Raw genomic sequence first — 72,089 nt, 5'->3', positions numbered from 1 at the left:
ACATGTACACAGAGAGTGAGTCTAACTAGTGATACATGGACATCTAATCAAAGACTTAATTATATGTGTATCACTGCCCACTACATTGACAATGATTGGAAGCTCAATAAAAAGATTATATCTTTTGTCCCTTGTTCTAAGCATAAGGGTGAATACTTGTCTAAGGCATTAGAATCTTGTTTGCAAGAGTGGGGGGTGAAAAACATTTTTTCTGTGACTCTTGATAATGCAGAAAATAATAGTACTGCAATGGGTTTTTTCATGAAAAAAATGTTAAGTTGGGGCACTACACCTGAGAGATGCAAGTATGCACACATGAGATGCATTGCTCACATACTTAATCTAGTTGTTTCTGATGGATTGAAGGAGTCTGGTTCCTCTTATGAGAAGGTTAGAGGGGCAGTAAGATACATTAAGAATTCACCACTTAGGTTAAGTAAGTTTAAAGCTTGTAAACTGTCAACTGAAACTGTGTGTAAGCGCTCTTTATGTTTGGATGTTCCAACTAGGTGGAATTCTACATATCTTATGTTGAGTACTGCCTTACTTTATCAGAAAGTCTTTGAAGAGTATGAGGAAGTTGAGTCTAGTTTTAAAGCAGATTTGGGTGAAAATGTGCCTACTTTCAGTGATTGGGAAAATGTTAGGGAATTATGTGGTATGTTAGAGTGCTTTTACAAAATGACTTTGAGAATTTCTGGTTCTCTTTATGTGACTGCAAACAACCATTTGAATGAAATTTCTGACTTGTGTACAATTTTGCAAGATTGGATTGCTTCTAGTGATCTATCTTTGAGATTAATGGGAACTAAAATGAAAGCAAAATTTGACAAGTATTGGGGTGAACCGTTAGTGATGAATAAGATTATTTTCTTTGCTAATATTTTGGATCCTAGGGATAGAATTGTGTTTATGGAGTACACACTTTGTGGGATGTATGGGTCTCAAAAGGGAAAATTCTTGTTTGCTTGTTTGATGGAGGACTTTGCTTCTCTGTTTAATGATTATGATGTGCAATACAAAAAAGAATTGGCTACTGCTGGCCAGAGTAGCCCCTCAAATGAAAATTCTGGCCAGTTATCTCAAGCCAATTCAGTGTTGAAAGAGAGGTTCATGCAACAAATGTTGGAGACTGGTGGTGTGGGTGGAAGCAAAAAATCTGAACTAGATGTCTATTTAAGTGAGGCAGTGGTTCCCAATGATAGTGGTTTTGATATTCTGAACTGGTGGAAGTTCAATTCTCAGAGGTTTCCAGTCCTCTCAAGGATTGCTCGTGATGTGCTAGCTGTACCAGTCTCCACAGTTGCTTCAGAATCTGCTTTTAGCACTGGTGGTAGAGTCCTTGATGACTTTAGGAGCTGTCTTACTCCTAAGATTGTTGAGGCCTTGATTTGCACTCAAGATTGGTTTAGAGACCCATCAAAGCCTGTTTCTGTTGAACAGGCTTTGGAAGAGTTGGAGGAGCTAGAAGAAGGTAACTTTATATTGTAATTTTGTGTTTTAATTTACTTATGTTTTTCTTCTAGTTGTTTAACTTTTTTTTTTTTTGCAGGATATCAAGATCCAGCAAATGATTAATAGTTTGTCTATAACTATTTAATCTTCTGTCATTTACTTATTGACTATTTGCTATTTTGATTACCTAATCTGGTGGAAGTTTGATGTTGCTTACATCTGTGGTCCCTTTCTGATATAGTCCCTTTCTGATAGTCCCTTTCTGATAGTCCCTTTCTGATAGTCCCTTTCTGATAGCTTAGTTTAGACATAGTAGAGATCTTGGTTGCTTTTTATGTTCTGCCATGATTTCTCTGTCTTATTATGCTTTGTTTAATATATGGCTATGATGATTTGACATCCAAGTTAGATTGATTAAGGTTGTGAATTGTTGAGGCACTACATTGTTTGCTGCCACCTCTTTTATAATCTTATGTATTTCATACTTGATAGATGCACTTGAACTGAGCCTGATTTAGCATTTCACAATGCTGAGATCTGTCTTTGTATAGTTTGCTGCAATTGTATGTAGTGACTGCAATTGGATGGATTTCTCTGTCTTATGCTAATTTACAATTTCTGTTGGCTATGATGAAGCTTCCACCTTTAAGTCTAGAGTTACTTGATTTTTAATTGTGCGACATCCATTTTTTTTCTTGTTGCCTTTTAAGAGTTGAGTTAATGTTTGACTTAAAAACTAAGATGCTGAGCCTTGACTATATGATTATGTCTGCTTTTTTTTTTTCATTTTTGTTGGCTATGATGAAGCTTCCACATTTAAGTCTAGAATTACTTGATTTTTAATTGTGCGACATTAGTTTTTTGTTGCCTTTTAAGAGTTGAGTTACTGTTGACTTAAAAACTAAGATGCTGAGCCAAACTTATGATTATTTAGATAGTTTTGAATTCAATTTTTAATTTTGCTTTGTTGTTTTACTATGAAAACTTATTTCATTCTTTTTGTTTCTGTTTTTCAGGCTTGCAGTTGCAGATGCACTTTTTGTGGGGACTAATTTTTTGGAGCAAGGCTGTCTATATTGCATTTTTGAAGCTAGCTAATTTTTTGGGAGCTAAGCTCATTTTTTGGACCTGTTTTTGTTTATATTGGTCCTCTATATGCTATTTTTTGGCCTGAATTATATGTATTTGTTTTGTAATTAAAAGGCTGTAAAGTTATAGGTCCTATAATTTGTAAACTTGCTTTATTTTGATGTTTAGTTTGTAAACAGGTTATTATGTTATATTCTTAGTCTGTAAATTTATAGGTCCTACAAATTGGTTAATATGGACCATTTTTTTTATATTTTTATAAATTTTTCTCTATCTTTTTTTAAATGAGAACCGACCGAACCAGACCGAAATAAACCGACATTTCGGTTAACCAAACCGAAAAAACCGTCAACCGAAGCAGTATAATTTGGTTTTTATATTTATAGGGTTGGTTTGGTTTGGTTTGAGGTTTTTGAACACCGAACCGAACCGAACTGTGCTCAGCCCTAGTCTCACATGTGCAAAAGGAGGACCACTGCATATATACCAATGCTCTTTACAAATAATTAAAGTATTTATAAAATTAAGTACAAATATAAAAAAGGAGAGGTTGATTGTAAGTTTACTTCTTTCACTAATTAGATAGTTTAATTTTACTAATCCGACTTTGTATCATAGTGAAACCCTTAATATTTGAAAGGTCATCCCGAGTAATAAATTTAATAATACAAAAGAGACCTAGATTAGCTATATGTTTGTTTTTGCATACAAAAAGAGTAATTAACTAAGAGTTAACATTCTATAAAGTATCGTGTAAAAATTTATTAATTAATAACGATCAAGCCATAATAGACCGTAAGCCATTAAAAAATAATGTAATTTGATAATATTAAATAATTATAGCATATTCTAATATAGAAGTAGTAGAATTCATATAAAAATTTATTATCGCATTCAAATTCATCTAAATATTTTTTTTATAAAACCGTCATAGCACCTCATTTAAGTTACCGATTTTTTTTGGTATTCTATTTTCTCAAAGAAACATTTACTTTATTTTTTATGCTAATTGTTTTTGCTCAAATTGATGATATATCGTTTCAATGGAGAAGATACTTGAGCGAGAGTTGGTGACTACACCATTGATCTTGCTCTAGATAAAGAAATTGTTGCCTTTACTATATAGAAAAGAGGTATGTATTTGTGTCTTTTTAACTTTTAAATTGAGATCAATCTATCAAATTGAAATTTAGAGTTGGTGTTTTTATTGTGTATCATACATTAACTTGGAACAAATTTACATAAAAGCAAAACAACCTGTATTTCGAGATATTGAACACTAGGTAAACCAATTTTTAAAACCATTTATTTTATATGTTATTGTTTTTTTTTTTGATGAATCAAACCTTTATTTAAAGCCAAAAAGGCAAAAAACAAGAAACAACAAGAGAAAAGCCAAAGAAGGCTACATCCCTAAAGAGGAAAGCTAATGAAGAAAAATAATATCCAGATTTCTAAATAAATCTATACCCGAATAAACAAAAGAAGGATGAAAACACTTATAAAAGAAACCCGCATTGGTGAAGCAACGGAAGATAACGTCGTCCGGTGAAGAATCCTTATTGTCAAAAATTCTTCTATTGCGACATTTCCAAATGTCCCAAATAAAAATAATCCAAGTTGTAGACCAAAGCTTCTTTACACCTCCATAAGGCACAATTTCAATCCATTGGAAGAAAAATTCTTCAAAAGTAGACGGAAAAACCCAAGCCAACCCCATCTTTTGAAGAATAATACACCATATTTTTCTTGCAAAAATACAATGCAAGAAAATATGATCTATAGTTTCAATGCTTCCACAAAAGATACAATCTACGTTGCCATCAATGATAATTCCTCGAGAAGCTAGGAAAGAACGAGAAGGAATACTCCTATGAAGAGCCGTCCAAAAGAAAAAATTTACCCTCGGAGGAGCAAAAGAATTCCAGCAGATATCAAAAGCTGTTGTCCCGTTGGTTACTTGATTCCTGTCTGCAGTTAAAGACCGATCAGCAGCTGAAGTAGATAAGCTGAGGATGTGAGACATTGAAGCTGCTGTGTATTCCACGCTTCCAGATAACTTGATCTTCTTCTATTAAATCTGCAGGTCTGCCATCTCTAATCTGCATCATACCATCATTTATTTTCTGCTGAAAAAGTAACAGCAGTTCGGCAAAAGTAGTACTTTCAGCTGTTCGAAGCCTTCGTCTCCATCTCCACCCAGTCGATAAAACCGTATTAACCATAGCTGATTTCATATTTGATAACTGAAATAAACGTGGAAAAAGAACCAAAGCAGAACCATTACCCGACCAATTATCGTGCCACAGAGAAATTGAATCACCACAACCAATAATAAAACCAACATTGGACGTGAAAGAATTCCAAGCTAAAGGATCTAAACAACAAGACCGTCTAATACCCTTCCATATGAATGATAAGTGATTTACATTACTGTTTATAAGATTACTCCAAGTAGAAACAGAGGAACAAGAAGATACTATACTAAACCAAAACGAATTATGATTTTCCGAACGAAGTTTCCAAAGCCATTTAAACAAAAGACTTTGATTCCTCACCTTTAAGCCACAAACACCCAGACCACCGTTTTTAAAACTACGGCAAATAACACTCCAAGAAATTCTACAAAAAGCTCTAGAAGTAGAGTCGCCTTTCCACAAAAACCTTCGCATATATTTTTCCAGTTCAGCCTGAACAGTAACGGGCATGACTAGAATTGACATCAAGTAAATCGGCAGGCTGTAAAGAACAGATTTAAGCAGAACCAATCTACTTGCAGGAGATAACATAGTTCCTTTCCAGAGAGATAATCTTGATTTAAACCTTTGAATGATATTGTCCCAAGTCGAGACAGGAGTGCGACGGATAGCTAAAGGTAAACCAAGATAAGATATTGGGAAAGATTCAATACGGCAACCAACGATGTCTGCTGCCAAACTCACATCCGCATCCGAAATATTGATACCCAAAATAGAACTTTTATGAAAGTTTATTTTTAGGCCTGAGATTAGTTCAAAGCACCGCAATATGTGAGTTAATGAACGGAGCTGCTCAAGGTCGAATGGAAGGAAAAGAATGGTGTCGTCAGCGAACTGAAGCACCAAAACAGGGTCATAAACATCAGAATAAGAGAATCCGCCTATAAGACCCATCTCTGAAGCTTTTTGGAGAGTACATTTCAAGCCTTCTGCGGCTAAAACGAACAGATAAGGAGATATAGGATCTCCTTGCCGAACTCCCCTTTTAAGCTAAAAAGTATCAGATGGACTTCCATTTACAAGGACCGACGAGAAAGCTGACGATAAACAAGTAGACATCCAATCAATCCATTTATCCGGAAAAGACATAGACCGCAAAACATTAAGCAAATAAGTCCAGTCTAGACTATCAAAAGCCTTATGGAAGTCAATTTTCAGAACAAGAAGCTTATCTTTCCGTCTCTTAGCAACATGAATTAATTCGTTTGCAATCATAGCGCAATCCATTATGCTTCTGCCTTTGATAAAAGCATGCTGGTTGTCAGAGATAACGAAAGAAAGAAGCGGTGCGAGCCTGAGTGAAAGACACTTCGATAGCAACTTATAAAAACCGTTTACCAAGCTAATTGGTCGATAATCCCGGATGTCAGTAGAGCCTTGAACCTTAGGAATTAAAACCATAAAAGATGAATTAATTCCATTTGGTAGAAGGCTGTTAGCATGAAAGGAATTAAAAAGATCAACAAAATCGTTTTTGAGAAAATCCCACGCTCTCTTGTAGAAGAAAAAATTAAAGCCGTCAGGACCCGGAGCTTTATTTTCGCTACAAGAACATAGAGCTGAAAAAATTTCAGCAGTATCGAAAGGCCTAATTAAATGAGAAGCTTGATCTGCAGATAATCCTTTAAAAACTAAGCCTGAGATATCAATAGGAATAACGTGATGTTTCTCAAAAAGATTAGAGAAAAAAGATCAAATCTGATGTTTAATGTCAGCCGGTTCAGAGAAGGAAATATCGCCCACGTGAATTTCTGAAATATAATTGTTCTTGAAATGCATAGAAGCCATGGTGTGGAAGAATTTTGAGTTCCTATCCCCTTGAATAGACCATTTCAGTCTTGATTTTTGAGTCCATATGCTTTCCATGTGGTTCTCCGCTATCCGGAGATCGTTTTTCAGCTGAATTAACCTTACGAATTCAGCTTCGGAGAGAACCTGCAGGTCTGCTGCAATATCCAGCTTTGTTACCTCTTCAGAAAGCTCTGAAATCTTCTTTTGTTGATCCTTGAAAACGTCTCTGTTCCACGTTTTGATTTTATTACGAAGTTCTTTTAATTTTCCAACCAAAGGCAAGGACACATCGATGTTGGACCAAGAACTGGAAATAAAAGAGCTGAAATCGCTGTGCTCCCACCAAGCGTCTCTAGATCGAAAAGGTTTAGGTCCCCAATCAATTTTTAAGTCAGATTGCAGCAGAATGGGGATATGGTCAGAATAACTATCACTCAAGGCAGATAAAGAAATCGATCTCCATGTATTGGAAGCTGAAACAGACATTAAGCACCTATCAATTCTTGATCGAGAAAAGGAATTCCTCCAAGTAAAAGTACGACCGACCTTGAAGTGGGATATCTAGTAATTCTGATTCGTTGAGAAAGGACCGAAGAGCTAACATGGAAGGAGAGAAACCAACACAGTTCAGTCGTTCTTCAGGAGACAAGATCTCATTGAAGTCACCGCTAATAAAAACCATACCAGAGAAACGAGTAAGAGGAAGCAAATCAGCCCAAAGAGAAACTCTTTCAGACGCCAAATTGCTGGCATAAATGAGAATATGCCGAATATAATGGGAGCTAAAGAGGAAATCCATACAAATCCAGCGCGAACCTTTCGTAACAGAGACATTATGCAAAAGGGTATTATTCCAAATAAGTAGAAGACCACCTGAAGACCCAGCAGAAGGAACCCAATCGAAACCGAAATCTAAATTCGGCCAAAGCTTTTTAACAAGAAAAGCGTCAATATTTTATTTTTTTTATTCCAATAAACCAAATAAAGATAGCCTGTATTTACTCACCAAGTTACGAATAGAGCATTGCTTACGATGGCTGAGCAAACCACCTCTGCAATTCCACGAGATAAAACTAAAAGGTAACGACATAAAATAATCAGAAGATACCTTGAAGGAAAAGCTGCTCAAGATCGCTGGTTCCGCAGATCCTGCTCCAAGTTAGAAAGTAACTGAGTAACTGCAGTAGCTTTGTGTTTATTGTGGAAGAAACCCAATGAATGTCCTACGTCCCAAATTTTCAGTGCTTCCTCAAAGTTTCCATTAGCAGCCTTCTCTTTTGCTGATAGGATTAGCATGTTCATATTGTCGAAATCTGCCGAAGATGAACCTGAAGACAATAGAACCGGGGCTGACAGATTCCCATTAAGCAAGATAGTTTTATGAGTCTTTTTCTTCCTGATTGAAACATTCGAAAGATCAACAGGTAGACTACTGTTCCGAGGAAGTGCAGTAGTATCTGCCAAAGGGGTATCAGGAACAAACGGAGAAACCTCTTGTGAAACATCGTTGACAGCAGTTAATGGGTCGAAAGGAGTTTCAGAATATGTTTTGGTTGAAACCTCTTGTGAAACATCGTTGACAACAAATAATGGAGGGAAAGGAGTTTCAGAATCTGCTTTGGATGAAACCTCTTGCTCCTTAGCTGTTTCAGATTCTTTTAAACCCGCAACAAACGAGTTATCAGTTGACTCGTCATCAGAGACGAGCTCGAGATCAGAATCTGAGCCTTCGTCAGCGAGTTTACTGAAGTAAATAGGTTGATCAACTTCAAAAATATGAACTGTGAAGTTCACATCCCTAATAATAACCTGTAAAGTTTTGTTAATCCATCCGTTAGCAGTAGAGATAAGGACAGAACCTGAATCTAGTCGTTTCTTAACATAAACCAAAGGGTGAACCTTAACAGTTTCACCAAAGAAATTTGCAATTCCAGCAAAAACCTCCGGACGCCACAACGAAAGAGGGACCCCAGAAATAGATAACCAAGTCATTCTAAGAGTTGGTGTGTTAAATTCTATCGCCTTGGAAAAGGAATAGAAAAAATCTGAAAGAAGCTTGGATTTCCCATCAAGGAATAACATGGCGTCAAAGATCGATTCGAAGGTTATCAAAATCAAACAACCTCCAATAATAGAGATATTATCGAAAGTAATATCTTTAGAAAGTAAATAGTTTTTAGCCTGTAAAATAGATTGAGGAGAGTTTAATCTAGCAACGATAGATCTATCCAACCAATCTAAATTTTTCTCTCTAATATCACTTAAGTTCAGCGAAAGTTTCATATTCGTATCCTGCACAGGCTCCGAAACGTTGATGCTGTTATTGTTCGAAGATACAACGTTTGCAAAAGAACGATTATCCCTTAAGGATGGCTTGGTAATCTCCTTCATCTTCTTGACTTCCTGTTTCCTGGTATCTGCTTTTTTCTACTGCAATCCCTCGGAGAATCGTGAACGATAGGCACGTAGTCTGAATTGACCAATACTTATCAGATTTAGCTGCGATAGAATCCATTCCATCTTTGCATTATCTGCAGGTCTAAAGAATCCAAAACTGCAACCTCGTTTTGACAGTTTTTGGGCAAGAGAAACTTTTCCGAAAACTTTATGTTTGGCGAAAGCTCCTTCCAGATCAGTTCGCTTCCATGAACGAGGGAAGTTTTCAAAATAAATAACACGTGCATTATCTTCTGAAAGAGTCCTTGATGAAGACTGGCCGGCGGCAACAAGGGGACGGTGGTAAGGGTTGGGGATTGGTTGTTGATGGTGAAAGGGTTTTGGTTTTGGGTCCTGCATGTTCAGAGTCTTTGATTTCTTTTGAACTTGACTTATATGTTATTGTTAACTGCACAAATAGTTATAAAAAGGATTTACTTTTCTATATAAGTCGATTCTATGATTGTTAAGATATACTCCCTCCGTCCCATTTTATTTGTCCACTTCCTATTTTCATAAACATTAAGAAAATATTAAATGCTAACAATTCTTCTTTTTATACTCCTTTTTGGTTATTGAGTTAATTTAGAATTACTATATTGAAAAAAATAGTCAATACAATAATAATAACATTAAATTTTTGCATTAAAATTGTAAAATAGTCAAACATATGTATTTATGGTACACATTATTCTATAAATTATATCAATTAATATTAAGGATAAAAGAGGAAAATATGTGTATATAATACAATTGTGACAATTATTTTAGGACATCTAAATATAGTATAGTGGACAAATAAAATGGAATTGAGGGAATATTAAACAAATTATAGTAAAATATAAATAAAAGTTATTAACATCGAATAAGTTTAAAAATAAATAAATTAAAGTGTTATATTTATTTGTAATAAAAATTCTGATTAATAATCATAAATAAAATATATTTATATGATTATGATAAATTTTATTAATACACATATTAACGAGTCACATTACGAGCCACATGCGTAACACGTAATGCGAAACTAGTATATATATATATATATATAATAAAATAATATTATATGTGTTGAAATAAAATATTAAAACTGCAGTAATAAGTTAAATTGTATTTTCTATGTAAATATTTTTAGAATAAAGGGTTAACGCACCCCTGAACTTGTGATACAGAGTCATCTAATCCAATTTATACTTTTTTAAGTAATTAACCCTAAAACTCTTTATTTTTGGGTCAAATTATCCCATAATTGTATTTTTAAACGCAAAAAATACAAATCGGAGGCGAGAGATGTAAAAAGTAATTAAATACTTCCCTAATTGTTGCGATATAATTATCCTAAATCTATTTTTTAAAATTAAAATATAAATTTTGGGGTTATTTGACCCAAAAATAAAGAGTTTGGGATTATTTGCTCAAAAAATATAAATTGAATTAGATGACCCTTCATCACAAGTTTAGGGGGCACGTTGACCTTTTGTTCAATATTTTTATGTTGGAAATATTAAAAAAAAATTAGTTTCACACAAGTTAAAATATAATTTTTTTACCCCATACTTAATGGAAAATGATCCTTTTAGCCGAATCAAATCATTCTACAGTTTATTAAAAATAAAAATTAATAAATTTTGTCAGTTTTAAGAAACGTCGAGTAGCTATAAAATAATTTTATGGAAAAATATATTATCTAAAAACAATTAATAACATTTAAAAGGAATTCACATTATAACTCGCAATTTCAAATTTGTATTTTAATTGGGTTGTTTATCATTTATATTTAATTTCCATTAACTCAACATTTTTGGATTTATGAAAGAAAAAAGAATCTACCAGTAGCGGTAGACCAAAAACAAATTAAATCAATTAGTCGAACCAAAATAGAAAAATTAAATTAAAAAAATATAGTACCCATTTTTTAAGTGTTTGGATTTAGGTTTAACTTTTTTAAACTTTATGGTTAATTGTTTATCTTTTCGGTCTAAAATTTATAAATGTAAGATAATTTTTAAAGATAGCTTAAGTAAAAAGATTCTTTTATTCTATAGAAGTAAAGAAATGTAAATAAAAATTTTGTGTATATTGTGTGTTATATTTGATTATAAACTATAATTTTAATTTTTTTATTGATTTACCAAATAGACTGAATTTTTATAAGTATGTTTTTATCTGTTAAAAAAATGAAAAGAAATAAAATTGTGGTTTCTTATTAAACAGTATGTTTTATTTATTTATTTTTGTAAAATTTAAATATTTAAATATTTAAACTTTTAATTTTTTTATGTTTAAAATCTAATAAAATTTAAAAATTAAAACCATTCTAAATGGTTAATCGGTTAAGTGGTTAACTATTTTAAATTAGGATTTTAATTTTTAAAATTATTATATCATAAATGAGTTTATATGAATAAATTAAGCTTATGCACCGATGGCCAATCCTAGCTACCAACAAAGTATCATACAAAAAGATTTATAATTAAATAACGTATATACTATTAATGATTTTAAATTAATGTACATGGACAACTATTTGGGACAAAAAAAAATGTTGACTATCGTTTTGGGACAAAAAGAGTAAAGATTATCTAAACTTTTCAAATATTGTAAACCAATTTAATTTACAAATTTGCTGGAAATTTATCTAATATTAAATGTGTAATTTTAAAGGAAAATACTCCTTCCGTTCAACATTCTACAATAATTTACCGTATTTTTCAATTTTAAAAGTGTAGCAAGTATTTTTGAGAGTATTTTGGTATGTCATGGATATTTGTCAAAAAAACCCCAATAGAATAATAATATTGTTAGTAATAATTTGGTGATTACAAATATATATAGACAAGAGTTTTTGCAATAGAATAAGATAATGATTTTTAGTCGATAAGATGTTTCTCCTAAATATAATACTGTAGAATAATGACTTTTAACGTATGATGTCTCCTGAACAAAATAGGATAATGCACTTTTATTCCAATATTTAAAGCTGAGTCTATTTTTCATCACTTTAAGTTTTACGTTTTAGAGAAGTTCAAAAATCTCAGCTTTCTTCTTCTTCGTCACAAAAATTCAACCAATTCTCCAAGCTATATATCATCACCAACAAAAACAAATCGAGTGATGGGCGGCTGTCTCGGCAAGGATGTTGCACCTAGAGCACACGCTCCGGCCAGACCTATCAAAGCCAAAAACAAAACAAGGCATGCGGATGCAGGGGCGGCGGCGTTTGTGGTTAGCGGTGGAGGATGTGGGGCTGGATGTGGCGGTGGTTGTGGAGGGTAGCTGTTGAGTCACCAATGGCTGCTGTCGTCGCCATTGCTAGTGCATGTGTTGTTGTTCATCAGAATAGTTTAGGGTTTTTATTTCAACTGTTTGATAAGTTTTTAGCAATTAACAATCACTAATTCAGACACCAATATAAGGCTTGAATTTTATCTTTATCCTTGTCTTGTTTTTTATGTGAAATTTATGACATTATGCTAAAGAATTTAAATCAGAACTTATATTTAATCAATTATTGTATATTTCTTTTGATGAATCAATTATATCCTTGTATTGTTTTTTATGACATTATGTTCAATCAATTATTGTATATTAATAATAATTACTATAATGATGTTCAACAAATAAACCTGAACTCAGGCACATTATAGAAGGGATGAATATAAGACATCCTCTTGCTTAACAATACTCTCAAGATCAGAAGATAAAAATTCCTGAAAATTCTTCTCTGATACCAAATCTTCTGAAAAGGAGAAAAAGTATTCCGGTCCAAATTCCTATTGTGGATTCATAACATTATTTCCTTTAAACTCGGGATCTCCGGTTTCCAAGTTTGATTCACCTTCTTCGACTTAAAGAGGAGTTTCAACAAAACCTATCTAATTTTATAAAATTGTTAAATTTTTAATTTATTTAAAGTGAAATTCTCTTTTAGCATAAATTTCAAAATTTTAAACAGATAGAATTTAATTCGACAATAAATATAAAGTATAATTTTTTTCACGTGACAATCTCATAATTAGCTAACGTATGTTCGGGATTTAAGTTTAACCATACAACTTTCTCTAAATTGAATACGGATACAATTAAATTGCCCTATGTTAGATAAGCAAGAAGCCTGCAAACTAGAGTTTATAAATGACAATTATCCGAAGGGTAAACGCTCTAATACGAGTCCTAAGAAAAATTAAAATATATTTTCTAAGTTTTTCGCTACGGAGAAAAAGATTACGGATCGTGGTGAGGGTTCTAAGCAAACAAACTATGGAGGAACAAGCAACGTCAATGACAACTCCAAGAGGAAAAGCAAAAAGCCAGCCAACTACAAAGATTATTATCGACATTGATAATTATGACCTTAATTAGTGCTAGTAGTACTCAATATTGATTCATCTTCACCATATTTTTACTTAAAGTTGTCTGTTTTCTGTTTTATTAAGTTGTTTTTGGGTTAAATAATGAGCTGATCTGTGGCTTATATTTTTATCTAGATGATTATGAATCTGTTCCTCTTTATTCTATCTAGTTAGGGATGAGAAAAAAACCGAACAAAACTGCAAAACCAAATTAAAATTGAGAATGCATTGGTTAAAATGATTAACTAATATGATTTGGATTGGTTTAGGAGTTTTTTAAATTTCCCTTTTCAGTTTCTGTTTTGTTTTCATCAACTTTAAAATTTAACTTCTAATCTAAAATAAATTGAAAATAATGTTAAGATTTAATTCTAAATTCTTTAACTTTCGGTGGTTGAATAAAAAACAAATTTGAAGTTAAAAAAGCCAGAAAAGCAAAATTGTCATTCAAAGAATTACAAGCCCTATGAGCGCTATTGATCCCATTCAGTTAATCGTCGAAGACTGTTTGGCCGTTTTTGAAGGTCGTGATTTTCAGTTCAAGCACGTTCGAAGACATTTTAACATTGTTGCACATGCTTTGGCAAAATGGGGTATTTTTATTGGTAAAGATCGTATTTCTGACGGGAACGTTCCTTTCCCTGTCAACGAACTTGTTAAGTCTTTTGCTTGATTAATAAAGTTCTTCTTTACTCTCAAAAAAAATATTAAGGATGATTGAAATCGCAGTGAAATAATGAAATTGTAACATTATTTTAAGAATAAAAGTATTAGTTTAAATTACTACTATCGATAAAGGTTTGATTTAATATTAGTTGTGGCTAATTGTGATTTTTTTACAGCAATTATATATAAACTAGCTTTAGTCCCGTGCGTTGCACGAATTTTTTAATTATTAATGTATTAAAATATTACAATTAGTAGAGCTTTGTTTATAATTTTTATTTGGATACTCCCTTTTTCTTTTATCAAAATTTGGATAATTTTTTGATTATTTATAAGCTAACATATATTGTATACATTTGTTTAATTTTAATAGGTCGTTATGTTTTATTTTGACAAATTAATGTTCATTTTAATTATTTTGAAAGATATATGAAAAATTATTTAAATTAAAAGTTTCAAGTTTTATATTAATAATTTTAATGCCGCATTTATAAAAATTAAATTTTTGTAACTCATAATTAATATAGAAGTCAAATTTTATTCATATTCATTAACCGATCAAGCCGAATTGTTTTTATCAAGAAAACTACAATCCATTTTAACTTAATTCCCATCTTGACATTTAATTAATATAATATAATTGATCATATTAGCAAAATCAAATAAGGTAGTATAATAATTCAAAATATATACTATTAAATTAGAAAGTGCCAATTAATTGCAAAACTGATTTATTCTATTTAACATATCATTTGTATTAGTTAGATTGTTATTTGTTATCAAAATAAAAACATTCATTTTGTAGCAAATTTTTCTTTCCAATTCTATCACTCAATCAATATTGTTTAATTATAATAGCAAAATTAGATAAATAATTTTAGTAATTGATTTATTGTAATTAAGAAAAAAATGTTGTTAATGAATTTGATTAACAATCAATTAATGGATTAAATTTGCAAATCACAACATGTAAGCTAAAAAAATATTATTCAAAAACATAAAAAGGTAATCAAATTAGTACTATTTTTACCATACCAATTAAAAATAAATACTATTGACTTACTGTAATTAAAAAAACGTTGTTACCAAATTTGATTAACAATCAATTAATATAAGCTAAACAAAATTTATTCAAATTTAAAACTAAAAAGGTAATCAAATTACTTTTTTTATCATACCAATTAAAAAAAATATTATTATAAATAAAAAATATTGTTACCAAATTTGATAGCAATGAATTAATTAATAAAATTTGCATATCTCTACATATAAGCTAAAATAAATATTTTTCGGATTTAAACCTGCAAAGATAACCAAATAACAAATTTAGAAAACAAATTAAATATTAGCATGTAAATCAAAAAACATTATAAAAATATAAAATAAATGAATATGAGTGTGGTTGTGATTATAACTGTGAAAGTTAATGATTGCAATTTTCTTTAATTTTGTTAATTGGATGCCTTTTGTAATTATTTTTCTATTTTTAAATTTTAATCATATTTTCTTTAACATATATACAAAAAAAATTATTATGTAATATAATTGGTTAATTTAATATAATATTTATTATTAATTCTGTAACTAAACCATTTAGTATTAATTAGAGAAACTATTAAAGAGCTTTAAATTATTATTTATTACCAAATTTTAAATATTTATTTTGTTATTAATTCTACGTTTCCAATCTTATCTATTAATTAATATGATAATAATAATAATATTAATAAAACCAAAAAAATAAATAAAATAATGTTAGTAATTTTACCAATTAGATTAACAAACCAAGGAATTCATTATAAATTGACCAATGCAACAATTTTAAGATAAAATATTACCAAATTAACTCAAAAAACTAATTAAAACTGCAATTCATTAATTTACCATACTAATTAAAATTATTGTAGCAATCTTGAAGGAAAAATTATAACCAAATTTGATTAGCAAAGCAACTAATACATTGAATTCATTAACCTTGCTATTTAAATTTAAAAAAATGGTGTAGGCTTATAGCTATTTCTAAAAAAAAGTGTTTTAGAAATAGATTAAAAAATCAATTAAATCTTATCATATTGATTAAAAAAAATTAAAAAAAATATAAAAATGATTGTGAGAGTATTAAGTATCAACCAAAGAAAAAGAGATTAACAACCATTCAAATCTTATAATATTAATTTTAAAAATATTAAATTAAATATGAGAATGATTGTTATAGTATGAGATGTGAATCAAAGAAAACAAATTAGAATACAAAAGAAAGATGATGATAAAACCTTATGATTTTTATTCTCTATCATGAGAAAAGTCTTCTCAAAACCTACATAAAATTGTTAATTAACATAAAACATTTGAACAATAGAAAACACCAACAACTAAAGAACAAACTTTATAGTAAATAAGAGAAAAAATAACATATTTACCTGGGAAGTTAGTAGCTTTTGAGATTGAAGAAGAATAAAAATATGAGTATATATAATAGGGATTTATGAGCAAATCAAAAGATTTTTAACATTAATGTATATTCATTAGCAATTAGCAATTAGCAATTAGCATTTATATACAAAAATCGTTACTCATTAGCAATTAGCATTTAAAGGAGTAAATGATAATCAAATCGAATCAAATCAAATGAATTATTAATCATCATTAACTAAAATAGTGTAATATTACCAAAAATGATATGAGAATAATTTTTCTCATGAAAAGTTACCAAAAATGAGAAGTCATGTAACTAAAGTTTATAGAAAATAAAATATGATAATTTTTTTTTATCTAATGTAATGAAAAGTGAAATGTCATACCAATAAAATTATTAAAAGTAGATCGGTAAAATAATTGGTGTAAGGTAAAAAAATCACAATTACTTAACAATTAGCTAGTGTTATGTTAATAAAAGGAAAAACATAAAAATAATTTTCTTTATCAAATATAAATAAATAAAATTATAGCTATAAATTATTAAGTATTTTAATATATTACTACTAAAAATTAGTAAATTTATTAAAAAACTTTTTGTAATTCAATTTGTCTCAGCAAATTATTTTTAGTAGGAGATAAAAAATCACAAATAAAAATATAATTAGCATTTTAGCATTTTTTTATTGTGGTATTTTATAAATATAGATCAAAAAAGGAAAGATTTTTTTGTTATATTTATTGTCAAATTTAAATTTTTACCAATAAAGAAATGAAAAAGGAAAATCTATAAATTGTAATCAAAGCAATTAAAGTAAGATTCCTTTTAAGTAGATTATTGGTCAATTAATTTTGACAAATGAAAGAATTTTAAAGAAGAAAAAGGTGAGAACCAATCACATGTTGCCAAATGTCAATTTCTCAATCCATGGGAAAAAACGTCCTGCTTTATATATATATAGTAGATAGTAGATAGATGTGGCTAGTTATGATTTTTTGCAGCAATTACATATAAATATGGCTGGTTATGATTTCTTTTTCATCAACTTTCAATAGCTACTTGTGGCTAATTGTAAACTTTCAGCAATAAATGTGGGTAATTGTAAACTTTCAGCAACAATTATAAATATGTCTGATTGTGAACTTTCAGCAAGCTAATAATCACCAACGGTCCTCGACTTTTACCCCAAACTTCTTTAAACCCTCTATACTTTCAAAAACTTCCCTAAACCCCCCAATCTTTGTGGCGGCGTCATTCACGGCCCTTATGGACAAAAATACCCTTTATTTTTTTACGGCTGTAAATGTAAAAAAAAAAGACGGCGCCAGGTGTCCACTGACATATCACTAAATATCTCAAATAAAAAATTAACACCCAAAATACCCCTAAACACTCAATCAAATCGAACCACATCCAATCGAATCCAACCCACCCGGTCAATTTTTCAATCACCGTAGCCCGCCGCCACGCTCCACCACCGTCGGCCGCCGCCCTCCGGTCATCCGTTCTTGAAGGAACAGATTGTTCCTTCAAGAACAGAGATCTTAACCTTAAATTTATCCATATAAATATGATCTTAACCTTAAATTTATCCATATAAATATGATCTTAACCTTAAATTTATCAATTAATATTTAAATTATAAAATAATTAATTTTATTTAATTAATTTAGTAATTTTATGTTTTTGCTTTATGAAACTATAACTATTTTATTTCTATATTATTATAAATAATATAATCTGTAAACAGATTGTATGGATTGACTATTTATAACACGAGCCATTTATTTTATGTCATAAACGAGTTAACATAATTTCAGCACAAAACCCACTTTGTATCAATCTGAATTTGTCAATTTTATGTGTTAGGCAAATCTTTTGATATAACCCGTTTTTACACCCTAAACACCGAGGCAAGCTGATTAAAAAAAGAACAAATTATATTGAGGTCTTTGAGTTATAATATAATTAATAGTTTGATGTCTATTGTTTCAAAAATCTACTTAATGGTCCTTCAGTTTTAATTTCATTAACTAAGAGACTCTTTCGTTAATTTGAGAGACTAAATCGTTTAAACTAAAAGTGAGGTATCAAATCATTTAAAAATGAGGTATCAAATCGTCTAATAAATTTAAAAGTGGGAGACCAAACCGTTCACGAAATAAAGCTGGGGTACCAAACTAGTTTAACCCTCTACTATATTGCCGCAACCTTGTATAAGTTTAACCCTACATCAAACTATAGTTTAACCCTCTACTATATTGCCGTAACCTGTTGGAAGCAAGCTGGAAAACGATGTGCAGAAATACTACTAAATCACATAATGTTTGTAATTGTTAATTGTTAATTGTTGTTTTAATTGTTATTTATGGTCACTAATTCTTATTTTTTTGTTGAGTGTTACAGCGCTGGAGATGGTGTATGCGGGACCATCCTCTTCCTTACGTTGGTTTTCGTAATTTGATCTTTTAATTAATTTTCTGGCATTAAATCACCACTAATTCTTTTCTTCTTTTACAGTATTTCGAAGCAATCAAAAAGTTGAATGCGGCTGGTTGTCCATTTGTAAGTAACATCTCTCTTGATTATCTATTATATGAATCATAAATTATTGTAAACGGAATCACTATTTCATTCCGCACAACCAAACACGTTATGTTTGGCTTACAAAATAAGCGCGGAATGATATAGTTATTCCACATATAAAAAAATTATTCTTTATTTGTTCATAGAATAGCTATTAAGTTATGCAATTGATAATTTTTGTTTCATAATTTTATGGAATAAATAACCTTTTTAAACAGTAGATATATTAGCTATTATGTATTATAAATTGTTGTATTGATTGTTTGAACTTTGAATAGGATGTAGGACAATTTAGAAGTTGTATTTTAGAAGAAAGGATGAGATTTTTTGGAACTCATAACAATGAGGATGTGGAGCCTAGTTTAAAATCTGAAGCTTGTAAAGATGAGGAGGTGGTCGAGCCTAGTTTAAAATCTGAAGCTTGCAAAGATGAGGAAGTGGTCGACACTAGTTTAAAATTTTCAAGCTCCGATGCTAAACATATCCCGGCTACAATGCCGCCACAACGACAATTTATTCGACGATATGGGAGAGCTGCATCGGCAACAAAGCTTATAAGGTTCCTTCATATCTGAAAATGTTAGTATCTTATCAACTTTTTAGTTCTTTTTTTACACTTTGCAACATAATTAGCAACTATGTTACTTAATTCTAAATGCTTAGTACATTGAGAAAAGCGCTGGCCTTGCACGCCTAGGCACAAAGGCAAGGCGCCTTCAGTCAGGCTGTCGCATGGCTAGCTTTAGCGAGCTTTTGGCTCACTTGGGCCTGGATAAAGCGACAAAAAAGATGATTTTAGAAGTTTTGACTCCGAGTTAAGTTTGGAAGTTTTTTTGAAACATCCCATGTGATTTTACTAGGGATCCTATTTAGCCTAGATTAGCGGTTCATTTTGATATTTATTTTAAGTGACGGCTTGACTTGTGCAATAATTTGGCAGCCGAGGTTAAGGAAATTTTATTAGGGATTGTTAAACGCTTCAAGGATATTAAACAACTTGTCATTGTCAATCTATATGTGATTGTGGATTGGTTGAAATTGTTAACAAGTATCATGATCAAGACTTTGTGATAAAATTCCTTTAGAGACTAAATGAAGGTTTTGCAGTGATCAAGTCAAAAACATCACAAATTTTGTTAATGGAACCCTGTCTGAAATTAACCGTGCATTTTTTTTTTGTCAAATTAACCGTGCATTTAGTAGTTGATTTTCAGCTAGCTATTATTCTATTACTCGGGCAAAGTTTTTTGTTTTTGCGCCTTCCATCTCAGGGCGATATATGGCTATCTCATCTTAAATGCGCCTAATGCTTTTAACTAACTAATTGTTAAGGCAAACTACAATTATGTTTCTGCATTGCAATGTGTAATTATTTTGTTAATTAATTTTTCTACCATTTCAGGGTTCGATTGCATTGTTGGATTGAATATTATGATACTAATCTTAATTTTGCTTTCTACTTTGGTTTAGGATATGAAGAGCCAAATCTAGAAGGAGATGGTGAAAGAATTCTTCCATTCCAGCAAATAATGGATGTGTTTGGTTTATTTACGAAAGATTTACTAGCTACTTCTCACTATTGAAGCATTAAGTTTATTAGATTTTTTAAAAAAAATTAAGTCTGTTGAAGTTGATGTTTAGCGATTTTAAAAGGGATATTGGCAAAATGGATTCCAACGTTTCACCTATTTAGTGATTTAATCGCAATATTTAAAACGTTACAAAATAAATCATAACCTTTCCAATTTTTGCAAATTATATTCCAATTTCAATTTCCGGGTCATTTTTTATATATGTGGCAGCCGGAATTATCCTACCCCACACAATTAATGCCACATCACTTCAAAAAAAGTCCAACTCACTCCCCCAACTTTGCGCTTAATTTTAACAAATACAAAAATAGTATATTTCTTTTATTTATACCCTCTTCTACAACCACCAATAGCCTCCACAACCTCCCAACCGTCGAACCTCCTTCATACTGCCGGAAAATGTCTTTGTGGGTTACAAAGACGAAGAAGGATCTAGGTAACCCAAAAGAAGGACTATCTTCTTCATATGGGTTACCAGACGAAGAGTTACGAGAGGAAGAAGAATTTTTTGTCTTGGTTGTTAGAAATATTATATGTTTTTATGATTAAATAAAAATATAGAATATATGTGTCAAATAAACAATGTATTATGGCTTAATATGACACATTAGGTATTATGTGTCATGCATTTAAACTATTAATTTGACACCTATTTTGGTCCAATTAAATTAATAAAAAATTAATTAAGTAGATTAATCTCAACCATTGATTTGGTTACGTGATGGACGTACCGGATTGAATTGAAATATCTATACAAAGGATGGAAATTGGTCCTCTCTCTACCACACCAAAACACATCTCTAATTCCATCTAAGAGTGTGATTAAGAAATTACGGGTTAAGGGAGAGAAATCAATTTCTCGTTAATGGCTTCAAGCGATAATGCTCTTGGAAATTCTAGTAAGTCTTCTACAATATTTATTTACGGTATCATCAAATTATTTAATTTTAAAGATCCTTAGGTTTACGTTAATGATGTCTTGTTAATGCAAAATATAGCAAGTCGTATTATGCGGTTAATTACATTTAATTAAATTCTGTCTAAGAAGGTCGGTACTTAAGCGGTCCGCTTGTGACCCTCCGATCTTTTCTAGGGATTTCTCTACTGTAATTATATTTGACATAATACGTGACTCGTATAATTATTTGCATTATCTAACATTGGTAACCCATGCAAAACTGGATTTGCTTCTCTGGCAGCAAGAAAGTGTTCCAGCGGGAGAGGTGGTCTGGTGGAAGGGTGGATGGTGGTTCTAGAAGAGGGTAGAAATAATTTTTTTTTAAGTTATGTGAATAGTTGGGGGACTAAATTAAGCTTTTTTTAAAGTGATCTGGCTCTCTGGTAGTCAACATATGCAAAAATTGGCGGGAAATTGAAATCGGACTATAATTTGTAAAAATTAGAAAGATTATGATTTGTTTCGTAACGTTTTGAATGTTGGGATTAAATCACTAAAAAGATGAAACATTGAGATTTGTTTTGTCAATGTCCCAATTTAAAATTAGATAGTTTTAATAAAAAATAAAGAACAAATTTGCTCCATTTAGTTTCCTCTATTTTAGCGCTATATATATATATATATATATATATATATATATATATATATATATATATATATATATATATATATATATATATATATATATATATCTGTTTTTTAGTTTATTGTTGTGGATTCACTATAAAAAATACTAGAATTAGTAGCAAATATGTTTGCTGCTAATAGTGCTAAAGAAGCAACTAGAAATTAAGATGGATTCTAAAGAGAAAGATGAAGAAACAATTTCTTTAATTGAGGTAAAGAAATCCATTGAAATTGCACTAAGGTTGGCCGATAAATCGTTGCCTACAATGTTTCTTGAATTATTGAAGCTATAATAATCAAGAAAATGTTAACTATTTGTGATAATATTACTATGTGATAGTAATTCAAGAATCGCTTGAGCTTGAGGAAAATGAAGTAAGAATTGGTGAGTTAGAAAACGAGGTGATTATGAAAAATTCAAGAATAGCTGAGCTTGAGGAAAATGAAGTAAGAATTATTGGTGAGCTAGAGACAGATCTCTGAGGCAAATGTGCAAGAATCATCCAACGAGATAGAGAAAGAATTGCTGAGCTAGATTGTTTTTATTTTTTAAGTGTAAATCCTCAAAAAATACCAAATCTTTGAAAATTTTATCAGTTATGACCAAAACTTTCAAAATTTGCAAATATAATTCGTTTTGACAAATTATGTTTTTTTTATAGCCATTTTTGAATCGATTTGGTTTTTTTTTACTGTGATTAAACTTTTTATTATGATAAAACACGCTAATGTTTGATATTTTATTATGATTAAATCTTATATACAATGTTGTCATGTTGGAAAAAAAAATTAGTTTGATTCAAATTTGGCTATAAAATAAACATAATTTGGCAAAACGGGTTATATTTACAAATTTTGAAAGATTTGGTCATAACTGACAAAAATCTCAAAGATTTGGTATTTTTTGAGACCTAAATTCTGAGATACGCTATGGTTAAATTTTATGCTCAATAATTTTATTCTAATTTAAACAATTAATAATAATTTTAACCTAATTAAAATAGGCTGGTTAAGACTTAAAAGTCAAAACAAATTAGAAAAACCAATTGTGGTAGTATTACTAGTTTGGAAAAGAAGAGAACGATAATAAAAGTTGACTTAAAAATTGGAGCAAAAAATACTTTTTTTTTTATCAGATGTATTGGAACTTTAAATTACAGAGAAGATGAAGAGACATCATCATTAATACACTCTTGATCATTTTAAATTGCATGCATTGAACTTAGACCCTAGAAGCCCAAACATCTACCTCCTTCTCGTGCCTCTATAAATATATATCTTGACATTTTTATTTTCTTATTCTGTCAAAAGAGCATGGATAATTCCTGGGAAGTTTTATCTTGCTCAGAAGATGATGAATCAATGGTAAAATTAAATCTGTCTTATTCAAATTTCTTTAATCTCTTTCGTGAATATTCACATCAAACAGTATATATAGTGATTGTTTTTGTTCATTTTATCTTTGTAAAATGCAGATGGCCAAAGAGAAAAATCAAGAAACACTATCACTACTAGGGCTGGATCAAAATGTTGTAGAGAAACAAGAAAATCAAATGTTTGAGAAATTATCTTCGGAAATTTCATTGAAAATAGCTTGTGATTCAATGGTACCGCTATTTTTCTGATTTTTTTCTCTCTTAAGTCATAATATTTCTTTATAGAATATAAAATAATAATGTTTAATTATTTATATAGCAGAGAAAACGAGATTGTACGTGGGAGGCTGGAGAAATCTTTGGAAATTGCACTGAGATTGGCTGAAGATTCAATTGTATGTGTATAATATAATGTTTTTTTATTTTATTTTTGTAACCTAAGTTACTAATTCTGATTATATATTATATACATACACAACAGAAGGCAAGGGAAAAACTAGAAGAACGCCTACAGGAAATGGAGAAATCTTTGGATATTGCAATGCAATTGGTTGATGAATTTGTGGTATGTATTTTATTTTATTTTAAATGATTTCCTATATATTTAATTACTATGGTACGTACTAAATATGTTTATGTGTATTATGTAATTATTGTTTTAGAGGGAAAAAAAGAAATTTGAAGAAAACATTGGTGCCCTAGAGGAAGAGGTGGCAGCGAAACAAGCAAGAATCGGTGAACTTGAAGAACGAATCGGTGGGAAAGAGAAAAAGGGGGCTGTGAAACAAGCAAGAATCGGTGAACTCGGAGACCGAATCGTCGGGCTAGGAAAAGAGGTGGTTGTGAAGCAAGTAAGAATCAGTGAACTCGAAAACCAAATCGGTGGGCTAAAGGAAGAGATGACAATGAAACAAGCAAGAATCGTTGAACTCGAAAACCAATTCGGCGTGCTAGAGAAAAAGGTGGCTGTGAAACAAACAAGAATCTGTGAACTCGAAGACCAAATCGGTGGGCTAAAAGAAGAGATGACAGTGAAACAAGCAAGAATCAGTAAACTCGAAGACCGAATTGGCGTGCCGAATCGGTTGTTGAACCGATTAAACCGGGAACCAGCAGCTTTACCTGTTAGGGCACGGGGTCGGTTTTTAAAACAGTGATCAGATCAATGATAGTATAGTTTAGCTAGCGGGTAGCGATTTTCGCACTCCCTCGTTTATAATTGCACTCCAATTTTAACTGCAAATTACTTTGTTATCCCTTACTAAAAATCATTTATTTTCTAATATTTCAGATTACTTTAATTAATATTCTAACTAGTTTCAGTGCATTTGTTTTTGCCCAAAATGTTTTTGCCTAAAATTTCTTACTATCATTATATTTACAACAAAATACTAATTCATAAGCAAAAAATAACAATTATACTTCAATATGGAAAACTTTAATTTGAAAAATTTAATATTTAATTTTTATAGAGTTATTTAAAACTTTCTTATCATTCAGGTATTTTATAAATACTTGTGGTTTATTTATAAATTACACTCTTGGAATTGCTTTAAAAATTTAATGTAGATACTTACATTTATTTATACATAAAGAAAATCATACAAATTCATTTAGGTATTTTTTTATTAATAATTTATAACCCTATTACACTAGATCTATGGAATATAATGAATATAATATATAGGTAATATATTAAGTAATCTCATAAATATACGAGAACATATATAAAAATATGTGTTTTTAAAAAAAAATATATTACATTTTATTATACAAAGTAGTTAAATATATCATATAATATTATATATAAAGTATAAAAGGTGAATATTTTTTTTAGTTTTTTTACTAAATTGTCGATATTTTTCTAAAACAACACTTTAAAATAGATAGATAAATTAAAATCAAAAAAATAAATAGAGTTATTGAAAAATAAGAAGTTACTTAGAAGAATAATAATTTAAAATTAAAGAGCTCAAAAAATAAAGTGTTAAAAAATTTAAAAGTGAACAATTTTAGAATTCTAAAAAATGAAAGCCAAGTACTATCAAAAAATGAAGACAAGTGATTATTAAGGGCAACAAAGTCATTTATAAATTTAAAAAATGAAAGTGGAGTCCAATTATCAATTGGTGGAGTGCAAAAATCCCCACCCTTAGCTTAATTTTGTTTTTTAAGAAGACTTTAAATTTATAGTTATGTTTGGTTGTTGAGAAAGTGCAGGAAAACTTAAAATCTTAAAATAAAAGTAAATTAATCGGCAGTATATATAATACCAATGAATGTTAGTATTTGAATTTGAAACACCTTGAGACTCTTATAGAAGCTGAAACACCACTCTCTATTATGCCTATTATATTTTCAAAACATTCTTCTACTCTCTTCAATATAAATTCAATTAATAAGTTTCATAATATCCGAATTATACACCATAAGATAAGATTAAATTCTACAAATCTCCATGATAATCAAAGACGATTTCCAGGCAATTTAATACCGTACAACAGTTCGATATTTCACAATTTTTCTTTTTTCAATTTTGTCTGATGAATCAATCGTAACATTATGATATTCTTTTTTGTTTTGTTTTTTTTTTGAAACACATAATAATTTCATTAAGAACAATTAGAACATAATACATCCGAAATAAAATCTGGAGGTTGATTAACCCATAAATTTGGACCTGTCAAAGAAAAGCTTGCCCGAGCTAACAAATGGGCACAACTATTCACAGATCGTCTAACGCATGAAAAATAAATTTCAAAAATATCATTACATAAAGACCTACAATCTTCAATAATAATACCAAAACTTGAATCATCTTTCACATTGGCTGTTAGAGCAGTAAAAACAATCATGGAATCCATCTCAACACAAACATGTGACCAAGCTAATTTTTTAATCCAACTTAAAGCTTCTCTGACTCCCAAAGCTTCTGCAGTAGCAACATTAAAAAGACCATTCACAGATAAAGCTTGACCCGCAATAAACCCACCATGCCAATCTCTTGCAACCATTCCAAAACCAGTTTTATAATCACCATTTGAAAGACCTGCATCAACATTAACCTTTATGAAACCATGATTTGGAACTTGCCGTTTAACCAAACCATTTTCCTGTACTAAACCCACAAATTCAGAGCTGGACTCTTTTAAATTAGCATCTTTCCATATAAACAACTGGTTTCCTGCAAAATTAGCCACTTGTCTCGGACTATAGAATTTATTATTCCACACAATATCATTCCTCAATTTCCAAAGAGCCCAACACAAAATCAATGCTAACGAAACAGTATCATTATCAAGGTTTTGAAAAATCAAATGCAACCAATCCTGCAAATTAGTGACAGAATTGCAATCCAAGAGACAAATATAGGACCACGTTCTGACAGCAAATTGACACGAAACAAGAATATGAAATACTGTTTCTTCATGAGATTTACAAACTGGACATAAATTCAAAACTTGAACTCTTCTAGTTCTTAACATTTGTAATGTTGGCAAACAATTAGCTAAAGCTCTCCAAGCAAAGTCTTTAATTTTTGGAGGAACTTTACAATGCCAAATTTTCATCCACACAGAACTATTCACATTACTTAGACTATTCCAAAACTGAGCCATACTTGCCCGATAACAACTTCTGACTGAGAAACATCCCTTAGAGTCATGTCTCCAAATACACTGATCATGAACGTCTCTTGAAGTTAAAGGAATGTTTAAAATCAAATTGCGATCCCTAACATTAAACAGGTTATTCAAAATATCAACATCCCACCTTCTAGGAGAAAAACACATAAGATTTGACACTGAAATGGACTCCATTCCCGGAATAACCTCCGAATTAGGATACGGATTAAGAGGGTCAGGAAGCCAAGGAGACTTCCAAACCGATACAGAGGTACCTGTACCAACTCTAACTCTACAACCATCCTTCAATAAATTTTGAGTACCATGAATACTACGCCAAATCAAACTTGGGTTAGAACCCAAAGAAGCGTTTAAGAAATCAGAATTTGGATAGTATCTCGCTTTCAATAATTTAGAAACAAGAGTGTCGGGTTTTGAAATAAGTCTCCAAGCTTGCTTATTCAATAAGGCCAAGTTAAAATTGTGCAACTTTTTAAAACCCATACCTCCAGCAGGTTTTGGAATACATAGACGATCCCAAGCCATCCAATTAATACCTTTATTACCCCTACGGCCCGAGCCCCACCAGAAACTATTCATCATTTTCTCAATAGCATCACACAAATCTAGCGGTAACATAAAAACACTCATGGCAAAATTAGGCATAGATTGAGCAATAGATTTGAGAAGAATTTCTTTACCCGCACGTGAAATGAACTTGCCTTTCCATCCTTGAATTTTCTGCCAAACTCTGTCTTTAATGAAAGAAAAGATCTCCTTTTTATTTCTACCCACAAAAGCAGGCAGCCCCAGATATCTGTTGTGACCTCCATTAGTTCCAATTTGAAAAATTTGTTGGAGATAATGTTGAACTTTAGTTTGGACATTTGGACTGAACTGAACTGAATAGAAGACTTGTCAAAATTGATTGCCTGCCCTGAAGCTTGCCGATAAATCTCAAGAATATGTAATATTTCACCACACTCCACTGCATTCGCCTTAAAGAACAAAAGACTATCATCTGCGAAGAAAAGGTGACTCACAATCGGAGCAGAACGAGAGATTTTCATACCATGAATAGCACCAATTTCCAGCTTATAACGCAACACAACAGAGAGGCCTTCAGAACAAATGATAAATAAATAAGGGGACAGAGGATCACCTTGACGAAGACCACGATGAGGAATAATTGGGCCAATATCACCACCTTCAACTCTAATATCAAAAGAGACTGTAGTAACACACATTCTAATGAGTTCAATCCACCTAGCACGAAACCCCAAAGCCAACATCATCTCAAAAAGAAAATTCCACTCTAGCCTATCATACGCCTTACTAATGTCAATTTTCAAGATAGCATAACCCGTAATTCCCTGACGCTTACGTCTCAAATAATGCATGCACTCATATGCAACCATAATATTATCAGTAATCATACGACCCGGAACAAAAGCACATTGGGATTCAGAGATGATAAATGGCAGAATAGCTTTTAGACGATTAGCAAGCACTTTGGAAACGAGTTTATACATCACATTGCACAAAGAAATCGGTCTAAGATCTGACATGAACTCGTAATTCTTTTTTTTTTGGAATTAAGACAATAGTAGTACGATTCAAAGCAGGAGGCAGCGAACAATTATTCAAATAATCCAGACATTCTTTAGTAATATCAGCACCAATAAAACTCCAACAACGTTGATAAAAAGAGGGGTTCATACCATCCGGTCCTGGGGATTTATCAGGATGCATAGCAAACAAAGCGTCTTTAACTTCCCGAGCAGTAAAAGGGGCAAGCAATAAATTATTATGTTCATCAGACACTAATGATAATGATATTCTTTTTTGTTAAATTATATTTATGGCATTCTTTTTCTTGAATTCAATTAATTTTACGTAGCCAACGAGTTATAGCTCAAATGTTTAATTTGCTACAAATGCTCCCCTCTCCAATTATCAAAAAACAAAATTGTTAATTTTACGTAAATTACAGAGGGAAAGGGAGAATTATGAAGAAATAATAGAGGGACTTGAAAAGTAGGTTTCTGAAAAATTGATAAATCTTCGGATATATCTCAAAAATTGGAGTTGATTGTAGTTTTTTTTTCATGATTTTGGTGCTTTCTACTATTTTCCTAATTCACACTCAAATACTCAGGTGCGTACTCATTATTAACCTTCTTAATTAGAACTATTATTTTTGTGATTCTATTTCCTAAACCTGAAAGCCTAAATATTTTTAAACCCTAAAACCGAACTAACCGCTACCGAATGCTCAAAATTGGTCTTATCGAAAATTATTGCTGGAGTTTTGAGTTTAGGCTAATGGACAAGTTGAAAATTTTCTAGAGAGGTGAGCATTGGGTTGGTTAACCCTAAAACCGAACTAACCGCTACCGATTGCTCAAAATTGGTCTGATCGAAAATTAAACAAAAATTGAAACCGAATTGACCAAAACAAATTAGAACCGAACCATATTAGTCAGTAATTCAATTACATTGCTTAAACACCAAAAATAGCAAATAGCAAATAGCAAATGTTCAGCTCAGGTACTTTACATAATTCAAATAAGAAAAATAGGTCATGCGTCCCCTAAATTTATGACACAGGATCATTTAATCTAATTTGTACTTTTTAAGCAACTAACCCTAAAATTCTTCATTTTTAGGTCAAATTATCCGATAATTTATATATTTATTGCAAAAAATAGATTTAGGATAATTTTATCACAACGATTACGAAATTTTCTAGTTTCTCTTTTGCTTCCCCACCTCCGTTTCGTATTTTACGTGTTTTAAAATACCATTATGGAATAATTTGACCCAAAATAAAGAGTTTTAAGGTTAGTTGTTTAAAAAATATAAATTGAATTTAATGATTCCGTTAATCATTCTTGCTTTAAAAATAATGAGATTTAATTATTGAGAAGCGCATGGTCTAGGCAAGTAAGATAGCTTTGTCTGTTGTCTTTTGCAGGATGAGCAAGATGTCCAACCGAAATAACCGACGACTTTTGGTCGGTTCGATTTTTGGAATTTCAAATTTTGGTTCTCGGTTATTGGAGAAATCTTTGGAATTTTCACTCAACAAGGCTTATCAATCAACGGTACATTATGAAACTCGATAGATACCTATTTTCAGCCTTTTTTTGGTTAATTGCAAATAAGTACCTAATGTCAATCACGACTTTTAAATTTTGACAAATTGATTGTTAATCTTTATAATTTTTGCAATTCAATGCATAAAACAAGTTGGCGGTGACATGGTATGCGGGAATAAAACTGAAATAGTGATGTTTTACCGTACAATTTCACTGTGAATTGATTTTATGCTTTGAATTGTAAAAATGATAAAAGTTAATGATTAATTTGTCAAAATTTAAAAGTCGCGATTTAATTGCTAAAGACGTCAAATGTCGAACACATATTCGCAGTTAACTCTTTTAATTTCCTTTTTGTTGTTACTTTTTAACGCATAATTAAACACAACAGATAGCAAAGGAGAAACAAGATGAGATAAATATGAGGATAGAACAAGAAGTTTCTACAAAACAAGCAAGAATTCTTGAGCTAGAGAAACAACTTAAAATTATGACGGTTTCTGAAAAATTGGAAACAAAATCAGTTTCCGATTTAAAGATTACTGTGGACGAAAATGAAAAAGATAAAGAAACAATTTCTTTAATTGATCACTTACATTCCAAAATTTGGTCTATTTTTTTTTTCCTTTTTATTACTAACAAACAATGAGAGGTTCAAATATGAAAATTTCAATATCTATTAGGTTTAGCTACAAATTAATGTTTTTAACTTTTAAATATTATGATGAGTGTATTGCCGAGTGAATTTCTTTCTCATTTTGAATTGAGTTGTTATTTTATTAATTATTTTTCTTATTAGTTAACGTTTAAATGTTTAAATTCTTATTAGCTCAACTTAATATATATAAATTGTCTCAATTCAACTCTTTTTTCCGAAACTATAATTGGCCAGCATACAATTTCCAAAATCTACTTAAACATTAACGGTTTTGATCGTGTGACTTGAAAAAGAAAGAACAATATTCTCAAAAAAAAATTAAAAAATATTGACATTAGCCAATTTTTTAATTCAATTTTCAGTTTAAGTTCGGTTAATCAATTTGATCGTCTTTTTCCTCACTTGATTCTAAAGTCCAATTCACATTATCAACATAAACTAAAAAAAATGTCTAATAGCAAAATAAAGTCAAACACTTACAGGTTGTTGCCATTTTATTTAAAAAAATTAACTTTTATAATAATGTCCTAATAATTTCAATATTTCGTTGCAATTATAGCCCTTTTTTTATCAATTTAATTTATTTATCTTTCACTTCAATACCTATTAGTTGTATATAGATTTTCTGGTCATATTTAACTTCAAATTTATTTTTCTCTTCATCTGTCAAAAACGTTAGAGAATTTAGAATTAAATTTTAACATTATTTTTTATATGTTTTTTAATATTACAAGTTAAAATTTTGAAATTATAAAAAAAGAATTTTCTATGTAGTAATTTATAAATTCAACTAAAAATTGGAACAATTAAATTGATTAGAAAAAAATTTAGCTAGACTTATGACGAAATAATGAAATCGGATATTATTACAAAACGTAAAAAAATTAAATAAAATTAAACTTGCAAAAGTTTAAGTTTAATTTTTTTTCTTTAGGATAGTTTGGTAAAGAAAAGTATAATACTGAATGCTTACCTCAAAAAACGGTATACATATTTTGGAACTATAAATTCAAGGGAAGATGAACAATGAATGAAATTTGACTCTTCAAGAGAAGCCGAAGCATCTCTTTCTTTCTACTGAAGTACTCCCTCCGTCCCACTTTAGAAGTCTCATTTGACTTTACACACAGATTAAGAAAACATTAATTATTCTTGTCTTTTCATGTTTTTTCATGTTTTGCCCCTATTAATGATAGTGGAATTTTCCATAAAACTCTTTTAAGATAACTAAAATAAGGGTAAAATGGGGTATTCAATGGAAAAGTATTCTAAAAATAGTAATGGGACTTTTTAAATGGGACATCCCAAAATAGAATATGAGACTTCTTAAACGGGACGGAGGGAGTATATATATAGTAGTATATACTTATCTCAATCTTCACAATTTTATGTTTCATTACGGTATCAAACGAGTATTAATTAGATGGAGATTAAAGGAATAGTGGCACTAGAGAGGAAACTTGTTGAGAAACAACAAGAAATTAATAAATATTTGAAAACAATAGTGGGACTTGAGAAGAAACTTGTTGAGATACGACAAGAAATGGATAATTCTTTGGAGATTTCATTGAAATTGGTGTTGATTGTAGTTTTTTTCCTGATGGTGCTGCTTTGTCCAATTTTCTTACTTCTCACTTTTAGCCAGGTATTCTTAATTTTGCATTCTGTTTCACTATTGTTTCTTCTAGGTTTCAGAATTGCTAAATGCATGTGGGGTTAAATTATTTTGCTGTTGCCGAACTATAAACTTTTTGCATTTCGGTAATCAACGTTTCATTTGTTACGTTCAGATAATAAAACTTTTATTCTTGTTATAACGTGATATTACTCATTCGTTTAAGGTGAAGTTTTACTTATTGTGTGGTAATAGAAAATTATTTGCTATTCCAACTTTTCCATAAAAGAATTTCACATAAACAAAATTAAACTAGAATTAAATCATTAATGATAGGGTTAATTAAGTAATTTTTCTAATACTATCTATGTATTCAATACATGTAAGTTGATGTGGCAAAGTTGGATTTGCATGCAAGCAAAACTCTGCCTGAAATTAAAGAGTAACCTAACCTCCGGTTATTACGAAAATAAAAGTTAGTGTTACCAAAATATAACGAATAAAACATCGATTATTTATAGTTCGATAGCTGCAAAAATAAATTTTTATACGTGGATCCGAAAGTAAGTTTAGGCTGAAGTCATTTTTCTTGAGTTTGCATTGTCATTTTTAAGTTAAAATCATCTGAAGTTGTCTCAATTATTAGTGGAGTTCTCTCATTATAATTTCAAACAGAGGGTCATTGCAGTCCCTATATTTGTGTGCCATATCAATTAAAAACTCACACTTAATTCCTTTAATCAATAAAGGACAATATTAACTATTTTTAGGTCAATCAACTCCCAAATTATACAAAATGAAAGAGTTCATGGATCATGATGCCCAATTTATGATTAATTGTCTTAAAATTAGAGAATATTTTGCCTCATTTACCTAAAATAAGAATGTAGTTTTATTTGAGTAAAAGGCAAAATATGAGTTAATTGACCTTGATGTATAAATTTAAGTACCGCAACAACCCTTTGTTCTTATAATTTCTCTCCATTTACTGCACAACAGTTCAATATTTCCAATCCTATTTTTTTATGTTGTTTTGTAGTGTGAAAAGGGTATGGAGAAATCTTTGGATATTTTATTGAGATTTGGTGATGAATCAATTGTAAGTTTTTACTTTTTTTAGCATTTTGCAAGTTGTTACTTTTTCAGTTACTTATGATACATATATATTAATTTTGATACTCTTTTGCTTAAATTCCATCAATTTTGTATAAATTTCAGAGGAATATAGAGAAATCTGAAGAAATAATAATGGGACTAGAGAAGAAACTTGTTGAGAAACAACAAGAAATGGAGAAATCTTCAGAAATTTCACTCAAATTTGCTTATCAATCAATGGTACATGATGAAATTAAATAATTTTCAGCCTTTTGGGCTAATTACAAATAAATGTCCAACATTTAGCGCCTTTTTAATTTTTACAATTCGATGTATAAAATCAATTGGTGGTGAAAATATGCTGATGTGCACACTAGAATACTACCGAAACGACAATATTTTATTACACAAAATGTAAAAGTCACCATTTATATGTGCTAAACATTGAGAATTTATTTGCATTTAATCTTTTAATATTTTTTAAGTTGATAAGCAGTGTTGTGATGCCCCGTCGTTTTATTGAACTTTTTAATTAACTATTCCTGAACACAACAGTTGGCAAAGGAGAAACAAGAGAAGATAAATATGGAGCTAGAACAAGAAGTTTATGCAAACCAAGCACGAATTCTTGAACTAGAGAAACAACTCGGAATTATGACGGTTTCGGGCTCCGATTTAGTTCCTGAAAAATCAGTTTCTGATTTAAAGAATAATAATGTGGATGAAGATGAGAAAGATCTTGAAGAAACAAGTTCTTTACTTGATCGGATAATTAAGAAAGGTATTGAAATTGTGCTAAGATTGGCCGATAAAGTAATGGTACGTAATTAATAATTATTAATGTATCTTGAATTCTTTGAAGCTTTCTATTTATATATAAATCAAGAAAATGTTAATTAATTACTTGTGATTATTATTTTTATATATTACAGAAGGCAAAGAATAAAGGAGAAGAGCTTTTAAAGGATATAGCAAGAATTGTGCAACAAGTGATAAAAAGAATTGCTAAAATGAAATGAAATGGAAGATTATGATATGTGGATGAGGGAATAAGTATTTTTAAATTAATTACTAAGATAGCTATTTAATCTTGCATGTTGGTATGGGATAATTTTTCTTGGCTAAACTCATTTTGAGGTTCTTGTCTATTCGGTTTTTAATTATCCGGTCACTAGTATTCTAATTATATTTTTGTAGTCCCTTGACTTTTATTTTTTTTGCAATAAGGTGCTTTTTTAAATGTTTGTTTGTAGAGTGATTTAACACATCTAATTTAAAAAAGAATCCAATTGCAGAATATATTACATAGAATATATAGGACTTTAATTAATTATCTATTTTTAAATACAATTATAGCTTCTAGAGATGATTTAAAGAGAAACAAGCCAATTATCCAAAATAAAAAAAATTATATGAAACTAAATAAAATATTTCTTCAATTAATTACATTACGTTAATATTCAGAAATTTTTTCAGTACATTCATACATTCCGTTATATTCTAAAAACATATTTTATTTTTATAATTTATGTAATAATTGGAGTTTTGTATATATTATGTTATCTATTTTAATCTTTAAATTGGAATTCTAATTTGCTGTTAAATAAAAAACATGAACCAATAACAAAACAGAGCGAGTCGGATTGAAGATTAATAGTGTACTATTCTTATTTTAGTGCTCAAAACGACATCGCTTTAGGAGAATTTCTCACACTTTTGCTCTAGAATATTTTGCCTCACACACACACTATTGTTTCTTGTTTGTTTATATTACTTGCAGAAAAAGCACCCCATTTTACACTCTCATTTCTTACTCATTCACAGGTATTAGCTCCAAAATTTGTGTTTATGTTTCTGGGTTTCTTTTATAATGTCCAAAGTTTCATTCTTTTTCATTTCTTTTTCAAAATGAAGCATAAAGTTTGAAGCTTTGCATTTTTTCTTCAGTTGGGTTGTTCTTCATTTTCTGTTAGCTTGTATGTTATATATGTGTTTACTTTGTCAAGTTTTGTTCTTTTTCATTTTATGTTAGCTTTTTAATATTTGTAAGGTGTAAGCTTTATAGTATAACTCTGTTTATATGGCTAAAAAACTCTGTTTATATGTTTTAATGAGGTTTTTTAATCTTTGTAAGTTGTTTTTATTTGGATGAACTTGGTTTTGCTGTTTGTTGATGTTCCAGGCCATAAAAAAATGGACTTTAAATCATTAAACTCTTATTTTGATGAAGTTTTTGATGATTTAGGCATATTGGGTAGCTTGGTTTTGTGTATTATTCTCTCAACTGATTGAGTATTGGGTGATATATTTTTGGTTATGTTGTTTTTGGAGCCTTGTTTTTCAGTGACAGGTTCAGTTTTTCTATTACTGTTTAAAAAATGTCTTAAATAATAAGAGAATATAATAATAATAACAAAAGGGTGTTAAAATAGAAATAGAGTTATTAAATTAGACCTGATTCCACATAAGTTGAGTTTTTTTTAGCTTGTGTATAATTGGCCTAATTGTACCATTTTTGAACTAAGGCCCAATTACATGTGACCCATTATAGATTATATAGCATAAAATGTGTTCATGCAACTGTATTTATTTGATGAACATTTTCACAAATTTTCAGTAAAGGATTTAGTAAAGAATAACAAAATGAACATCTGCATAAGGCTCACATTAACTTGCTTTTGTAGATTTAGTTTTGTATCTGAAGCATATATACATGAGAATTATAGCCTGTTGTAACACTATCTTTTTTTTGTGCTTCACTTGTTTAAAATGTAGCATTAATGTTATGTTGTTGTATTTCAGCTTCGAAATGTCGCAACAAGGAGAAAGCGATGATCAGTTGTTTGTTTGGCCTTGGGTCGGAATTGTTGCTAACATTCCGACCAGGGTGCAAGGCGGTCGTCGTGTCGGTGAGAGTGGTTCCAAACTTAGGAATGAGCTGACCAGAAGGGGATATGAACCGGTCAGGGCGAATCCATTATGGAATTACCATGGTCATTCGGGGTTTGCAATTGTAGAGTTCAACAGAAGTTGGGATGGATTCAAGAATGCAATCACATTTGAGAAAGACTTTGAGTTTAATCATTGTGGCAGAGAGGATTATTTTAATCTTACTCATGCATATAGAGGTGATAGGTTATTCGGATGGGTTGCAAGAGCTCAAGATTATCACTCGAAAGGTATTGTTGGAGAGAATCTGAGAAAGAACGGAGATTTAAAAAGCGTTTCGGGCAAAGAAGCTGAGGATAAGAGGAAGGATTTGACATTGGTTTCGAGTTTGAGTAGTACTCTACAAATGAAGGACAATCGTCTTAAAGAAATGGAGATTAAATATTCGGAGACTACTTCATGTTTAAATAAGCAAGTTGAAGAGAAGGATGCTATAGTCTTAGCTTATAATGAAGGTGTAATCTTGTTTTTGTGCACTTGCTACTTTGCTAACTAGGCTGCAATCTGAAATACTTATTTGTTTTTACTTTTGTTGTGATTTTGTACGTGTTGATCTTCAGAAATCCAAAAGATGCAGAAGGTCACACGTGCTCAGTTCGCGGAGATTTCTTCAGAACATCAGAAGGCTAGGAGCTGTCTCGAAGCTCAAAGAGTAGAACTGGAGAAACGCGAGAAGGAACTACAGCAGCGCGAGTTTCAGAATGACATTGACAATGAGAAAAATAAGCTTGAACACGAAAAGAAAATGGTACAATGCGTTTAGTTCAAATGAATTCCATTCAATGTCGAATTAATTACTCAATACATTTATTTACACACGTCTAACTTGAGCAGAGTTTTCGTGCTTTTTAGAATGAGATGGCGATTCTGGAGCAGAAAAAGGCAGATGAAAGTATGCTAAAGCTAGCAGAGGAACAACAGGTGAAATTTCTTCACTAGTTTCCTTAATTCTCCACTTATTCTTCACTCGTTATTATATATGTTTGATTAATCATCAATGCAGACTGAAAAAGAGAAACTTCGCAAGAAAATTCTTGATTTGGAAAAGAAACTTGATGCTAAACAAGCTTTGGAGTTGGAGATAGAGCGAATGAAGGGTGCTTTACAAGTAATGAAGCATATGGAGGGTGAGGATGATGAAAACGTGCATGGCAAGGAAAAGATGGATCATCTTCTGCAAAAGTTGAAGGATAAGGAAGAAGAACTTGATATGTTGGAATCTGTTAATCAAGCTCTTACTGTCAAAGAGCGGATAAACAATGATGTTTTGCAAGAAGCTCGCAAGGAAGTACTAACTGTGAGTATCAAGATTCTTAACTATATAATCTCTTGGCTGCCATTTTTAGTTCAAGTATGATAGGAAACTGCCATCACAATCACATAGCATCTTGGTGCCATAATTGTACGAATTCGCGTCTCGATTGGTACGGTTCAATACGATTCATCACCAAAAGATTTTGTATCTCAGAAGGATCCATAAATTGATAAAATCGGTATTTAATTTATGAAATCGGTAGTGAATCATAACGAATTGTTGAATCATATGATTCATCCGATTTTAAAAAGAGAGAAAATTCAAATATTAGAAAAGAATAAATGACGAAATAACCGCATAAATCTTGCCGTTTCATATATCATAAATCAATAGAGGAAAAAAATGAAAAGAAACTTATAGTTACATGCCTTCCGAGCACTTTTACTAAAAAAAGTACCTTAATTTTATTTGTTAGGATTTTATCTTTTTTGTGTTTAATATTTATATAGTTCAAATCTAGGAATACATGAAATGTTGTACATAATTTATGCAAGTACATATATTTTAACTAATACTCTAAATATAAACAGAATCTTACGATGCGATTCTTGATTCTCGGTTCACTAATCGAATATTTCAATGCTCGGTTCGAAACTCAATTCTACAACTATGTTGCTAAGTCTAAATTTCTTGATTGTTAGGGTTTAAGGGAGGATCGTCGAGCCAATATTAGCATCAAGAGAATGGGACAGCTCGATAGTACACCATTCCATGCTGCAGTCAAGAAAAAGTTTCCTTATCAAGACACTGGTCTGAAATCAGCAGAGCTATGCTCACTATGGGATGAGTACCTGAGAGACCCGAGCTGGCATCCATTTAAGGTCATCACTGATGAAGCTGGAAACTCCAAGGTAAGCAAGTTAATTACCGAGTCGAGTTCGAGCATCAAGATACTCGACTTGATAACCTCACGAGCCTAATCAAACTTTAATCAGTTTACTTCTTATCATTCATAATTATACATATAATCGAGTCAATTCAAGTTCGAACTTAATCATTTATCGAGTTCGAACTCGAGCTCCTCAAATGAAACTTGACCGAGTTTGAGTCAAGTTTCAAGCCTCAAATTTTAGAGTCAAGTCGAGTTCAAATTTGACAAAATTCCGACTTGACTCGATTACACCCCTCATTCAGGTGGTATGTGCTTCATATGCAATGAAGCTTGTTGCTTTAAGCTTATCTTTTATACCATTTTACTTGTAATGTACTACTGATTTTCACTCTGGATATGCAGGAGATAATCAATGAAGATGATAAAAAACTGAAGTGTCTTATGAACGAACTTGGTGGTGAAGTTTGCAATGCTGTGATCAAAGCTTTGAGAGAAATTAATGAGTATAATCCAAGTGGAAGATACATAGTATCAGAGATGTGGAATTATAAGGCAAATCGAAAGGCATCGCTTAAGGAAGGAGTTGAATATTTATTGATGCAGTGGAAGAACCAGAGTCGAAAAAGAGCCTTCAGTATGTACATTTCCTTAGCTTTGTGTCATTTAGTGTTTTAAAAACATGACCATACTGGCTGGTTGGACCGGTTCAATCCAAATCCGGAAGTTGATCCGATCGGAGGAGGTCGAGACCAAAAATCCCGGTCCAATCAGAGTTGGACTGGTTTTTTCCAATCTGAACGGAGTTTGGACTGGTCTAATCTGTAAAAAATTGATTTTTTAATAAAAATATATAAAAAGGACAGACCCGTTGGACCAGCCGGTTGAAACGGTCGGACTGATTTAATCATGAACTAATGACTCATCTGGTTTGGTTTTTTAAAAACAATGATCTCATAATGTCATGGCACCTTTTTTAGTATTTTTCTTATTTGTCTTTAGAGTGAATTTAGTGTTTTGTTCATCCATAAAATTTGGTTTACAGGTTGAAATATAATTGCAGTATGATCATGAGCCATCAACTGGTAGAGTGGAAGATAAAGATACTGAGTTTATTGAGTTGCAGATACTTAGTTTATTGAGTTGCAGAGTCCATTGAGTTGCAGACGCTGAGTTTATCGAGTCCATTGAGTTGCAGACGCTGAGTTTATCGAGTCCATTGAGTTGCAGACGCTGAGTTTATCGAGTCCATTGAGTTTATTGAGTTGCACATTATGAATCACTACTATTACTTGCAGGGTCTGATTAGCTATATGACTAAATTCTGCTCTTGTTAAATTATTTTGCTAATTAGTGAATGTTCTACACCAATACTTGCGTGTGCAAAACCGAACCAAGCCCAGATAATCGAACCAAACAAACAAGTTTGGTTTGATTCATTTGAAATTTCAAAGTTTTAGATATTCAAGTTGGTTGTAAGAACAAACAATTGATTTAATTTTGGTACAAATAGAACTGATTTAAAAAATCAATTGAAAATGACTAGTTCAGATTTGATTTGATTTGATAATAATTTAAAATTAATTCGGTTTGATTTGAAACTAGTCATAGGCTCATAGCAAGTTCTACAAGTTTTAAGTTAAAATTAGCAGAGTAAGAGTACCTAGCATCAAAACATATATTGTCAAGTGATATTTATGGAATTGAATTGAGAATTTGACTTGATTAATCTCATAATTGCATAAATATCTTGATACATACCATTGTCATTCACATTTTATATCTCATTTAGCAACTATGTATTCAAAGAATATGATCCTGTGCAATTGGTGTATCCTACATATTTAAAGGCAAAACCTAATTAACAACGAGTAATTAACAATGTTGGTTCATGATTAGGGGATATGTGCATGGGTTCTCCACGATAAAGTTGTAATTAATTGAGAATCAGAAAAATCATATGTTACTCAAAACTGATTTTTAGAAATATATTATTTAAGTATCTTTAAAATATATAGTTTTTTTTTAAAAAGAAAATGTAATTAATTGAAGAATAAGAAAAGTCGGATGACATTTAAAACTGACTTTTAAAAATATGAAAAGTTAAAAAAATATTAAATTGTCTTTAAATAAATACTAGCTTTTTATAAATAACTTTATTGTTATTAAAGAATAATAAAATTAGTCCTTATATTTTTAAAATGTGTTTAATAAAAAAACGAACAAAACGGCACCGTTTTAATGATAGGGATGAGCTTTACCACAGGTTGGACAATATGACACTGTCTGATGCCACATAAGCAAATTGAAGTTGGAATACACATGTATCATTATTGCAAAAATTAGATAGTTGGTGTATTTTTAAGACAAAATTAAAAATTCGTGTCAAATATCAAAAACACGCGAAAGTTCGTGATTTTGAAACATTTAAGCCTTTTAAAATTTAATATAGTATTCATATTTTTAAAAAATAATATTAATATATTTAGAATTTATATATAATAAATACATATTATATATAAAAATAAAAATATAAATTAATTGTGTTATCTATCTATCTATCTATCTATCTATAACTATCTTATATGTGGGAAGGGGGGGGGACAGGCAAAATTACGAGAATAGACTTCATTAAGGGTATAATTATTATTAAAAAATAAAGTTAATAGAAGTTAAGTGCAAGGATAATTCTAACAAAATAAGTTTATTAGAAGATATTATCGATATAGAAAATTTAAATATTAAATAATAAGAGTTTAATTTTGATAGGAATTTAGTTGTGATAAGAAAATACTAACTAAATAGAAAAGTTATTTTGATTAAATAGAAGTCTACTTTAAATAGAATTTTTCTTGAAGTCTTTGATTTTTATTAATTTAGTGAAACTATATATATACACAAAAAATAGTAAAAATTAAAAGAGCTATACAATATTTTTTACGGGTGATATCTACAAACAACCGTATTAGAGTTTGTTCATATTTTTATAGCTAAATTCTACATCAATTAGAAGCTAGGTGGAGTGGAGCTAAGGGGCGGGTACCGCAGGTTTATTTCCACAGTCCTCTAAATATTTACGAGCTTCAAGTTGGTTGGCATGTTCAATTTACACCTTATATTGTCAGCTCTAAATTAATAGCCAATAAATTTTTGGCTCTGATATCATTTAAATTGCTGTGGGTATTTTAATTAGACTTGCCATAGCTATACTCCATTTTTTATATTCAATTTTATTGATTCGTCGTTTCTTCGTGGTCGTAACATGGTTTTTCACCAACTTCCTTTCACCACCTAAATTTCAGGCCTCTTGATTGATGTTGAGGTTAATTTTTAATATATAAATAAAATAATTTTTGAAGTTTTTAATATATAAATAAAATAATTTTTGATTTTTATTATATTTATATGATTTTGTATATCTATTTATTGAATATTATGCCCAATTTATAGTCAGTTAATGATACATCTTTGGACATATATATTTATTCAATTTATAGTCAATTAATATCATTAAATTAGTTTTTTTATTTTTTTCAATTTATAATTCTATTTAATGCCACTAAATACTTTTATTTATTTTATTATAACTTTACCATATATTTATATAAATAATATTATACTGCTAAAATAAAAAAAAAAGTGTTATTATACGTTTAGGTTAGCATAAGTCACTATAGAGTTGGAATATCAACAAAAACCGAGACAGTTAATGGAAATAGTACAAAACTACTGCTGCGTAATGTTTGAAAACAAATGCTATCCAATTCCTATCTTTTTGTAATGCAAATATGGATTAGAAAGTGTCAAATTGTAAAACATGAAAATAATAAGTTGGCTCATGTAGTCTAACGAAGTATTTTAGTAAATAAAAGTCAAAGTTTTTGTGATTACACAATCTAATTGGTATGTATTTATAATCTAATTTAAAAATACTATATTTGACAAAAAAAAAAATATCATTGACAAAAAAAAAATATATCATTGACAAAAAAAAAATCTAATTCAAAAATACTATTATCTTATCTTAAAAAAATATTGTTATCTTCAACCATCATTTTTAGATTGATACATAATTACAACAAGTATATTTTAATTGATATTAATTATGATAAAATATAAATAATAGTATATTGCAAAAATAAAAAATTCAAAATATACAATTACAATTAAAAATAACGGGTCATATAATATCGCTCACGTGCGTAGCACGTGGCGAAAAACTAGTACTATATATAAAAGCACGGATGGGGGGACAGACACTTTTACCTAATAGCCCTTTCTAATTTATTAGTTAATTAGATGTTTTAGTAATTTGCTAACTGACTATAATTAAATTAGATATTTAATTAGTATTAGAGTTATAATGTAATTAGGATACTAAATAAATATAGCCTATATTGTGTTTGGACAACACCTTCAGGTCTTAAATTTTTGAATTCGTGCAATTGCAATTTCCTTTACATATGGAAAAATATTCCACCAAACAAGTAAAAATTGTTCAATACGTACTAATTTAAATTAGGGTGTAATGCCAATAAACAAATTTGTTAAAAAGAAATTGAGCATTGAAATGGTTAGTATAGAACATCGATTAGGGTTTGATAAATTATTTTTGATTCTCTTTAGTTAACTATTAAAAATTACTATTCTGAAAAATCATATAAAGCCAAATTTCATCATATAATTTTTTTTGTTTCTAACAAAAACTCTTAACTAATTTAACATATTGGCAATAAAATAAAATGAATTGATATAATAATAACGAATTAAATTGAGGAGTCACATTACGAGCCACGTGCGTAGCACGTAATGCAAAACTAGTCTAAAAAAAAGTGACTGACTAACTGACCTGCGCGTGAAGCAGGTCAGTCCTTTATAAGTAAAGCATGTTACTGGTATTAAATATTAATGTAGAGTAAATGGTGGTGATGTAAATAATCTGAATGTTGTAATGTAAAGAATTAAAAAATGAAGTGTAACAAAAGAAGTTTCAACTAATTTTTTGTTAACAAGAAGCTCAAACTTTTATCTTCTATTTTCAAATCCCAAATAATAATCAAAAATAAAGATCATCTTGAAAAAAAAGATTGCACTCTAATTCTGTTGAATAGCATCAAAACATATACTATCAAGTGATAATTTATGAAATTGAATTGAGAATTTGACTTGATTAATCTAATTATTTCATAAATGTTTACAAGAGGGTCCACAAATTTATAAATGTGTTGTAAAATGACATAGGACATCGATTGCAATAATACGTACTACTTTCAAGGAACACTTGCTTGCTTTATTATAGGTCTATAGGAACTCGCAAGCCGTCGCGTGCGAGCTGCACTGCTATTCCTTCCCTGCTTGCAAAAGAAGTGCCAGATTATATTCCGTCTTCCGTCGAGATTAAAAACAAGTATGCAGACAACACAGAACCTGAAAAACCTTAATCCTAACAAACTATGATTGTTAACCTTATAATCATTAAATTTGTTTTACTTAAGAGCTAAATCATGTCATTTGTGCTTTAAAATGCATATGGATAGTGACATTAAAATTTGTTCGATCACGAATATTCACCTTTTAGACCACTTTGCTAGAAACTCATTGTCCTTGTAATGATCAAATTCGTGACCCATTCCAGTTAAAAGAGCTTGCTTTGGACAGAGTCTCTTCAAAGCTTCAAGAGTCTGCAGAATAGGCAGCATTAAATAAAGAGAGTTTAAGTATAAAATTCGATATGTTCCATGTAATGTAATGTTACAATTATCTTAATCTTAGGTAAGAAAATGATTTGATTTGATCGTTATATCCTGAGTGGCAACTGAAGCTTCTAAGAGATTCTAACAAAGAACGAAATTATAAGAAAAATAACCTGAGATAAGCAGAAGTGAGCACCACCAGGAGGTCCACTCTGCAAAAAAAAAGGGACAATCAGATTTATCGTGTTGCTTGTATTTCTATCAGTGAACCGCTTATTATCACGTAGATGAATAAGCACTCAGTTTTTGTTTTAATTATTGGGGGGTGAACATGATGGCAAACTAACTCATTTTCGCGACTGACCTTGCGCGAAGCCTCCAAGATAAGAAGATCTACCTGCCCAGCTCCAGCTTTTGAAATGACTGCAAAAACTAACACTCAGATTAATGAAATTGACAAATGCTTCTCCGAGAATAAGACAGCTTTTTTATTTCCATCAATTTCACAGTATTTAACAGATCCCATAAAAGTTAACCATCATTGGCAGGACGAACAAGAACTACTTGCCATATTCCGTGCTTTCAGGAAAACGTGAAACATCAGATATATAAGCTATTCTAACTTTTTCACCAAAGAGAAAACCTAAGTAAATATAATCTTCTCCATGCATAACCTGCGTCGGAAAATATACGTAAGAGAAAAAACATATGTATATGAAGTGTTCACTGTGCGTGTGTCTATATTTGAAGAGATCTCCAAAGTTATTAACTGGCAAAGGAACAAACTGTAGGCCCGATGCAACAAATGGTCTCTGACAATCTTCCTCAATTTTTCTCCACTCCAGCTGTGCTATCGACTTTTTCTTCTTAGCTCCCGGTAATCTTTCCTTCGTCAAGTAGTGAAACTTCAAGCAAATGCTGATTTTGAGATAAAACATAAAAATAATCCAGAACAGCGTTATAAGTTGTATTGCTGATAATACATTAGAAAGTGACGGTAAATGAAAAAGATGTCAAAAGTACCTATCCAAGGTAAACTGACTTAGGTATACGGGTATTGGATCAGTATCATTTGTAGGACTAAATGATTGCACACTACGTATGTCATCAAGACCAAGAACAGCGTCGGCATGTTCATGGGTCAAAATAATCTGCAGTTTACACAGTCTTATGAGATACAAAACTAAATTCAGCACAAGCTTGCATCATACATATGTTTACAAATTCTTAAAAAGAAATACAATTTTCAAATCGATTTACTAAAAGCTCTGGAATACTATTAATTAGCTACTTCAAGCTGGCCTGATTGTATGCATATCAAGTATGAGAAAATTAATTAAACAGTAAGGAGACTGAAATGAAATGGGAATAAACTCACAGAGTCGACTCGTGGAATCTTGTGGAAAGTAAACCACCTAAGTACTTGCTCCCTGAATGTCTTCCCAACATCAATCAATATATATTTGTGTTCATCACTACTCTGCTGATAATCTATAAGGAGAGATGTGTTGCACCTGCAAATACAAAATAATTAAGATACACGTACATACATCAATTTCTCATTCCTGAATTTTTTAAGCAACATAATGACGTACTAATATGGAACAACAAAGATCATATTGTATTTTAATTATCTTTAAGAGAAAAAGCAAGAACATTAATTTAAGTACATAAATAGGACCTGTAGTTGGGGTTTTGATCAGGTGGGACGGAGAGGGCCTGGGAGCAAACGTGGCAAGGAGGATCAGATGGTTGGATCAAGCACATAGGGTGGGGTACAGCACTCGAGTTCCCTGTTCCGAGAAAGATCAGAGCTGATCCAACACCATTACTAGTGAGATTTTGAGATTCCATTGTCTCACTATATGTACTGGGTTTTTCCTGTTGAAAAATGATAACTGGAGTGAGAACTAGCCAAAGTGCAAAAAATGATATATTTATACAAAAAGGATTACTTTTTTTCTTCCTTTTATAGGCTTGAATTTGGAAGGAGGAATCAAAATAATCACAAATATTTGCCCATTTCTCTCTTTTGTCATTGACTTTGAGGCTAAAATACAAAAAGGGAGACTAAAGAAGAAGACATTCCATGACTTTGAATGTAGACAAAGCATTGGTCTTTCTTTAAGAGCTTGCACTGTTCTACCAGTCTTGTACTTGGACTGGTTCTTGATTATTTAGAAGATTAGTTAAAGTAGAAGAAAAATTCAACTTATTAATTTGTATATATGCTAATCATGAACAATTCTCTCTCTTAAATATGTAGCACGAAAACAGAAATTCTTAAATGAAAACGCCGAAACAGAAAAAAGACATGTTTCACAAGATTCTATTATAAATATAGAGTTTTGGAATTCCGGACACGGAAATAAGACTTAAAACACGAGAACTTATGGTGCAACATAGATATTGAAGGTTGAAGCTTTGGAGCTTGCACAAGGCTCTTTTTCTTTTTGTAGCTAAAAGAAACTAAAACTTTTCATTTGAATATACATATATACATACTCAATTCTATAAACCATACCATTAAACACAACATGCTTATCAATTATCATTATCATTTTGCCCATTGTTAATCAAAGTCACAGATTCAATTCAGTCATAGAACAGGAGTGGGTTATTACATGCAAACTCAGGTTCTGAAACTAACCAAACTCAATCAAGCACATTGGCTAACTATGTACCTGAGTTAACAACTTCAAGTTGCTACACCAAAAATATTTTGTACATTGTTCAAACTCATTTAATAGTTTGTTTCATCTGATAAAAATGGGCTTCTTGGACTCTGAAATAGTATCTTTTTTATTCTTTTCCTCCCACTGTAATGGGATTACACATTATGTATTATGTATCTGGTGAGAACTGACAGTTCATATTTCAACCTGCAAACAGAAGTAAAAAAGCGACAATTTGTTACTTTCGATATCTGCCTCTTCCTTTGCTTGATCATTTCTAGTATTTATATTAATTCACAATTATTGAAACATAAATTGATTTTAATCAACGACCCAAAATAAATACTCAATCATTAGAACAAATATTTACTTTCTTTGGATTTAGGATTACTGATTACCTCATCATAGGTCTATAGGAACTCTTAAGCCATCATGTGCAAGCTGCACTGGTATTCCTTCCCTACATACGTAAGGAAATACTTTATTACTCAAAATGCATGTCATCGATGAAAACATGATCTACAAGAGAGTAAATGTTAGACCTTTTAGACCAGTCTGCCAAGTACTCATTGTCCTTGTGATGATCAAACTCATGACCCATTCCAACAAAAAGAGCTCTCTTTGGACATAATCTCTTCACAGCTTCAAGGGACTGCAAATGTAGTAGACAGCATAAGTGGCAGTAAAAAATTAATTTAAACTAGTCGAGAAAAAAATGTCAAATGATAACAGATAAAGCACTGAAGAGAGTTTAAAAAATTCACCTGAGGTAAGCAGAAGTGAACATTATGGGTCCCACTCTGTAGAGAACAAGCAAACATAATATCACCATATTAGTTCCCGAAATCATCATAAAACACAAAGCAAAAATGGAAACATAAATATAAATTGACTTGATTCGATTTGTATAGTAGAAGCACAAGAGCAGGAACAGAATTAAGGAGGTTTCTTTGAAGAATAGGAAGCACAAATGCAGTACTTAATTGGGTCAAAGATTACCATGCCCCTCTCATTACTATGATCAAACAAAATAAAACATATGCAGAAATGAGTAATTCTACAGAATCATGCTTGATGAAAGTAGCATATTCCACAGGGTGTATGTCATAATGCAAATAGAAGTAAAAAACAGCATAAGAAAGTTTTTGCTGGATATCTAAGCCTTACTGCTGTCCTTTCTCATAGAAACTATTGGCTGTAATCAAGAATGTAGAATGAATTTAATTATTTAACTGACCCTGCGCAGAGTGTCTAAAATTAGAAGATCCAACTGTCCAGCCCCAGCTTTTGAAATTACTGCAAAGATCAAGAATCACATAATGAAAAAACCTACAAAGAAAATAGACCTCTTTGGTGTATCAGAATAAACTGAAAATTGTACCTCCACCAATTAGATTAACATAATCTCGATTCATTACTTGTGCTTGTGCATAAGGTGTAAGAGAAACATAAATATTTCCATCACAGGCAGGATGAACAAGTGATACTAACCATGCTCAGTACTAGCAGGAAAACGTGAAATATCAGATATATAAGCCACTCGACTTTTCTCGCCAAAGAGAAAACCCAAGCATATATAATCTTCTCCATGCATCACCTGCATCAAGAAACAAACATCAGAAACATCTAATTAGTACAGTGTATTCTTTTAGGCATGTGACAAACAAGGATACATGGGAATGTGTTATTTAGCATGAGTGTGCATTTAAGAGAGTTTCAGGGCAAGTAACTGGCAAAGGAACAAATTGCATGTGAGATGCAACAAATGGTCTTTGACAGTCTTCCTCAATTATCTTCCATTCCAATTGTGAAACATGTCTTATTTCCTGGCCTTCCTTTAGTTTTTTCCTTACCAAGTAAGGAAATTTCAACGAAACGCTGTTTCAAACATAAGACACAGATAGACATCAGAATAATGTTGTAATTTAGAATGCAGTTGATTTTATAGATGACAACAAGTAACAATACATAAAAGATGCAAGTCCATATAATACATCCAATTATTGCTCTCTAATCAAATAAACAAAATGATTTAGACAGTGCTTCTAAGTTTCAGCCTTTCAGGCATAACTAGCTCAATCATGTTGGGTCATAAAACATTTAAATATAACGTTAAAATCAAACATCCATGAGACTTAGAATTTTAATCAAACTGATTCATATAAGGAAACTCATGTTTCAGCTATTTAGAACATTGAACAAAATCCATGTACAATTGTGGCATCTCACAGGCAGGAATGCGAACACTCAAACCTTATTATGGACTACTTAAGATAACATTCTCACCGCAGCACATGAAATCTTAGTATAAGTAAAAGAAACTGAATAAACCTCATCTCAATAATAAACAACTTAGAGAGATTACAGCAGGAGGGACAAAAGAATTCTCTGTGAAATTTGTAAGAGCTTCTTGTCATCAACCTTACAAATTGCTCAAATTTTATAATCACAACTTATGAGCATAGGTCATTTGGTAACCTACAATTTCAAACAAATCATCTTTGAACCATGTTATCAGAGTAGCTATCATACTGGCAATTCATCTCACTGACCCTAGTTTACAGTTACAGATTTCATTCCAAGGAACCATAAACAGACTGAAGCATCCAAATGATAAAAATGATCCGCACAATGACCATAGTCAAAGCATATCCTTGCAGTGACAAAAAATAAATGACGATCCCTAAACATGTCTGAAATGCTGTTAGCATGCAGCTAACTAGGAAAAACAAAGTTACCTCTCCATGGTAGACTGACTTAAGTAAATTGGGATTGGATCAACATCATTTGTCGGACTAAATGGTTGCACAGTACGCATATCATCAAGACCAAGAACAGCATCAGCATGCTCATGAGTCAAAATGATCTGCAAACAAACACATGAATTTTACAACAATTTAATCTAATTCAAATCTTGCATACGATATCTCTCAAAATTAAGCGTCCGAATCGAAATTATATAACAGAACTTGCATAATCAAAATCAATCACTAATGAAACTGCAAATCATTAGACAATAAAATCAAGATTGATGATTCATAACTCACAGAGTCAACTCGAGGAACGTTGTGGAAAGTAAACCAGCGAAGAACTTGCTCGCGAAATGTCTTGCCAACATCAATCAATATATAGCTGTGTGTCTCATCATCCTTACGATAACAATCTATTAATAGAGATGTATTGGTTCTGCATTTACATTAAACATAATTAGTAATCCCAATTAACAATGTTAAACATAATAAGTAATCCTAATTAACCTGTAGTTAGGGTTTTGGTGCGGCGGAAGTGAGAGTGACTGCGAGCAAACGTTGCAAGGTGGATCGGACGGTCGAATTAAGCACATTGCGTTAGGGACGGAGTTGGAGCAACCTGTGCCGAGAAATATTAGAGCCGATGATGATTTGGCACCGGCACCGGCACCGGCAATAGTGTGATAATGAACAGTGGTGTTTTGGCTGAGATTTTGAGATTCCATTGTTACTGTGATCAGAAGTGGCTGCTTGGAGTCAATTTTTCACTGGCACTCCAAGAGAAATTTCAATATTTATTTTTTCCCTCTACTAAACTGGTTAATTATCAGTTTAGTACCTACATTTTCAATTCATTTTTTAATTTTAAATTTGTCTAAAATATTTTCATTTATTTGTTCTAAATTTTTTAAAAATCATTATTAGATCGATCAAAATGTTATAAATATCTACTTTATAAAATTTAGTAAATAAATTAAAATATATCAAATTATTCAATAATTAATTTCATCATAGTTAAATAAACTTTGAAGTTAATATTATATATATATATATATGATAAATTTAAATAAAAACAAATTTAACATTATGGTGATAAAGTTTTAATTATTTATGGTAAATTAAAAAAGGAAAATTTAGTCCCTGTAGTTTCAATATTTCTCTATTGAGTCCTGATGGTTTATTTTCTCTGTGGGATTACTCCACCAAATATAGTGTAGAAGTAGCTCTGAAAACAATTGATGGCAAGAGACAACTCAGTTAACCCGTTGCAAAGAATCGGCATCGACTCAGCTCCACCATGAGCTCCCATACCCTTCGCTTCTCTGTTTGAGTTTGTCTCTCCAATTTATGAATTTATTTTGTTTACAAAATTAAAATGTCTTTTACTTTCAATTATTTCTCTTCAATTGGAAAACTGCTTAACAGTCCTCAAAAGTTCACAACATTCTTTCAGTTATGTCCTTGCAATTTCTGTATTCAACATGTTTCTGTTGGCAAAGATCAAATTTTTAGACAAAATTGTAACTTTTTAGCACACCCATTTGTTTATTTTGTGTTCAATTCATTTTTTTCTTCGTCATCTTCAACACATGATTGCCTTAGTTCTTCTATAAACCCTAATTTTAATGGCCATGATGGAGAAAGAGATAGGATTTTTGATAATAATGATGAGTTTAACAAGTTTAGACAAATGGGTAGTGGTAATAGTGAGTGTAATGATGATGGTAGCCATGAAAATGGTGGTTTTGATGAGATTATGGAGGAGGAAGAGGATGAGGAGGTCGACGTGGAAGATGGAGGAGAACATAGGGATAGTGATGTGGATGAAAATGATTTTAAGGTTTTGGATTTAGTGAAGAGAAATTACAGTGAAAACGAAGAGATTTGGAGAATTGAGATAGAGGAAGACGAAATTCGACATCCTTTAGTTAAAGAAATTTGTCGGTTGATTGAGCGTAGGTCGACTTGGAATACTAAGCTTGAATTCGATATGCGGCAGTTACTACGAAGCCTCAAGCCTCGACAAGTTTGTGCTGTTTTGCAGTCACAATCTGATGAGAGAGTTGCTTTGGATTTTTTCTATTGGGCTGGTCGTCAGTGGCGATATCGGCATGATCCGGTTGTGTATTATATGATGCTTCAGGTTCTTAGTAAGACTAAGTTGTGTCAAGGAGCTAGAAGGGTTCTTCGGCTCATGGTACGTAGGGGAATTGCCCGTCGTCCTGAAGCTTTTGCTCATGTCATGGTGTCGTATAGTCGTGCAGGGAAGCTTCGGAATGCAATGCAGGTGTTGACCATGATGCAGAAAGCAGGTATTGAACCTAATTTAATGATATGTAATACTGCGATCCATGTTCTGATAATGGCGAATAAAATGGAAAAGGCATTGAGATTCTTAGAGAGAATGAAACTTGTTGGAATCAATCCAAATGTTGTCACTTATAACTGTTTGATAAAAGGATACTGCAATCTTTGTCGAGTTGATGATGCGATGGAGCTAATTGCTGAAATGCCTTCCAAAGGATGCTCTCCCGATAAAGTTAGCTATCATTCGGTGATGGGTTATCTTTGCAAGGAAAAAAGGATCAAAGACGTGAGGGACTTAATGGAGACGATGATGAAGGATCATAAGCTGTTACCTGATCAGGTTACATATATTACTTTAATCCATATGCTTTCCAAACATGGGCATGCAGATGAGGCACTTGAATTTTTAACGGAAGCTGAGGAGAGGAGATTTCAGGTTGATAAGGTTGGGTATAGTGCAATAGTCGATTCATTCTGTAAGCAGGGTAGGATGGACCGGGCAAAGGAAATTGTGAATGATATGATTGGAAAAGGTTGCTCGCCTGATGTTGTTACTTACACTACTGTTGTTAATGGACTTTGTAAAGTTGGGAAGATAGATGAAGCAAAAAAGATGCTTCAGCAAATGTACAAGCATGGCTGCAAGCCAAACACTGTAACATATACAGCCCTATTAAATGGGTTTTGTCAAAATGAAAATTCATTAGAGGCGAGAGAGATGATGAACATGAGCGAGGAGGACTTCTGGACTCCTAATGCTATCACATATAGTGTCGTGATGCATGGGCTGCGAAGGGAGGGAAAGCTATCCGAGGCTTGTGATGTAGTGAGGGAAATGCTTGCAAAGGGGTATTTTCCGACTCCCGTTGAAATAAATCTACTAATTAAGTCACTCTGCTTGATCGAAAAATTTCATGAAGCAAAACAGTTCGTCGAGGAGTGTTTGAAAAAGGGATGTGCGGTGAATGCAGTAAACTTTACTACACTGATTCACGGATTTTGTCAGAATAATGACATTGAGGCTGCTCTATCATTGCTGGATGATATGTATCTTAATAACAAACATCCTGATACAGTCACATTCACTGTAATAATAGATGCACTAGGAAAAAAAGGTAGAATTGAGGAGGCTACTGAATTTACGATGAAGATGCTTAAGAAAGGATTAGATCCTACACCTGTTACATATAGAGCAGTGATTCATCAGTATTGCAAAATGGGTAGAGTGGAAGACTTGATCAAACTATTAGACAAAATGCTTTTAAGGAAAACGTGTAGAACAGCGTATAATCAAGTTATCGAGAAATTGTGTTATTTTGGAAACCCTGGGGAGGCTGATAAGCTTGTAAATAAGGTGTTGAGGACAGCCTCGAGAATTGATGCTAATACATGCCATATTCTAATTCAGAGTCACTTGAGCAAAGGGGTTCCTCTATCCGCTTATAGAGTAGCTTGTCGAATGTTTAACCGGAATATAATTCCTGATATAAAGTTGTGTGAAAAAGTGAGCAAAAAACTGGTGTTAGAAGGCAAACTAGAGGAGGCAGATAATCTTATGTTACGGTTTGTTGAGCGCGGAAATATATCACCGCAGATTCATCAGAATTTGCAAGTCTAATGAGAACTACCTATTTGCTTATGCTACCTCCAAAGGCAGTTGAAAATATTGGAGAACTTCACAACGGTAATAGCTTCTCATTTTGGTCCCTGTATTTTGCATGGTTTTCAGTTGTTGAATTTGTTTTTGCCACATTTTGTTATTGATTTACAAAATATCTCCAAAATTCAAATAAAGAATGACAATGTGAATATATGACGAGTATATGCAGTTACTGTATTCTTGATCTGTTCTTATGCTGCCCCTCATAAGTTGTGCTCTTCATTCTTTGCCATGTGATGTTCGATCATGGATGTCAAATTTGAGTCGGGGTACTTTGGTTTTTTTATCTTCCAAGGAACAAATTAGCTTTGTATAAAATGATGTTCGGAGAGTTGTAGGCAATGAATTTTCGTATGCATTGATTGCATGAAATTATTAACATAAATAATGACTTGTTATAAGATATTTTTGACCACATCACTTGTGGAAATTGTTTTTTCATCATTAGATGATTATTGTAGAACATCATTATTGAGCGTCTTATTATGTAACTGCGTGAAACTTTTAACGAATATCCTTCCGAGTTATTAATTCATACGCTGTACTACCTGTTCTAACAGATTTAATGTTTCACTTTTGCAAATGCTGAATGACTGTCTATTGACTCATTTGCAGATAATACTGTCTACCATGTACTTGAAGAAGCCCAGGATCAGATCTTTTCGATTGCTATAAATGCCACCGGAGAGCAGTTTCTCTTGTTTTTGATAATTTGAGAACGAGGAGTTATAGCACATCGTGGTTAATGTTTGCTGATTGTCATAGCCGAGCGGTGTTGTCTTTTCCTAAATGCAAGTATCAAGGTAATCCGTCGGTTCCGGCTTATTACTTAAATGGCTTCTGATTTTGTTAGTCCGTACTAGGTAGCCAGAAATAGCTTTCAGTTCACAGTTGATACAAACTGAATCAAGAAATCATACCAAACCAATCTATCTGACTGATTTGGTTTGGTTTGAAATATTTAAGTTCTTGCAAATTTAGTTTTGTTCGGTTTAGAAAAAAAATCAAAATTTTAGTTCAGTTCAATTTCAATATGAATTGAACCAAATGCAACTATTTCATAAAATTGAAACTGGATATTCATAATTGCAGGAAGCAGCATAGGATTATGCGTGATCACGAAGCCACGGAATCTAGGAACGAAGTTTGTAACGAGGTGCATTATATCCAATTTGATCAATTAAGGTCAAGTATACTACTGACTTTCTAAAATTAGGTTAAATAGATCCAAATTTAAATGAACTATAAGAAAATCGGATTCATTTGGCCTGAAATTTTAAATTTTTAGCTCTACTTGATCCTAATAGATGAAAATTGACCTAATAAGTTATATCACATAAGTTTGTAAACCAAAATGATTTTTTTACCTCTTATACAATTATTTCCTTTTATATTAATGGAGTGATAGAGGGTCTCTTATGGAGAATTTTTATTTATTTTTTTATTGTGCCTATGTTAGGGATAAAATGTAATGCAAGCAAGATGCACATGCTTTTTTAGGAATTACTTAAAAGCATTGAGGCTCGAGAGTATGTATAATGTAAATAAAATTCATAAATTTTAAGATATTTTAAAAAAAATTACAATTCTTGTGTTTAATTTATTTTAGGTGTTTTAAAATTATATGGGATTAGTTATATTTATATTAAACTCTATCAAAATTGATGAAATCCTGAAATGAATTTAGGATCGAAGGAATTTTTTTGCTAATAACAAAAAAAAAATCTTAATATTCAAAAGAGAAAAGTGATGAGTAAATATATAATTTTAATAAAAATAAACTATTTAGTTAAATTGTAACTTGTGAGTCGATTTTTTTATTTATTCAAAGAGTTTAGCAATAAAGTAAGAGTATAGATTTCAAAAGGAAGAGTGATTTTTTATTATTTAAAATTAAAATTAAATGTTGGGAATAATTAAAATTCACTTTTTATTCTATAAGAAATTCTTATTATTTTTTACTTTTCTAAATAGATAGTTTTCTTTTAGATTATCAATTTCTCCAAAATTAAAAAGAATGAGAAAAAATAAATTGGTATTATTTATTTTTATGAAAAATCAAAATTAAAAAATTAAATTAAAAAGTTATAGAATTATAATTTAAATTTTATTTTTTCAAGTCTAAAATAAGTTAAAATAGAGAGTTTCGTAGCGGCGAATTTATAGCTAATCTAAAATAGGAAGTTTAGTAGGGTGAGTTTGTAACTAATTTAATAAGGGAAGTTTGGTAGCATGAGTTTGTAAGTATGCGGAGCATTTTATCTTTTATTATAACATTTATCAATGATGATTATGACCTTTTTATACAATGAAATTGAAATTTTAACCAAGTTTTGTATACTACAAATACTTTATGATAATACATCAATGACTTATTATTGTTGCTCTTTTTAGGTGAGTTGAAGTTTAGTAAATTCTTCTTGTAAACTCTCTCATTTAAAAAGATTTGATTACAACCTAATGCTAGTAAAAGTCAAATTTTCTTTTAAACATATCTATGAGACAACTAAGTCTATTATTCTTAACGTTATGGGTTTCAAACTTTCAATGAGGGATCTTGCCCCTTATATGCTTAAGTCTCCTATTCTCTTATAAACTGTCTAGAAATAGCTGTAATGGTATTATCAAAATAATCAAAAACGCTCGTCTTATGCGCCTAGACAGAAAGATGAGACGCTAAGGACCGAAGGCGCCTCTCCACTTATCGGGCAAGGCGCCTTCGTTCAAGTAACCGCCTAAGCTTCCCCAGGTCCTAAAAAAATGTACTTTTAGAAAGAAAGAAAAATTGATTATAGAAGTTTTTGACTCTTTGAGGTAATTTTAATTTTATATTAAATGACAGATATAATTTTGCTATAAATTAGTTAGTTTTTATTTTTATTTCAAAATTAATGACTTAATTTTGCAATAAATTAGGCATCTCTATTTAATAGTCTATGTTAATGGTCACTTTTGATTATTTAAGACTATTTCGCCAGAGACTCGATGAGTCGGTTTATTGTAATCAATGAAATGAATCACATTTCCGTTAAAAAAAGATTATTTCGCCCCGAGTGACTTAAATTTGACGTACTATTTTATGATAAAAACAACAAAGAGGGGGGCTAGTGCCCCCTTGGGCATACGCCCCAATTCTGCCCTTGTTTACACTTATTGTTTATGGAATTTAAAAGGTAAAAAACTTCAATCACTTTAACTATAAAAAGCTGTCAAAGTCACCAAACGTGGCAAAGAAATATGTACATTATTGGTTTATGTGTCACCGTAGAATGCTCGTTTTTTATAAGATCATTCAGATTGGTTTTCGGACTTCTCCAAACACCTTACTACTGAAATTGTTTCATATTTATCTTAATGACATTTGTTGATTTTAAAAAAACTAATTTATATATTACTGATTCAATATTGAATTTCTGTACGATTAAATTCACTAGCATAATTTATATGATTCATGAATCACTTATGAATTCTAAGAAATTAAGAGAGATTGAAAAGATCAGGAGTAATTGTCATTAAAGATTCAAGAAGAGTTTTTACATAGTTTATAGGAGTATACAATTGATGCCACATGTTCTATTTCTATTTGTCCTTTATACTAACGGCTATAATAAAAACGCTCCTAATTAAACTACGTTACTAACTTTATTAACGTTTTTTTAACTAACTTTGTAACAGCCAGCTGATTTGGCTTTTTTAAATTGCTAAAATCCTTTAATAGTAAATCCCATGGCTGTAATTCAAAAGAAATTAATTAATTAATGGCTAATATCTGGATTATTTAAAGAATTCAAAAGTCAAAACTAATAGGAATTACTCAATTATGTTTGTATTTTGTAACTAAATTGACTCATAATTCAGCAAATTCTAGACCTTCAAAACATATAAAAATAGCATTCATAATTCAACAAATTCCCATATTATCAATTCAACAAAAACAGCACACGAAATTCTTGAGTAAGCACATACATAATCAAACAATCGCATAATTCAAATTTAATCAAAGCCACCTATTTAATCAATTAATCAAATTTGATTATTTCAAACTGATATCACCCTCTTCATTGCCTAGCTGTAGATGACAAATCCATTTGTTAGTACTTCTTATTCATCCTATAAATAAATTAAAATATGGGGTCGAGAATTCCATAAACTAGTCTTTTTAATAATTGTTTTCAAAAAATTATTGCATACTCAAATTATATAAATAATAAATTAAAATAGATCATTGATCGAAATGAAATTCAACTAAGATTTAATCTAGTTTCAAAAAAAAAGATTTAATCTTTTTTTAAAGTATACTCATATGTTACACATACTTAACATTTTAAAAATATTTTTTTATTGTTTCTCAACTTGAATTAAATAATTGGGTAAGAAAAAAAAGCTACTTGTGTCAATATTTTAAAAATTAAACCACAAAATTTAACAGGTCATTTATTTATGATTTAATTGGTCGAATTGGTACAGTCGACTAATCCAACTAATTTGTTAAAATATTTTCATTTTTTCAATTAAAAATCAATTTCGTACATGTTTGACTTGTATAAGCTCAATTGACTGATTAAAACGGGTAAACTTTATTTGATCAAAATTTTATAAGTTTTTTCCACCAGCTATAGATTTAAGTTGACATGTTTAAACTAATTGATCTGATCAATCCGATGTGATTTAATTTTTTTTCTTTATTTTTTATATTTAAATTATATATATATATATACAAAAAATAGGTATCAGAATTGGTGTTTTAAAAATATAATAGGTGGCGGAATTGGATGGTCCATTGATTCACAATTTGACTAATTGGACTGGTTTAGTTTACTGATTCGATGGATTTGTCAAAAGATGACTTGTAATTTATCATGGGTCTAAAATTTAGTGGAATAAAATTTTATTTTTTTAAAAATAGATTTCATTAACAATGATAAAGTACATCTAACAATTCATATCTAAAATAGATCTAACAATTATATGGATAACTATAAAAAATACGGTAAAATATCAAAAAAGGATATTAATAAAATTGTCATATAAGGTCACAATGATTGAGCATATTTTAATTGGAATAAGAGATTTGAGTAACAATTTTAGAGTTTAATACATTATTTATTTTTATATATACTATATCCAAAAAGAATATTCGTATGCAAGATAATTTGAAATAAATATATATCTAAAAAAACTATATATATCTTTCAATAAGATCGAAAATCTTGATTGAATTAAGAACTTTTATATAAAAAAAATCTTAATTTTTTCTTATAAGAACAAAAATCATTCAGATGCAAGCTAAATACACCTGGATAAAGTTAAGAATTTAACATATTAAAGAAAGTAGATAAAATAAGGAGAAGATCTAATTGATGAAAATTACTTTTAAAGTGGCTTTATGGTAAAAATAAGAAAAAATAGAAAAAATACTGAAAGAGTTTAATTACTTAAAAAAAAACCTCACCTTTAATCCTTTATTTGTGTATACCCCAATTTCGAAAAAATGTCACAATACCATTAACGTTGTTTTTATGTTTCACCTCTCCCTTCAAGGTATTAAATTGACCTTTTTTCATTTGAAAAAGAGTTTACAATAGTTCTTCATTTTTAGCATATATTTCAATTACACGTCAATATTATTAATTATACAAAAACACCTTCTTCTTTAAAAAAATTCAACTAATAATAATAATTTTTATATTAATTATCAGTAATTTTTTAAAATTAAAAACCGTAAAAAACTTTACATAAAACAAATAAAATATTCTTAATTCCGACCTACCACCATAAAATAAATTTTAAAATCCACGACCAAATTTAGAAAAATAATTAATTTTCGAGCTCCTCCTTCATGGGAGGAGGAGCTCCTCCTTCCATGTAAGGAAGGAGCAGATCTGCTTCTTCTTTCCATGGAAGGAGGAGCATCGAGCTGCTTCTATGGATGGAAGGAAGGAGCTCGCTGCTCCTTCCTTCCATGGGAGGAGATGCTTGAAAACCGTAAAAAAAATTAAAAGAAATAGTAATATTATTAGTTTTTAAATCGGAATACGTTTATAAGTTGGAATTAATAAAAAATATTTTATTTAAATTAAAAAATTAATTAGTTTTAGAATTTATTTGAACGTTTTTAAAAATGAAGTATTTGTATGTAATTTTTTTAATAGAAAAAAGTATGAAATAATCTTTATATTTAGTTGTTTTCAATAAATCATCTTTTTAAAAAAAAATTGGGATAGAGGTGAAATATAAAAACAACGTCAAGGGTATATGTAGGTCACGGTATAAACAAAACAAAAATTGAAAATAGGGGTTTTTAAGTAATATTTTTGGCTTAAGGTCTGAAAAACTACCGATCTTTCAAAAAAAATTCAATAGCACCCTCACCTTGTAATTTTTTCAATAGCACCCTATTTTGTATTTTTGACTTTCAATAGCACTCTAAAATAAAAAAATTAGATGATTTGATTACTATAAGAATTAAAAAGTTCAAAAAAACTAAATTTAAAGGTGAAATTATACTTTTTTCTACTTGAACACTTTTAAACAAGTTTTTTAATTTAAAAAAAGTTCAAATAAGTCTTCGATAAATGAGTTTAATTTGATAATTTATGGTGCTATTGAAAGTCAAAAATATAAAATAGGGTAAAATTGACTATTTTACAAGGTCGGGGTGCTATTGAAAGCCAAAAATACAAAATAGGGTGCTATTGAAGAAATTACAAGGTGAGGGTGCAATTGAAAAAAAATTGAAAGGTCGGTAGTTTTTCAGACCCTAAGCCAATATTTTTTTGGCTGGAGAGGAATTTTTAAGTAATTGAGCCTACTGAAAACTCTCACATTCAAGCTGTAAAAATGTGGGTGTGGAAGTTTTTACTTTTTACAGATAATGAAGCTTTGAAAAAAAAAATTATCCAATTAAATTTTCTCAATTATTTTCCCCAGACACCGATTCTGATAACTGAGTTGAATTGAACCATTTGAACTGACATATACAGTCTACAGACAGACACAGTGTCTGGTTCAATTTTGAAACACTGACCAGCACACCATATAGCTTTATCTATTTGTGTTCCACTTCAAAAATGAAAAAAGGCTAAATACATTTGAGGGTTCCTGAAATATACAACCTTTAATTATCTGATCTTTTATCTTCAATTTTGCCTTTTTAGTCCCTAACTATGTCTTTTGGTCAACTGGATCCTCTTAAAGGATTCGGATTAGAGAATAACTTTTAGATTTCAATTACTGAAAAAATTGAAGTTTAAGAGCTTAATTACTAAAAATTGGAAATTTAGAGATTCAAGGAGATAAAATTAAAAATTATAGATTAAATACTCAAAAACATATAGTTTAAATTTTTTGAAATAGGTTTAGTAAATAAAAAATGACAAAGAGCATCTAGTCTAGATGGTCAAATGCATTTAAAGATCGTGTAATAAACTGAAATCTCCTCTTAAAAAATTAAAATTTTAATTCTCGGAATTTTATCTATTGTCAAAAAATATGAAATTCTAGAAAAAACTTCTAGAAAAACAAATGTTTGAATATAAATTAAAAAAAACAGAAAAACTTTCCCATAAAAAGACACACAGATTCATTCACAGGCCTCTCTCATAGTCATTTCTCCAAGCAGCAAAAAAAACCAGCGCCACGTCATCTTTTCTTCCTCTTCCTCTCCGTTTCTTCCCAAAAATGTTCAGTTTCACCTCCGTTACATTTCCTCCAATCTCAACCCTAACACCATACATCGTCTCCGCCGTCATCTTCCTCATATTCCTCGAACAACTCCGCTACCTAATCAAGAAACGCCACGTCCCCGGTCCGCCTCTTGTCCTCCCCTTCCTCGGCAATGCAATATCTCTAGTCCGTAACCCTACAAAATTCTGGGAAGAACAGTCTTCATTTTCAAAAAAATTAGGGTTCTCAACGAATTACATCATCGGAAGATTCATTCTGTTCATCCGTGACACAGAACTTTCCCACCTCATCTTCGCCAATGTCCGCCCCGACGCCTTCATGCTCATCGGCCACCCCTTCGGGAAAAAACTGTTCGGCGATCATAACATGATATACATGTTCGGGCAGAGCCATAAAGATCTCCGGCGAAGAATTGCTCCCAACTTTACGCCGAGAGCATTGTCGACTTACTCCGATATTCAGCAGCGGATTATTCTCAAGCATTTCAAGAACTGGGAGAGTTTAGCCAGTCGTGGGGATAATAATTCTTTAAGTTTTAGATTGCTGGTACGTGATATGAATCTTGAAACGTCACAGACTGTTATGGTCGGTCCGTATTTGAATCGTGAAGCTCAAGAAAGTTTTAGGGTTGATTATAATTTATTTAACGTTGGTTTAATGAAGCTGCCGGTTGACCTTCCCGGCTTCGCGTTTCGAAACGCTAGGCTCGCCGTTGACCGTCTTGTGGAGACGCTGGGCGGCTGTACTAAGCGGAGTAAATCAAGAATGGGGAGGGATAATGAGGAACCGATTTGTTTAGTTGATTTCTGGATGCAAGAAACTATTAAAGAAATCGCCGCCGCGGAAGCTGCCGGAGAGGCTACTCCTTCTCACACCAGCGACGCTGAAATCGGTGGTTACCTTTTTGATTTCCTATTCGCCGCTCAGGACGCTTCCACTTCTTCTCTTCTTTGGGCGGTTACGCTTCTTGACTCACATCCCGACGTTTTAGCAAAAGTCCGGGCAGAAGTATCCGCCGTGTGGTCGCCGGAGTCAGGTAAGTTAATCAATGTAGAGCAAATTAGGGAACTTAAATACACGCAAGCGGTGGCGCGTGAAGTCATTAGATACAGAGCGCCGGCGACTTTGGTACCTCACATTGCCGTTAGGGATTTCCCGTTAACGGAGTCTTACACGATTCCCAAGGGGACTATAGTTTTCCCGTCGGTTTACGAGAGCTCATTCCAAGGTTTTACCGAACCGGACCGATTCGACCCAGACCGGTTCAGCGACGAGCGACAAGAGGATCAATTGTTCAAGAGAAATTTCTTAGCTTTTGGAGCCGGGCCCCACCAGTGCGTGGGCCAGAGGTATGCGTTGAATCATCTGGTGCTTTTCATATCTATGTTCGTTATGATCTTTGATTTCAAAAGAGATCAAACGGACGGCTGTGATGATATTGTTTATAATCCGACGATTTGTCCTAAAGACGGGTGCACGGTTTTTCTGTCTAGGCGTTGTTCAGAGTTGCAGAATCTTGATCTGGAATGACGAAAATGTCCTTCTGGGTCAAACAATTGTAATTTGTTTTTGTTGTTTGTTTCTTGGGAATATTCAAGTGTTTGGTGAGTGTGTATAGATGAAGGGTTGGGATTCTTTCTTATTATTGGTGCATGGAACATTGATTGGTGGATAATTGGGTTTTGGGGTTGGTTGCAATCTCAACAAATGGGGTTTGTTGTGGAATAAAATTGTTCATAATCTTTATTTTTGCAATATCTATTTTTACCATAGAAAATCTATTTTGCAATTGTCAACTAAATTCACTTTCTTTCTTCTTTTGTTTTTCTAATAATTTTTTCTGAAATTATAGAAAGTAGCAATGAAATAAACATGTTAAATTAGTATTTTTTATCTAATAGTAGTACTTCATTTGTTTAATTATGAAAAATATAATTATATTTAATTTTTAGAGCAGGGTCACTTTTGTTGACTGTACGACTCAAAGCAGTCACTTAATTAAAATATTATTTTAAATTAATAGTAAAAGAGAGTGAAAAATAATTAAAATATAATATAAATTAATAATTAATAATTAAAATGAACGGATAAAATATTTTATAATAAAAATATTATTTATCAATGTTCAGTAAGACGATCGTATACCGTATAACAAACAATAAAATTTATAAAATGCTATTGAAAAGGGAAAAGGGTCAAATAAGCCCCTAAAGTTTATCCTATGGATCAAGTAGGCCTTCAATGCTCGGAAAGGGTCGACGAGGACCCTAACGTTTTTAAATCGTATCATCTGAGCCCTCCATAGGGGTTCTCGTTGATACGATCAAACAAACGTTAGGGTCTTCGGTGTTAGTAAGAAGGGTTTAGATGATACAATTTAAAAACGTTAGGGACTTATTTGACCCTTTCCGAACGTTAAGGGCTTACTTGATGCACAGGCGAAACGTTAGGGGCGTATTTGACCCTTTTTCCTATTGAAAAAGATAGATGTAGTTAGTATAGATATTTTAAGTCAACTTTTTCATATATTTCTACATAAATAAGCTCTTGATTAATTTGTAAAAAATATATTTCATTATTGATTTAACATTTTTAATACAAAACCATATTGATTTTTTTAATTTTTGTTCCACTTATAAAATAAAAATAATTAGTAGGAATTTTGAGTTTGAGTTCAAGTTTTTTAAAAGAAATATTAAAAATAGCAATAAGAAGAAGAGCTAATGGTAAATAAATAAAACAAAAGCATATGAGTTAAACAAAATAAAACAAAAAAAATTAAGCAAATTGGATTTTGTGGTATAGGATAGGCTGTCCAAAGGAGCATGCTAGTTGGCAAAGTGTCTAATCTCATGTGGAGAAGTTGACATGACTTTGTACATTACTTTAATAATTTAATTACTAATATACCCCTCAAAAGTCAATTAAGAATAATTATATTACACATTTTTAGCAATGTTTTTACCAAAATGGATATTTTACTACTCTATCCTTAAGTGTTAGAAAAGTAATAAAATTATATTTGAAGTTTCATTAAACGGTTTAAAATTTGGAATAAATCATTTATGCAATAGTGTTTTAATTTTTATGATCAAATTATCCATCATTTATAATTTTATTCAATTAATTTAATCATACGAGACTGTTGAGATAATGAATTTATAGTTAAAATATTACTTAATGATTTTAAAATTATTTCAATTTAAGAAAATAGATGGAAAAATGGAAAAAATGAAATAGATAAACTACCCTCTCATGAAAACTTTGAGCTTTTTCTCTCTTCCTATTTGTCTACCTTTCATTTAGCTATAAACATAATTAGTGATAGATTAAGAAGAATAAAATTGAATTTATTTTATTTGTTCTTTTCGTCATTATAGTTGACAAATAGTCTGAAACTATTATTATCTAAATGAGCAACAATAACATAAAATGGATGGAGTATTATAATGTGCATATAAAAGCCAATGTACCTTAAACAAAACCAATGTATCTTTTTTTTTAGAAAAAGCCTATGTAACACATATTGTTTTAACGGATTTTATCCGACTCGATTCAAATTATTCGGATAATAACTCCAAACATTGAACAATGCATATTTCAAAAAAAAAAAATCAATGCAACACATATAAAATCATATCTCAATGAACCGGAATTCTTTCTTAACACCTTTCTTTATAGATTTAATGGAGTAAAAACCAACTTGCTAACCCTTTCAAATATTGTAATTTATCTCAATTTAATCAATTCGCAAGAAATATATCCGATATTTTAAAATTGATTTGATTGCGCCTATGTATCAATTGAATGTATAATTTAAAAAAATAAAAAAAAATAAGAGTTGTCAATCGGGATGTCACATGTTCGGATAAATTAAATTTGAAAATTAAACGATTTTAAAAAATTGAATAGATTTTCAATAAACATACCAAATTGAGATATATTAACAACTTTTATCTTTTGAAAAATTTGAATAAATTTTATAAAGTAAACAAAGTTTGACTTAGGTGAATAATCACTTTCTAACCGTCAATTTATCGATTTTTTGATTAAATTTTTATTTATTTGTTTGTTTTTGTTTTTTATTTTTAATTTTATCATTTCACAGTATTATTTTTTTCGGTTATCAGCCGCTCTTTTTTTTTTCAAATTCTGCCATTATATAATACTTATATATTCTCCAATTTTGCGTATTCTTGTGAATACAGCTAAGCTTATACAGTTAACATTTTTGATCAATAATTAAGCATAGATATGGCATCATTTTCACATTTAATTATCCATGTGACCAAAACACAGCATCCAGCCAATTTTAGAGTAGAAAATGAGAGAAAACGAGGATTGACATGATCACTCATTGACAGCCCTGTCTTTTATTTAACATATAGTATAAGATACTTGTGTTATATAATTCGACATGTTTTTTAAGAACTTATCACTCATATTTTATGATAAATTTGTCTTTTATTTAACACAGCAAAAATAATTTTTTTTCCACCAGTAGATTACAGAGCACTAAATTAAGTAACCTATAGATTTAGACTGCTGTAATGGCGGAATTTAGCTTTCTCCAATTGTAGCAGTCTATGTATTTCCTAATTGTTTTTCCGTTTTATCAAAAATAACAGTGATCAAAAGAGGTTGTGTTTAGCCATATATCCTGACAGATTTTCCAGGCGTTTGTCAATCGGCAATCTCTTGTATAGACAGAGGTGGTGACCTGAATGGCATCCCCTTCAAAGATCATATGTTGCGCTATCCCTGATTCTTAGCCGATATAATCGCTTCTCCAAGACCATGAATTCCATAATAATTCTGTCCAGATACCTCTGAAAGAATTAGCAAATTTTTCCAATATATCTCCTACCGTAGCTCTAGCCAGACCTGCTACCAATCATGTCTTTAAAACAACGTTAATACCTCCATCATAGGAGATGATGATCGAGTTCTCTATGGTTGTGTCCGTTATGGGAGCCCTTCTTCTAATATATACTCGTGTGTTCTCCAAACGTTTTAGGTTTTGGAGTTCCATGAGTTGGGCATCTCCAAATTCTTTTCGTGAATGAGATGCCTAGAGCTGGTTTCTTCCACTGTCCAAGGAATAGCTTGAATTTTTTTGCATTCCTTGCTTTCCATATAGACCAAATAGTAAACACTAGGATGGAGATTAGGGTATCAAACTCGTCATATGATCTCAAAATATTGACAATATTTTCCAAATAAGGTCTAAAGGTTCATGTGGAATTGCACTTACAAGCTTTTGCATATCAGATAAAAATCACACCCTTTATGCAAACAAACACTAAAAGAAAAGGTGGTGGATAGTTTCCTTACCTAGGGAATGGGGATAAGAAAGGTCACTCTTGAGCCTGAAGTTGAGAGCCTATGCCATTGGGATGCCTTTATGGAACAATTTCCAAACAAATATCCTAAGCTTATTTGGAATTTTAAGCTGCTAGAGGTGCTTCCGGTCTCCTCTTGTGAGCATCAAATGCTGAGAAGGGGATGTATTTTGATTTTCACTAAAGTCCTGCAGATGTTTCAAATAAATATAGTACCTGAATTTCACCGAACATTTGCCATCTTGTATAAAATGCCACACCAAATGATCTGGGGCTAGGCGATAGGGGATAAGAATAGACAAAATAGAGTTTGCATCTTCCTGTCTGAAACGTGATCTGATCAATCCAATTTTCCATTGGTTGACGACTAGATCAAATAGATCACTAACTATTTCTGGGATCCTATTATGATCCGCCCCTTGCAGAATTTGAGGGAGGAAGGGTGTGTCCCTTGGGATCCGAGGATCTTATATGGTTCCAATTATCCCCCCACTATTTCATTGCCATCTTATGCCTAACTTGAGAAGCTTGATAATACTCTGTCATCTCTATGATGGATTATTTTCTCTTGTAGCTTCCAAAAAGGATGAGTTTTTGAAGTACCTTCCCTTCAGTAATTGGAAAAACATACTATCTGGTTATGCAATATACGCCAACTTTGTTTAGCCAGTAACGCCATATTGAAAGATAAGAGATCCCTAAAACCCACTACCCCTTCCCATTTATTCCTACACATTATTTTTACCAAGCTACCCATGCAATGCACTTATTCTCTTGGTTCTGGCCCCACCATATCGACTTATTAATACGCCTATAGAGAGATTTAGGTATCATGAAGCACATCATGGCATGTACAGGAATGTCCATTAGGACTGCTTTAACAAGCACCGCTTTACCACCTAGAAAGAGGAACTTCTCTTTCCAGTCACTCAGCTTGGTTTGCAAGGAATGCAGAAGACAAGCAGATGTACCATTTTTAGACCTAAGGATCTGAGCAGATAAACCTAAGTACTTGTCCTCTATACTCATCAAGGTGATATTAAGGTCAGATACCAAAGAATTAATCACAGACTCATATGTGTTCCTATTAAAGATTATAGAAGATTTTTCCATATTGATGATTTGACCACCAGCTTGCCCATAAGAGGTTAGGATTCTCTTGATAACACTTATGGTATTAGCCTTTATGGTTGCAAATATCAAAGAGTCATCTGCAAAAAAGAGATGATTGATTGAGAGGCAATATCGATTTAATCTAATACTTGCAAGCTGGTTGCCAGCAATTTCTCTGTTAATAAGGTGAGAGAACCCCTCCGCACACAGAATAAACAATAGATGGCAGATAGGTTCCTCTTGTCTGAGACCTTTAGATGGTCTAAAAAAATCTTGTGATGTGCCATTGATTAGGAAAGAATAGGTCACTGAAGTTATACGCTCCATGATCCACCTTATAAATTTGTCTGTAAACCCCCAAGCTTGAAGGATACTTTGAAAGTATTTCCATTTCACCCTGTCATAAGCTTTACTAATATCCAACTTTAAATCTAGATAGTCTAGATAGTTGGTTTTACCTGATATTTTTGTCTTCAAATAATGTAAGATTTCATGTGCCATCAGGATGTTGTCAAACAATGTCATGATAATATATATTTCAATGTCCAAATCGGTATTAATTAAAATAAAAACTAATCAGTCCTCCATATTATAAAAAATAATAATTTATAATTTTAATTATTAAAATTAAATGTCCATGCTGAATTAAAAAAACAACTGTGAGGAAAATAGGATTTTTGTTAATGCAACGCAAGATTCGTTAATACAACTTCAGAATTAGAGTTATAAATAACTCTAGTAGATAAAAATTCAATATGACGTTGCAAACTTCACTTAGTTAACGAATGAGCGAATCCATTATCGGTCCTATAAACGTAACCGAACTTGAGCTCTTCCAATTGTTGTCCTAGCAAAACAATGACTTCTTTAATCAACTACCATCGGTCCAACGCCACCTCAGAGTAAGATAAACGATTAATAGCCAGTTTGGCATCCGATTCAATGTAAACTTTGCTAAAACTTGCATTAATTGCTTATTTTAAACCAAACTTAATAGACAAAAGTTCAGCCATCTACACGTCTTGTAGTCCATGACAAATCTGAATTCCATGCACTACCACCCTACCTGTTGAATCACGAATAACAAAGGCTGCACATGCTACTTGGGAGGACAGATTCATTGCTATATATGAATTAGACTTCAACCACCTTTCGTTAGGAGGAGTCCAGTAGAGTACGTTGTATGCGCAGTTGTCTTGTGTTTTTCTTCTGCTCTCGTAACGGTTAACAAATTAAGTACCCAAGTCTCTAATGAATGCTCTGATTGTCAGTCGACTCGTAATCCAATCGGCAAACTAAACCAAGGACCTCGTACTAATGAGCAGTCACAAAAAGCATGCTCAATTGACTCTTCTTCATCGTTGCAATGAGGACATAATTGAGATACATGAACTTGTCGACGTATTAAATTGAGATCGCATGGCAGAATATGATTACAAATTCTCCATAGACGTGTTATATTGTGATTGACTTTTAAAATATTTTAAAATTATTGATTTTTAATTAATCCAAAATGAAAATATAAATGGTTTACTACAAAGATCATAAAAAGAACAATTTATTAATGGGTAACTGCCAAAAATAATTTATAAAATTTAGTGTGTATTGTAATTACAACACGAATTTCAGATTTTAGCAATGTAAAACACTAACTATTAATTAATTTTTAATAATTTTAAATACGGAATTATTATTTTTAAAAAATAATTTAAATACTATAATAATGTATATTTTGATGTTCGCGTTATCATTTTTTCATTATAAAATAACTCGATGTCCTACAAAATTATTGTTCATATTTGATATTGTAAAAATTAAAATTTGTATTATAATTACAAAGAACGTTAAAATTTATGATTTAATTTGCATTTAAGTCTTTAAAATTACACTTTAAATCAAAATTTTAATATAATTTTAAGAAACTTCATGACTTTTTAAATATTTTTCAATTGAAAAAAATCCATTAGAGCCTTATCTTTTGGATTTGGTTGTCAATAATTGTAGATTTGTAATACCACTATTATAAACATCATAGCGCTATAAAATTTCTAAACTTCAAGTCACTTTTATTTTAAAATTAGGGACAGCTAATAAAGTACTCATAAAGGTAGATAACAACTAAAATATACACACTTAAAAAGAAAAATTGAAGAACAAAAAAATAAAGGGTAATTTTGGATTAAAAGGAATAAAAAATTAAATCTTTTGAAAATAAGTTTAGACAGCGAGAGAATGAAAAAGAGGCAGCGGTGGAAAATTTTCCTCAATAGGTGAAAGCCTGACGGAGCAATGTCCCATGGAGGTAGAAAGTCTACGGTCGGACTAGAACGTCTTTATTGACGATCCTTTCCTCCGACATTATCAAGGGTCCCTCAAAATGCTAATAACAATTGTTTTGAAATGTTTTATGTTTATTTCATGACGCTTTTGAACATAAAAAGTTGAAGAAAAGGCTGTCATAAAGTATTTAATTTTCAATTGGAGAATTAAATAAAATAATAGATTCACAGCTACCATTCTAATAATTGCCAAATTATTGAGTAGTTTGTAGATAAAGAGGGAATCTTCTGTTATAGTAGCCATTAGCCAATCATAACAACCGGGCCACCATTTGTGCAATCTTTTAATATACTTATTGTAAAAACATATAAATTATTTATAAATTAAGTATATTGGTATATATTTAGGATATCTATTAATTGTAAATTATTAATTTATTTTAAAATAATATTTTTAATTTATAATTGAATTTTAAGTTAAATTGAATATTCATTATGTATTAAAATATGCAAAATCATTATCATTTTTGATAAATTAATATCATACGGATAGTTTTAAATAGAATGAATTATTTGACTTTTAGCTTTTTAAAAAGTAGTCCAATATTAAAGGTAATAATAAGTTATATCCTCAAAATTTCATAAAGTTCATAATTTTCCCTGTATTATGGATGTTTTTAATAAGTTTTAAAGCTTAGAAAACGTATAAAACATCTTTAATAAATCCAATAAAAGAGTCAAACCCTTTCAATAATGATTTTATCAATAAATAATACTTTTTCATCCCGTCTAAAAAATGACATATATCAGTTTGTATTGCATATAAGAAGGTAAATTATAATTTGTGTACCATTTTATAAAGAATCTTCTCTTATCCCTTTTTTTTCTATAATTAATATCTACTATTTTTTTTAGAAGAGATATTGGCCAAAGTCAAGGAGAGCAAGAAGGCCCTAAGGCCTTCTACACATGCGAGGGATCGAGACTCCGGCAAACCCTTCTATGAAGTAGCTGTAGATATCTTTTGGCATGTTATCATAATGAACCAAACCAATTTTATGGTTGAATCCAAGGTTAGCCAAACGGTCGGCGCAACAGTTGCCTTTCCTATGAACATGATGTATAGAGACTACCCACTCCTTCAGCAAATTCTTGATAGCATCCGGAATATTTTGCAAAGGCACTAACTCTAGCTTCCTTTCCATTCACAGTGTCCACAGCGAGTTTACTGTCCATTTCCAATATAACATAACAAACCTGTAACTCCACGCAGCTTCCAAACTATCGAGCTAGAGCACCCCAAAGCTCTGCAAGAAGGACCGAGCATTTGCCGATATGTATGTTGAAGCCAAAAATCCAGACATCGTTGCTGTTGCGACCCATGCCTCCACATGTAGCATAATTTGTAGGAGAGCGGACATCACCATCCGTGTTGAGTTTGAGCCAGCCGATAGGAGGAGGATCCCAATCGACGAGGAGCAATGCCACATATCAGCACCACATAAACAAAATCGCGTAGTTGGACATAATTGAAACGAAATACTACGTTTCAGGACAAATTGGATAAAATTGAAAGGTTTGGATTTTTGTGAAATTTTTATGAAAGTTTTGACCTTTTTTAGTCATTTGCCCTCATATTTATTCTTATAACTTTTTTTTATCAAAGTTATACTTAAAATTTAAACAAAATAAAGATTCTTTTAATATGTACTCCCTCCGTCCCGTTTAAGAAGTCTCATATACTATTTTGGGATGTCCCATTTAAAAAGTCTCATTACTATTTTTGGAATGTTTTTT

General features: G+C 31.1%; 7 protein-coding genes across 8 annotated transcripts; 5 read left to right on the top strand and 2 right to left on the bottom strand.

Moving 5' to 3' along the window:
* The first annotated feature begins 18,678 nt into the window (after positions 1-18,678).
* On the top strand, positions 18,679-20,765 carry LOC126653793 (uncharacterized). The gene is made up of 5 exons (XM_050347730.2): positions 18,679-18,788; positions 18,870-18,908; positions 18,984-19,028; positions 19,328-19,628; positions 20,520-20,765. Exons 1-4 carry the CDS (start codon positions 18,759-18,761, stop codon positions 19,622-19,624), a joined length of 411 nt encoding a protein of 136 aa, XP_050203687.1. The 5' UTR covers positions 18,679-18,758; the 3' UTR covers positions 19,625-19,628; positions 20,520-20,765.
* Positions 20,766-32,333: 11,568 nt separating this feature from the next.
* LOC126653664 (uncharacterized) lies at positions 32,334-34,890 on the top strand. The gene is made up of 5 exons (XM_050347602.1): positions 32,334-32,629; positions 33,639-33,698; positions 33,818-33,934; positions 34,250-34,513; positions 34,627-34,890. Exons 1-5 carry the CDS (start codon positions 32,408-32,410, stop codon positions 34,711-34,713), a joined length of 750 nt encoding a protein of 249 aa, XP_050203559.1. The 5' UTR covers positions 32,334-32,407; the 3' UTR covers positions 34,714-34,890.
* Positions 34,891-35,398: 508 nt separating this feature from the next.
* On the top strand, positions 35,399-40,158 carry LOC126688054 (factor of DNA methylation 4-like). Its single transcript, XM_050382620.1, has 8 exons — positions 35,399-35,518; positions 36,497-37,098; positions 37,204-37,391; positions 37,496-37,564; positions 37,647-37,940; positions 38,600-38,809; positions 39,193-39,424; positions 39,833-40,158. The coding sequence occupies exons 2-8, from the start codon at positions 36,504-36,506 to the stop codon at positions 39,835-39,837; spliced, it is 1,593 nt and encodes a 530-aa protein (XP_050238577.1). The 5' UTR covers positions 35,399-35,518; positions 36,497-36,503; the 3' UTR covers positions 39,838-40,158.
* A 3,777-nt stretch (positions 40,159-43,935) lies between these two features.
* LOC126653966 (putative hydrolase C777.06c) lies at positions 43,936-46,924 on the bottom strand. Its single transcript, XM_050347972.2, has 10 exons — positions 46,436-46,924; positions 46,162-46,361; positions 45,859-45,994; positions 45,504-45,631; positions 45,251-45,398; positions 45,049-45,154; positions 44,845-44,903; positions 44,654-44,692; positions 44,359-44,468; positions 43,936-44,138 (listed from the first exon to the last, which is right to left on the bottom strand). Exons 1-10 carry the CDS (start codon positions 46,592-46,594, stop codon positions 44,081-44,083), a joined length of 1,143 nt encoding a protein of 380 aa, XP_050203929.1. The 5' UTR covers positions 46,595-46,924; the 3' UTR covers positions 43,936-44,080.
* Positions 46,272-50,684, bottom strand: LOC126653967 (putative hydrolase C777.06c). 2 transcript variants are annotated; one of them, XM_056106397.1, is made up of 10 exons: positions 50,413-50,684; positions 50,203-50,341; positions 49,894-50,021; positions 48,886-49,033; positions 48,647-48,752; positions 48,393-48,451; positions 47,920-47,955; positions 47,698-47,807; positions 47,554-47,615; positions 46,272-46,361 (listed from the first exon to the last, which is right to left on the bottom strand). In XM_056106397.1, exons 1-9 carry the CDS (start codon positions 50,628-50,630, stop codon positions 47,558-47,560), a joined length of 1,002 nt encoding a protein of 333 aa, XP_055962372.1. In that variant the 5' UTR covers positions 50,631-50,684; the 3' UTR covers positions 46,272-46,361; positions 47,554-47,557. The 2 variants fall into 2 exon arrangements, with proteins under 2 accessions (XP_055962372.1, XP_050203931.1); XM_050347974.2 differs by lacking the exon at positions 46,272-46,361 and adding an exon at positions 47,164-47,362.
* Positions 50,685-51,096: 412 nt separating this feature from the next.
* On the top strand, positions 51,097-55,314 carry LOC126653428 (pentatricopeptide repeat-containing protein At3g04760, chloroplastic). The gene is made up of 3 exons (XM_050347324.2): positions 51,097-53,896; positions 54,488-54,675; positions 54,965-55,314. The coding sequence occupies exon 1, from the start codon at positions 51,281-51,283 to the stop codon at positions 53,828-53,830; it is 2,550 nt and encodes an 849-aa protein (XP_050203281.1). The 5' UTR covers positions 51,097-51,280; the 3' UTR covers positions 53,831-53,896; positions 54,488-54,675; positions 54,965-55,314.
* Positions 55,315-61,430: 6,116 nt separating this feature from the next.
* Positions 61,431-63,359, top strand: LOC126653830 (cytochrome P450 710A1-like). Its single transcript, XM_050347780.2, has one exon. It carries the CDS (start codon positions 61,553-61,555, stop codon positions 63,086-63,088), a length of 1,536 nt encoding a protein of 511 aa, XP_050203737.1. The 5' UTR covers positions 61,431-61,552; the 3' UTR covers positions 63,089-63,359.
* Positions 63,360-72,089: the final 8,730 nt, after the last annotated feature.

The sequence above is a fragment of the Mercurialis annua genome, linkage group LG6, assembly GCF_937616625.2.
Source record: "Mercurialis annua linkage group LG6, ddMerAnnu1.2, whole genome shotgun sequence".
Classification (NCBI taxonomy): Eukaryota; Viridiplantae; Streptophyta; class Magnoliopsida; order Malpighiales; family Euphorbiaceae; genus Mercurialis; species Mercurialis annua.
Note: the sequence above shows the minus strand (reverse complement) of the source record. Positions and strands in the feature narration are given on the sequence as shown.

Bases quoted from the DNA above. Each gene is read 5' to 3' on its own strand.
- LOC126688054 (XM_050382620.1), top strand. From the start codon at position 36,504: ATGTCGCAACAAGGAGAAAGCGATGATCAGTTGTTTGTTTGGCCTTGG. The intron at 37,941-38,599 runs GTGAGTATCAAG...CTTGATTGTTAG, and splicing joins CTCGCAAGGAAGTACTAACT to GGTTTAAGGGAGGATCGTCG. The intron at 38,810-39,192 runs GTAAGCAAGTTA...CTGGATATGCAG, and splicing joins ATGAAGCTGGAAACTCCAAG to GAGATAATCAATGAAGATGA.
- LOC126653830 (XM_050347780.2), top strand. From the start codon at position 61,553: ATGTTCAGTTTCACCTCCGTTACATTTCCTCCAATCTCAACCCTAACA.
- LOC126653967 (XM_056106397.1), bottom strand. From the start codon at position 50,630: ATGGAATCTCAAAATCTCAGCCAAAACACCACTGTTCATTATCACACT. The intron at 50,342-50,412 runs GTTAATTAGGAT...ATGTAAATGCAG, and splicing joins CACCAAAACCCTAACTACAG to AACCAATACATCTCTATTAA. The intron at 50,022-50,202 runs GTGAGTTATGAA...GTTTGTTTGCAG, and splicing joins ACGTTCCTCGAGTTGACTCT to ATCATTTTGACTCATGAGCA.
- LOC126653793 (XM_050347730.2), top strand. From the start codon at position 18,759: ATGTGCAGAAATACTACTAAATCACATAAT. The intron at 18,789-18,869 runs GTTTGTAATTGT...TGAGTGTTACAG, and splicing joins ATACTACTAAATCACATAAT to CGCTGGAGATGGTGTATGCG. The intron at 18,909-18,983 runs GTTGGTTTTCGT...CTTCTTTTACAG, and splicing joins GGGACCATCCTCTTCCTTAC to TATTTCGAAGCAATCAAAAA.
- LOC126653664 (XM_050347602.1), top strand. From the start codon at position 32,408: ATGGAGATTAAAGGAATAGTGGCACTAGAGAGGAAACTTGTTGAGAAA. The intron at 33,935-34,249 runs GTACATGATGAA...TGAACACAACAG, and splicing joins AATTTGCTTATCAATCAATG to TTGGCAAAGGAGAAACAAGA. The intron at 34,514-34,626 runs GTACGTAATTAA...TATATATTACAG, and splicing joins GATTGGCCGATAAAGTAATG to AAGGCAAAGAATAAAGGAGA.
- LOC126653428 (XM_050347324.2), top strand. From the start codon at position 51,281: ATGTCTTTTACTTTCAATTATTTCTCTTCAATTGGAAAACTGCTTAAC.
- LOC126653966 (XM_050347972.2), bottom strand. From the start codon at position 46,594: ATGCTTTGTCTACATTCAAAGTCATGGAATGTCTTCTTCTTTAGTCTC. The intron at 44,904-45,048 runs GCAAGTAGTTCT...TAGTTTTTGCAG, and splicing joins TCCTGAAAGCACGGAATATG to TCATTTCAAAAGCTGGAGCT. The intron at 44,693-44,844 runs GTCAGTCGCGAA...TTTTTTTTGCAG, and splicing joins TCTTGGAGGCTTCGCGCAAG to AGTGGACCTCCTGGTGGTGC.